This window comes from Liolophura sinensis, chromosome 4 (genome assembly GCF_032854445.1).
Source record: "Liolophura sinensis isolate JHLJ2023 chromosome 4, CUHK_Ljap_v2, whole genome shotgun sequence".
Classification (NCBI taxonomy): domain Eukaryota; kingdom Metazoa; phylum Mollusca; class Polyplacophora; order Chitonida; family Chitonidae; genus Liolophura; species Liolophura sinensis.
The window spans coordinates 4608016-4669164 of NC_088298.1; the positions used below are offsets into that span (position 1 = coordinate 4608016).

The window sequence follows — 61149 nt, forward strand, 5'->3', positions numbered from 1 at the left end:
TCTATATTGAATGTGGCGACAACACAGCATTCTGAGTAATTCTATACCAGGGAAGTCTCATGAATAACAACTAACACCACTGCATTTCTTTAACCAAATTCTGCTGAAGCCATGGTGTCATGGGCGTGAAATTTGCTACTGTTTAAGCATTCACGTGAACAGTTAGAATTAAATCCTAACTGAGGTAAAGAGGGTGATTGGTGACAAGAGGCCATATTTCACCAATCGCCCTCTGTCACACTGTTGTCGCTGCTCTGGGTTTTCTTTCTTTGCTGTAAGTCTTTCATATTCTCTGGAGCTTATTCCACATGGCCATTTTTTTTCCAAATTCTAATTTTCAATCTGTTCCATGCAAGAAATTCAAACTGTTATACGTTTATCGTAAATAATTACGACCTTTGAAAACTATTTCAAACTCGTGCATATGGCTTTAAATAACAATCAAATAAATAAATAAATGGTAAGTCGTTACATGTTTTAAGCCCTGTAGTCCAAAACTAAGCGTTATTTTAATGTCTCTTGATGGAAGCGGTTCCTGGGTTTCAATATGATCTGTTTGTAGGCCTATTTTAAATCAACTATAGAGGGTCTCCGTGACCGAGATGATTGGCGTGCCAGCGCGGCGCAATGACCCAGGAGCCTCACACCATTGTGGCCTCAAGTACAGCCATCAGAGATAAAACGTGTAGTAGCTCGAAGGAATTTATGGCACTTTTTTATCAGGTACAGTTGGATTTGAAGATGTAAAGTCCTTGGTCGAGTGGGAGGGCGCCAATGACCACTGAACGATTTAGGGCCTGGTATACTTATCAGCTGAATTATCGAGATCTGTAAAGTCTTCTGTATCCTTTGTATGCATGGCTTATATTTAATCTGATGTTTATTGATAAGCAGTACATGAGGCTACCTCTGTAGGGCTGTAATTATACGCATACTATAGACCTCGCGTAAGACGTAAAAAATTGAGTATGGCGAGAAACAAAAATGAGATAAATGAATAAATCATTACATGAGATGCCCACCTTTAAATCGTTCAATAATGTACCATTTCCCGTGTAATCACTACCTGGGTTCAAGCTAAATTGACCGATGTTCTCTTGTAATGTGCGAATATAATCTATGCGTCGAAAGAGACATTCGTATACAAGCCGTCTAAGCAAGATGTTTGTCCCAGGTCAATAATCGCATGGCCCATTCTCAAAACAACGTTTAACATAAACAATCAAAGAACTGAGAAAGCATATAAAGTAGGTATTGCTCCAAAAAAAAAATCATTGCAAGGGTGGTAATAAACAACAGACTACACAGCCGATCAAAATGGTTTTAGGCGGGAAAGGTTCCTCATTAGTTATTGATTCATCAAATCAATCGATTAATCAAACGCTTATCAACTACTTACTTCCTCCAGGCGTCTTCAGCTGAGGATTTCCATCAAGGTCATTCAAGGTCGCCCAGTAATGCTCGTCAGGACTGTAGGTGTGGCTGCACCATTTCAAGAATTTGATTGGCAGAGGATCACGAAGGGTATAGCCAATCATATCCCGGCTGAATATGGCGTAGGCGCTTCCTTTTATCATGGTAAGGTTAAATGGAGGTTTCATGTTGGTTTTATTCACTACTTTGATCGAACCGGTCATATTTACCACACGAGTAAAATAACGCTTTTTCCACCTGCTCGGTAAAACGTTATGATTTTTCCCGATGATGTTCCTGCCTTTGTAAAGTTTCAGCAAATAAACTAATTCCTTGTTGGACTTCAAAGGCAGTTCCGTGCCCGCTAAATTCAGCAAATATTTCCAGTCTGTGTACCTATGGTAAAGGTCCTCCATGCAGTTTAGGTCGGCCTGCAGCCTGGTGAATCCACCATAGACAACCACTTCCAGCTTGGAGGCCACGAACACGTTGTCAAAACAATCTGCTATAGCTTTGATGGCAGCGTGTAAGTTTTTACTGGATTTCTGGTCAACATGGATGCAGTAATAATTATTTGGCCGGTAGATGGCGCGCAGTAGTCGTTCAAACTGGTCAGCGTGCTTGTGAATGGTTATGCTGTAAGCCAATGGGAACTCAGCTTCCTCTTCGGGCACGTGTCTAACATAACCTCTTGCTTGTATGTAGGCCTGACATCTACTGGCTGCTTTGACGAAGGACGCCTCTGGCACATGCTTATATGGAAACTTTGAATGAAAGGTTTTAACTTTTTTTTGCTCTTCTGGATCTCCGAGAAAAAGTCTCGTGCAATTAAATTGTTGATAGATCACAGGTTTTAGTAGATAATTGATTCTTTTTACATTTTTTATTTCCGACACGCCTTCACGTGTCGGAGCTATTGACGTCTCTGTGTCTCTGTTTGGCTCAAGCACGTGACTTTCGTTTCCGGTTTCTACAAACAGTATCTGTCTTAAGTCATCCCGTTTTTGAATTTTGCGATCATCAGTTTTGACGTTTTTCTCAAGTAATTTAGCCACATTGTAGAAGATGATGCCCGGTAGACTTAAAAATATGGAAGAGATAAAAAGTCTTTGAATTTTCATTCTTCTTCACGGACCGGCAACTGTCAGCGTCGCGCATTGATATTTGGCGCCAAAAAAGATTGTACTGGTTGCTAGGCGTGTTCCGTGTGGCACACTTTGTGGCTGGGTGAGTGATCATTCGTGCTAACTATTGTTGCTAAGAGCAACAGCCTGATGCAAATCAGTTTTGTTTCGATATCTGAAATTGGTTGCTAGGCCTGTGGACGGGACATTAACTTTTGGCTGAATGTCACCCACCAATCACATTGCCGGTTACATCTGAAAAGGAAAAATAGATTCCATTGACATACATGTTATCATTTGAATACTTTTTTGTGTGTGTGTGAATACAGTTTATTGGCAAAGTTGAATCAAAATAACCCGAAAATGTTAAATAATTGTTTTCATTACAATTTGCTGATGATTCACTGCATGAAGAAACATGAAATAAAAACAGTTAGCCAACATTTATTAAAGAAGGTAATATTTATGTTTGTCCTCGTGTATATCACAGATAAAAATTTTAAAAAATAAACAAACAATAAAATTAGGATACATTGCTTGAGTCAGAAAAACTGTTTTGATTTTTATTTGTGTGTGAATGTTTTCCTACAGGAACAGCTAGAACTAACTGAGTTGTCAAGGGTCACTTCCGGTCTGTATCCGACCCATTTCCGGTTCATCTCACAAAGTAGAAAAGGCGGAATTAAGAATGGGAAAAGTAGGTCTACATTTCTCCGTCGTGGTTAATATACTTCTGCAAGCTTCAGAGAAAAAGCTGTCTAATTTGAACGAAAAACTACAAAATATAACAATATCTACACGTATTACAGTTCCAAAACTGGAAATACTGGAATGTAGAAGATAATCTGTGTATCTGTAAATAAAAAAAACATATGCTTTTAGTACAGATGTTTTATGTTTGAAGTTCTGTCAATTAACTGGGGCTGTGAACACAAAAGCACTGTGCTAGAGTCTCCCCAAGATCACATGATTGCTCTGTCACGTCGCTTTAAAATGAAATCAGAAGAGGAAAAGACTGTTATTAAGATAATATATAATTATTATTATATTATTAAGAAATATTTTAGCTTCTATACTGAATACAAAATTTCATTACAGAAAAATTAAGTTAAACAGAGTAATCATTAAATAAGTTACTATTTAATAATATCTTTTATAAGTTCCTTTAACTACAGATACGTTTCCCTCACAGAAAAACTCTAACGGTGCAAAAATAGAATAACATTAAGCTAATACAGAATTGCTAAAGTGTTATAGTAACGGAAGGTATAATTACAGTAACGGAACGGAATTTCATTAGAATCATCTGAGCTAAATCATGAAAACAGTTTTGAGTTGATGTATACGGTCATAATAAAATTATGAAAATAAGATTTGAAGCTTCTATTTAATCACTGTAGGAATCAGTTTTGGGTTAATCTACCGTATATAGTCTGCTAAAGTTTGTGTACAAATATTCACGTTATTAATAAACAAAATAAAAGGTACTCTATGTAAATATAATATAATGTTCCGCATACATTTAAAAGGAACAATTTATCAACTACACTGAGACATATAATGTAGGAAGCAATATAGGATAATATATATTTGAGATATAGGAATATAGAATATAGGGTCAAATATAATTCAAGTTATAAGTTTGAATGCAAATTTCAAAATTCACCCCAAGCGGGTGCAAATGCATACATGTTTTTGCAAAGCCGCTGCAGGGTATTGGTGTTTTTTTATGTTTTTTTTTTTTTTTTGACAATTTTCGCGTCGTTAACAGTCTAATTGTATTTCTTCATATGTATTCAGTGTGTGTGAATTCACATTTATACTGTCTTATTTCTGACAAAAATGGGCATGAAATAGAATATTTTCTACTTAAGTAGTATATATATTCCAGGGTCCGTGTTTACCAAATATCCTAAGTTTTAGGCCAAAAATTCAAACGCAGGTGCAAATAAAATGCTTTGATCTAGAAAGATTAAAATTTGTACACTACTAACGTAACACTGGATATATATATAAGGGAATGAGGCAGCTCATACACAATCCACTGGATGTATTCGAGACCATTCATATAATCCCCACGGGGTGACAAATGCAGTCATATGACGACACTCTGGCTTGATGAACCCCTGGTGGTAGGCCTTCCCTTGATCGAGTACTGTGAACCAACTGTTACCTCCCAAGCAATCAGGGGCATCCTGTATCCTGGGTAATGCCTGGCGGTCTCTGATGGTCTTGCTGTTAAGAAGGCGATAATCTATGCAAAGACGTAGGTCTCCATTCTTCTTGCGTACGCAAACCGTCGGCGAGGAGTACCGTGACTTCGACTTCTTGATCCTTCCCTTCTATATTAAGTTTTGCAAATATTCCTTAACCTCTTGGTAGAGAGCTCGTGGCATAGAACAGTAGGACTTCTGCACTGTTGTGTTATCATATAGCTTGATATCCATCTCTAAATCTTGTCAGTCCTTGAGAATGCGTCCGACTCCTCATTAAGCATCTCCATGACTGGACGTTTCTGTTCTGCGGACATCCGGGTGATAGACAAATCCACTGGAACTTGCCATCCATCTTCTGAAGTCTCAGATTTACTCGATTCTAACGCAATGGATGAGACTACAGGAATGATCTTCTCAACCATCTGCAAACTACCAGCTTCTGTCCTTCCCTTTAGCACAATTTTATGCTTCGTTGGGTTGCAAATTAAAACATCTACTTTACCATTACCCTTAATCTCTGTTTGGAGCTCTGTGTCCAGCTTTGGTTGCAAATAAACAAGTTCACCTTTGTCGACCAGTCCATTTGGCATATTACAGCTGACAACCACCGAATTCCTAGATGGAAGCCTTATCCTACGTCGTGGGGTCTTTACTACACATTCCGTGTCTTCACCTTCTCTCAACAGTTTGACAATTTTTGTTGCTTTTTTCTTGAGATATTCCGGAAGCGCCATCTGGACGGAAGATACTAAATGACACAGCACATTTCCAGGGTCGCTACTGCTCTTAACATACTCCTCAATGGCACTGAAACCAACTATAGGTGTGGTCAGTCCAGATTCGTTAGTCACTTACATCGATACTTTCAGTGGGCTAATGCAGTCCTTATCACCAGCAAATCGGAAATCCACTAAAACCCAGCCCTTGTAGGTAATAGTTGAACCACTTGCTGCTTGAAGCTGGAATTCCTCGCTAATAAGTTCAGAGAGATCTTGCAATTTGCGACCTAGGAAACTCTGTATCAGCCAATTGTAGGGAACTATACACACCTGGGAACCAGTGTCCCACAGAACCTCGGTTGATAGTCCATCCAAATGCAGTTCAAGAGACATTTGCGTCCAATCAATTGTGCAACACTCTTCCCATGACGAATGTGTCGTATCCCACCCTTATTGCCTGGAATTCCTGTAATCTCGTTGGCTGACACACTTTCACTGGAGTTAGTTTGCACTCTAACGACATGTCCTTGATTGCGATCCACAGGTTGCAACTGGACCCTCAGCGGCAACCATTTTCAGTTTCCCTGGTTTGCTTTGACTATAACTCTGCAACCTCTGGCAAAATGTTCTGAACTCCCACACTTGAAACAGTGAGAGCAGGACTCTCCTTCACCTACCGCTTTGCATTTGGGACAACCTGGATCCTGTGACTTGCTGTTCTTTCTTCTACTTGACTTTCGATGTGAAGTACTGTCTGGTGAAGCAGTTGCACCGTGGCTTTTTTTCAATATGCTTTAAACGACCATTAATTGAAGCTAAGGCGACTTTCAGCTCATCCATAGCCAAGGGTAACTTCCCTGGCTTTGGTGTTTTCTTTGAGTTGGCCGAACCCGAGGGCTCAGCGTAACAAATGTAACACCGTATATACATAAAAGGGAATGAGGCAGCTCATACACAATCCACTGGATGTACAGGACATCATATATCGACTCCCTCTGGAAATACCTGCAACAGCAATATTTCCAGTAAAGAAACAGAGAAGGCAAAGCCACTTTGTTCCTTCCAAAATCAACGTCCGGCGAGTGCCGAAAATATTTATTACAGTTCAAACTTACATTCTAATCAAAGTAGTAACACCATACGAACATAACAGGCTTCCATACTTCGTCACTTGGTATTTTGTGTACAGTCCATCTTATCCATTTAGCTCTCTCAATGTCACAGTGGTTAATTATCAGTATCAAGAAACATTATTTAAAGCAACTATCAATATAGTAAGCAACCGAAATGCGTTAGTTTATCAAATCTAGACAACACAAAGTTTTTACAATGGCGCTACCATGGTAACGATCGTTAATCGCCTGAAACTTCTGTTATGTCAAAATACTAGTTTACTCAATGAAACAACCAAAATAACGTTACAGTTTTTTCCGAAAGCATTAAATGTCGTATTTGGCACATAGTACAATGATAAACATACCTGCGACAGCAATATTTCCAATAAAGAAACAGAGAAGGCAAAGCCACGTTGTTCCTTCCAAAATCAACGTCCGGCGAGTGCGCCGACAATTGTTGCAAAATTCGTAACTTACACAAAAGAGAGTTAGCGGAAACGGACTACTAAAAATAATAATATATTCAGCGTATGTGTATATTTAAGAAAACGAAAAATGTATAGATGGGGGGCACTACAACACTGCCTTACACCAATCACAATTTGGACTCTTTCCTGTTCTTCCTTTGGCTTTAGAAGGACTTGCAATGTGATGACTTAAGTCAAGTTGCTTGATAAATAAAGCGAACTTCTAGATTTAAGTCAAAATTTCAGTCATTAATGTTGGTTGGTTCCTATCCGTTATTTTAGATGAAATTTGTTTCACGATAACTTACCCAGAATTTACGTTGTCGAGCAAAATATACTGACCTTGTTACGCAAGAAATAACCATTTTAAGGTCATATGAAATTCTGGCTAATCTGTGAGATAACGTTGTGACCCCGGGGCCAGGATTACCTAAGTTTTTTCAAGCCACTTAGTACTTAATAAATAACAAGACGAAATTCTACAAACGTTCCCTGTTAAATTATGACAAGATGTTATTTATTTATTGACAGTTAATATACAGAAAATACACCTGAAAAGCTAAGCAATATTGATTACTTAGTTTTTGTACACCCACAACGAAAATTCAGCTTGTCGTGGCAGTGAATACGTCACCAACACAACAATCACAGAAACAAAATCAACCTAATTTTATTTATTGTTAATTTGATTCGTGTTTCACGCTGTACTCAATGAAATTTCACCATAGAATTATGGTGGGAGGAAACCTAGCAGAGCCCGGGATGGTGGGGGGTGGGGGGACCATGACCGTCCACAGGTTGCTAGAAGACCTTCCCACGTACGACCGGAGACAAAATCATCCTGTAAGAAGCATTCGTTTCAGACTTTGTAGACTCTCTCATTTAATGCAGAATTCTTTTGTATAGAACTCCAACAGATTGCACCAAACCCCTTAAACTATGCGCTACAGCTGAAATAGTGCTACACGTAGCCTACATCTATATCAGTATTAACTTTGAAGAATGGCTTTGACAGGGAAACTACTTGACATACATTTTACTTGTATCAGCAAAACAAAATCCCTTCATCTTCATAAACATTGCCACTTGCACTGATGGAAAAGCTTCATATTAAAGAGGATTTCCAAGAACAGAAAGTGGAAAGCAGCGAACAAAAAAGGGGCAAACTTACGTGATGTTTTCGCAGAACTGAGTAGCGGCAGGATAGAGGATGAAGAACCAGTTCTTTTTTTTTCTTCTCCGTGAATCTTGCCGTTGTAGTATGTAAGGTTGACACTGTCCTCTTGTGACTGCGGTAGAAAGGTCGAGTGGCTTGGGCACAGCAGAGCCGGAAAAAGAAGCTAGAATTGTTCATTTTCGAGCAAAGCACTTGGATAGTTAAGTGCCAACAGATCCAACACCCTGTGTCCTGAATATAGTGTGCCCGTACATTTTTCTCGTAATTGGGAATGTGTAGGGTATATACCAACCTATTTTCTGAGGCCTCATTTTACACATATGATTTATTACGGATGACAATAAGCCCATGGAGTGGTTTAAGGCGCTCAACTCTTATTGGTTAATCGGCCCCGATAGCACAGATGGTAGAGCTCCCGCTTCGGGAGCGGTAGTTCCAGGGTCAATCCTGGCTCGAGTCACACCTAAGACTTTAAAAGGGAAGTTGTAACTTCCTCGCTTGACGTTCAACATGAAGGGGATAGTGCAACGACTGGTTGACCTGTTTAATGGCTTGGGCGGGCGTCTCAGTGAAGCAGCACTATAAATAAAAGAGCGGTGGAAATCCGTACGGCAACAAGGAGGCACATTACATGCACTCTAAGGATTCCTTCGTTGTCTGAAAAATTAAGTACGAGGTTAAACACAAAGTACTCACTCACTCTTATTGGATATACACGCGAGGCACGGGTTCATTACCGACATTGGACAGGGAATTTCTAGAATTTCTGTACTTTGCTTCATTTATTTATTTGATTGGTGTTTTACGCTGTACTCAAGACTATTTCAGTTATACCACGGCGATCATAATTATGGTGGGAGGAAACCGGGCAGAGCCCGGGAGAAACCCTGAACTACCCACAGGATTGCTGGCAGACCTTCTCACGTAAGGCTGGAAAAAAAGCCAAAGCATTGCTGAGGGGCTCCTGGATCATTGCGCTGCGCTTCCACGCTAACCAACCCGGCCACGGGGCCCCTATAATTTTGTACTCCTAGTTTTCGAGAGGCCTTGGTAACAAAAATAAACTGTGGACGGTGCTTGTGTGGCCGTCTAGCGTCGGAAAGTCCTGGTCAGCAACTAGCCAAAAGTGATTTATCTCGGGTACACATGCTTCCTCCACCCTTAAAACTGACAGCTACAGCCTAAACAGTTTTTACAAACCTCTTAGAATTGATGGATGGAAAGAACGGAGTCACAAAACACAAGATATCTGGATTAGGTCCCCTGCTATTTATAAGCTTAATTCTCAGATGTTGAGAAAAATTCCTAAAACGGATGTTTTAGTAACATCTGAAGAAAACTGGGCTCACAATATTACTGAGTGTTAAAAATATTTTCCAGGACTGACTGACTGCCTAAGCCAAACATGTAGCCATAAAAAAAGATCTTAGGTGAATTTTCTATTCCATATATTATATTTTTATATTTTTGGTACTATGCCAAAGGCTTGCATACAACTTACTCCAGACTTGACTTGAAATTTGTAAGGATATAGCTATAGTACAATCTCGGTGCAAATTTGTAAGGATATAGTTTCTTTTTTCAAAGCTATCCTATTCAAGGAATGTACAAACCCGATGCAATATTAGGTCTCAAAAGACAACCATTTTAAAGATATCAACTTCTTCTGGTATAGATGTACACAAACTTCATTATGCATTTTTCTAAAAGTTTCTTAATCTAATTCGTTTGCATATTAATAAGACAGGACAGGTGTGATCATAAATGTGTACTAAATGAAGATTTAATTAACACATCTGGTTAGAGATGTCAGAAAGTTATTCAGGTTGATGAACAAAGAGGTCTAACCAGCCATTTTACAGGCTGATGAACAAAGAGGTCTAACCAGCCATTTTACAGGCTGATGAACAAAGAGGTCTAACCAGCCATTTTACAGGCTGATGAACAAAGAGGTCTAACCAGCCATTTGACAGGTTGATGAACAAAGTGGTCTAACCAGCCATTTTACAGGTTGATGAACAAAGTGGTCTAACCAGCCATTTTACAGGCTGATGAACAAAGAGGTCTAACCAGCCATTTTACAGGTTGATGAACAAAGTGGTCTAACCAGCCATTTTACAGGATAATGAACAAAGATGTGTATCCAGCCATTTTACAGGCTGATGAACAAATTGTGTGATTCTGTCCCCAGTATTATACATCCCTGACCTTGAATATGACCATCGACAATCACTTAATTATGTATTTTATTTATTTATGTGGATGGTTGGTGTTTTACATCACACTCACGAATAGCAAACTACAATATGCAACCAAACACATCAACATAGAACAATAAAGGAAGAAGTCAAGTAAAAGCAAAGTCCTACACACTGACATATTCCCTCATCACCACAGCGACTTGCCTTACTTAGCAACGGTGTCAGTAAATCCAACATGTCTGTCCCCATTCTGTGACGAGTCTATGTCTCGAATGTGGTCATTAGTTGATGCCAAAACCATCAGACTAAGGTCATTCTGAATCATTTATTTGTTTCATTCTTGTTTCACATCACTTGTCACTTATAAGATGACAAACATTCCCACCTTTGACTCACAGATATGTATACCATACTGTTAGAAGACAACTGGTCAACAGGTACAAGGAGAGAATTCCCTCACCAATGCCGGGGTTGAAATTGTACCTTGTAGCGCTTGGTGATGACTTGCTTCTCCTAAGTCATTTAGAAATGACATAAAAAAAAAAAATCACCACAAAAAAAAAAATCTGGGCCTAAAGTTAACATTTTTCTTTCACAAAATAAATGACCCATTGATATCACCACTCATTTCATAATAATATTTCAATCAATAAAATATGCGAAATACCAAAAAAAAAAAAAAAACACCAGAGACAAGACAAACCCTTTAATACTATCTGATGCAGCTGTACGTGCACAAGCTTCCCACACAATCAATATCAACTTATGTACAAAGCAAAGTCTTAGTTAACTCATTCAAAAAACTTTACTTATTTATTTGATTGTTGTTTTCTGCGTACTCAAGAATATTTCACTTATACCATAGCAGCCAGCATTATTGAGGGAGAAACCCGAACAGAGCCCACAGGAATCCCATGACCATCTGCAAGTTGCTGCCAGGCCTTCCCACGTATGGCTGGGGAGGAAGCCAGCATGAGCTGGACATGAACTCCCAGCAACCCCATTTGGTGAGAGGCTGCTGGGTCATTCCACCACCCTAGCGTGCCAACGCCTCGGCATTCAACAAAAAATGAATCATTTAGGAAACATTTTACTCTGCAGCTAGTAGGCACACACAGAGTGCCAATCTCTGCTACACCTACCATACTCCTCACAGCGTATGTGCCACTCTCTATGCTCTCTTTACATCACTGCCACCACTCGACAAGCTTGACACGTAGGGTTGTTTAGACTTACTCTCACGGATGCGGAACTACTTCATCAGCATTCATCCGTAAAACTGTTTCATCAGTTGGTTACAATCATGTTGTGCTAATTTCAGATAAAGAAAATTTATGCGTGCCAATAATTAATGGAACCAAAGGTTGAGACAGAGCTTTTGTGTTTTCTGACATCACTATCTGCCTCATCACCGTGATCCCAGTGACCTCTCACTTCTGAACAAATTTTGCTAGCGGTGGTAGTGTCGAAAAGCCAATGTAGAGAGCGGCACATGTATTAAGAGTTGCATTTCGAGGCTAGATGAAAAGGAACTATGAAACAAACATTATGGTTCTGTGCCAAATGAAGAAAATTATGCACCAGAATTTTTGTTAAAAAATTTCATTCTGTGGGTATTTTTCTATCTGTTAATCAGCCCTCTCTATTATGCATATTTTCTGTCAATGGTCGGATCTTTTCAGAAATTACATCATGATTGATCTTGCTCTGAACTCAGTGAACACCCCAAAAAAGCCCTGAGCCCAGTGAACCGTGTCACTACAGTGTGGGCAAGGTAACATGTACACAAACATGCATGGCTTCTTCAGGCCAGCTTAGCATCCCCTCCACGCCTCTACCCTCACCTCCATTTGATCTGTTCGCCACACCCCAGCCCTCATTCGGCCAGACCTGTTCGGTCTGTCTCCCCCAGTTCTTTTTTAACAGGGATCATTTTACCCCCCACAGTGGAAGCCGACAATTTTGTTTGTAACATTAGATGTTACGACACATGATATTCTACACATGAAGAAACAAAACAAAAGCGTATCATGTATCCTGTAACAATTCGCAAATTTAAGTGTAACTAGATACGTGTATTCAGCCATCTGTCTTGTACAGCACATAATTTGAAGACTGCCTTAGTATCATATAATGAAATTTTAAGAAATTTAAATTAAAAGAAACATTGGCATTTTAATGCTGAATCATCCCATACATTGTCTAAAATTACTGTGAAATTTTTTTCACAAGATGTGCGCTACCCTTGCCTTACATGTGAACTGAAAAAGTTTTAATTGAAATCCCCCCCACATCCAGCAATACAGAAAGAAGCAAAAAAGTGTCATTTAACATTCTGCTAACAAGTCATTAATAAGTGTTTCAATGAAAATCTAATGGTGTCAATACTATGTTGGGCATTCAACTTTGTCACCTTTCCTCAATTTTGCTGCACACCATTGCAAAGTTCCTTTTGCACAATCCCTGAGTCATCCGGACTAATGCATGAGAACCTGGAATTCCATGATGAGACTTCAGAAAGTTCCATGCAGAACAGTGGATTTCATTGAATTTTCCAAGGTTTTCCAGCTCAGCTTGTAACTGTTCATGGTGGGCAAACAAATCCCATGGCTCTGCCAGCAAAGACCACATGTCCCATTCAACCAATTCAAAAATCTTTCAGAATTGCTTTCTTTTCCACTCAGATATTAAAGGGTTCATCTTCCTCTTCAAAATCACAGAGGACTTTCACTTTTGTTACAATCCTAATGATTTCCGCACAGTTCTGTCCGCAATTTCTTCAAATCTTTGTCGATCTTCTCTCCAAATTTTTGCTGCATCAACATTTGCTGCACTTTCATCGTTAGGTTCTGGAAAAATTGAATGAAAATTACAAAATCCAATGTTTTATCAACCTACTTACTGAAATGTCATAGAGTCTTGTGATTCAAACCAGCTGAAGGAGTGTTTAACTCTGCAGTCTGGAATATGGCATGAATAAGACTGGAGCAAAGTTTGTACACAGATATCATGAACATATAAGGTGTGTACACAGATATCATGAACTAATAAGGTTTGTACACTGATATCATGAACATAAAAGTTTGTACACTGATATCATGAACATATAAGGTTTGTACACTGATATGATGAACATATAGGGTTTGTATACTGATATCATGAACATATAAGGTTTGTACACTGATATCATGAACATATAAAGTTTGTACACTGATATGAACATATAAGGTTTGTAAACTGATATCATGAACATGTAAGGTTTGTACACTGATATGAACACTGATATCGTGAATATATAAGGTTTGTACACAGATATTGTGAACATATAGGGTTTGCACACTGATATCGTGAACATATAGGATTGGTAGACAGATACCATGAATATATAAGGTTTGTATACAGATATCATGAACATACAAGGTTTGTACACTGATATCATGAACATACATGGTTTAGAGGTGAAGAAAAATCAGGCAGAACTTTGCCTCGGGAAACTGTCACCCCAACCCAAGCGTACCAAATAAAATGACATTTCACACCCCGTCAGAGTGTTCTGTTTTCACTTGTGTAAATTAAAAGCATCCCAATTAACGAGCTTCGCGCCATATCTATGGTATTTTACCCATTTACATCATGGTGAAAACATTTTTATATTCAAAACAGTGTGTGGCTTCCACCATTAAAACAAAAAAAACCCAAACAATAACAAATTATTTATGAAGTATTTTGGTGTGAGCTACTGATCATGCTACACTCACCAGACAACATACTGACAACAGACAAAAGTATTTTTTCCACACTCTGTACGGGACTCCATCTCTCTGCACTGGTTTCGTAGCCCATTGGATCATCTCCTGGAGCATGGAGAATGGAAATACAAACCCTGCCATCTGGGTAAACTGTGAACAGAGAGAGTTAATTAGGGTCACCCTAATTATTGTTATTGGAATCAGACTCATAATGAATGTCTTTGTTTTAAAGCAGCATCTCTGTCGTATTTTAGCAAAGTATTTGCAAAGTGTTGAGATAGGAAGACTCAAATCTCTCAATTTTCATAAGTTTATTACTAAAGCCTGCGAACAGGTTGTGGAAATACAGTAGATAGATTAACATCTGGGTAACCCTTTGTATTGTGGATACTCACTGTTTGGGTGGAAAATATCACAAGTAAATTTCATTTTTGGGGGACTAAGAGGATAGTCTGTAGGAAACTGAAGTTCTGCGGGGAACACACCACCTTCAAAACATGTCTCTTCTGGTCCCCTGTCAAGCAAGTCATACATCTCATCATTTGATGCATTTAACATCTGAAATTTTTTTTATAGCTATCTGATTTAAGGCTGTTAAAAAAAACACAGTTTGGCTAAACTTTAACAGAAGTATGTTGCTAGAGGCTTCTTTTCTTAAACATTTAAGCCAACAAAGATACAATACTCTTCATCAGCCATGGCATGAATTCATTCCCAACCCTGGCAGCTTTTTTTTGGATGGCATAGGCCTATTTGACCTAAAGTATATCTCTTCTCAGTTCATACAGTTTGCTTGATTCGAATTGATTCATACTCATAAAGTCTGATTAATTTCTTAAAAGATTAAATGTTGGCATGAAAAGACACCATCTTAAGGCCTTTATGTGCTTCTGAAAGTGCGTTTTTACAGGTCAAACTTTAGATGAAAAACAGTACTTACATTATCAGGGCTTCCCATTCAAAGAAGTTCTCCTCATTTATTGGCCCAGCTATGATTCCTTCAGGTGGGTTTAATGTCAGCTCTGTAACATCAAATATTTACAGTGTGTTGAAAATAAATCTGACACACTTGAAGATTAAATTTATTTTAATTGATCTGGCTGGGGATAGCATGTTTCACAGGCCAGCCTAATGAGGCATCCAAAGGGTAGGCTGGATGGGAATAAAGATCAGGTAGGATACGACTGGTTACACACATGTTATCGTAACACCGAAACTACAGCAGGGACATCTAAGAACTTCGCAATAATCATGGTAACATTCAAAAAGAGAACATTAAACCTTGGGTCCATCTGGATGGACTAGTCATATTGTAAATTAATTGATAATGAACGACAAGTTACGTTATATCGATTATACGTCGAAGGTGTATCATGTTTAAACGATGAACGTTTTAATTCTGCGCAAATACGTGCGACACCACCACTTTGCACTAAAAAAAAAAACTTTAGCAGTCGTCAACACTTTCGAAGATAGATACGTCACAAATTACAAATCTTACGCTTGTATTCAGCCATAAGGCGTTTCAACGCAGATCCTGCCATCTTTGCTTTTCAACTATGGATCGATGGCTGTCTTGTGATTTTAAAACATCTTCAGAAAAACGAAAATTTCCAAAGAAATTGCCTTTTCCCAAAAGCCGAGTCGGGGATACCGGAAATACAGTTGGAATACTCCTTGTTCAGGTCTCCCGATCAACTAAAGCGTCTATTGGTCAATAAATCCATTGATGGCCAATCACAGTTGACGTTACAGATTGGGCCGCCGATTACGAGCGGGTGCATTTATGTTGATAGAAAACTGGTGATTGTCACATTGGGTTGCTCGCAACACATTATTTGCCACACGAGGAACATTTTAAGAACATGCACACGGACTAAGTTTTATTAAGGACTCAGGCGAAGCTACACCCTGACGGTAAGACGAATATCTCCATCATATGTTAGGTTTGTTGTGCAATTCATTAATCAATCGTTGTGGATGAAATGATGTCGTCTCAAGACTTTAATACGCTTTGTCTGGAGACATGCAGCCGAAGTGTTCGTTCTAAAAAACTTTCACTTCCTCCTGCAACCGATCGGTGTTACTCATGAAACGATCACTTTATTAGATGCTAACAACTATCATAAACATTTACATTTTTTTTACAACTGAAGTGAATTGAAAGAAAACGAAAGAAAACAGGGAAAAGTCTCGGTGTGATAGACGTCGGCGATGCACCGGGAAGAAAAAGCGTGTCGACGGAAATATACCGGCATTTAGAAGGCGGGTGTTTTACACGGAATTATAGACGGTAATATGTACGTAGATTGTAAAAAATTTTTCGCATCTTTGTGTTTAGGATGTGTTTAGAAAGATCCAGTGTTGACGGCGATCAGTGTGAAAAAGTACATGCTGAGTTTGACCTGTGACCTACCGGAAGTATTTTTCTAACGACGGCTCCGATTGGCTGAGCGTAGAGATTTCGTTTTGAACGCAGCGCGGGCGATCTTCACTCTGGACAGGTTGTTTTTAAATGGTGGAAGCAAATTTTTCCATTGCTTGTTTATAGGACCTTGTCTTTTTAAAAGAATGGCGTCTTCTGGTCCATTGAAGGTTCGTGAGACTGTTGGGTGTGATTTCTGCTTATTTTAGCTTCAGACACGATTTCCTGATGATTTTGCACAAATTTCTCTCCTCAGTGATCAAAGTCTTCCGTTCAAAAATTACTCCAGAATTTCAGTTAAACAGCTGTTTTTATTTTTAAAGGGAGAACTAAAGGAGCTGATGTTTGTGGGTTTCTTAGTTATCAGATGTTAGATCATTGCTGTTACCCAATGAAGCACAGTTTGTTTCTGGTTTGTAATATCCTCTGTGCATCCTTATGTTACATGGAAAAAAAAAATCCATAGAACTGTATCCACACAATGAAAATACTGTCATGTTAGTAGGAGTCTAGTCCATCCAGAGGAATTGTCAACCATACCTACTAGTATGTCATTTTCCAGTTGAATCTTGAATATTTGTAACTATCTTCTATTACACTCACTGATAACAGTAATTAACTCCCTGTCTCGTGGTCATGTAGCCCGAGATTGTTTTGATGTTAGGTTTGTTCGGCCAAAGGATATGGCTCCAAACCATGTCCATTTTAAAACATTGACAGTTTGTCACATCGTTAGAGACAAAAATTACCAATCAGTTACATTTCCACTGTCTTAAGTTTACAGAGACTTGTCACAAGTTATGTTCCGTATCAAGTGTCAATCAGTTATTTCCTTGGTGATGCACAAAGCAGCAGCCTTTACATATTTTACAAGAATTGGTATCTCCATCAGTTTTTTAAATGGAGCAAGCTCTTGTAAGGACATAGTCAGTTTTCAGGTAAAACATGTAGTAATTTATAACCATAAAGCCGACTTGCAAGTGTTGACGCAGACAATACAATCCACAGGGTTATCTCCCCTGTACCAAACATGGACAGATCTCATTACAGCTCTGAGGTTGGTTTGGGGCCATATTTGGCCAAACAAACGTGGATAAATATGCTCTCTACATTTTTATTCCTAAGCAGCCTGCTCGTCTTGAAGATCATTGCCAAATATTAAAATCAAATCAACCTGTAATGGTGACCACGTCCCATGTGTAAACATTGACTAGTGACTTTCATAGCATTTGGCCCCATTTTGGCAATTGCGACGGATAGGTTTCATTTTAACATGGGGCAATGATTTTCAAGGCCTTCAATCTCCTAAGAAATTGTAGTGCGCATATTTGTGTTGGCCCATACTTACGCAGGAGACATAAAGTGCGAGTTGGGAGAACTCTGGCAATACTCAAATCAAATAGAACAGTGTAAAGCTCTGTTATAGTGTGGCAAAGGTATAGAGCAATGTAGATCTAGGGTACACCATAATCTGCTTAATCTCCAGATAGAGGAACAGTCATTTACAGAAGTGGTGAACCCCACATCCATAGTGGAGTTTGGAGATTGAACTCCTTTCTTGTCAAAAAGAAAAAATAGTTAAGTTGATTTCTGACACAATACTACATTGGTTGGATTGGCCAATGTCAGGGCTTCACAAAGAGTGGAATTTTATCAGTCTACACAGAGTAATAACTTCAGAATATGCTTGAATAAACACCTTGCAGATGTGCGAAAGGGTTGAAGAATTAAGTGTTGATTTCCTGTTTCGCCGTTTTCCGGGGGCACAAATGACATTCTGTTTTTCAGGAACTTATAGAATTCACAAACACTCATTTTGTCAATTTTCTTCATCATTCGTTTACTTCAAATAGCTCATGTTATAAAACTGTTATTGAAAATGGTTCCCTAGCATTTCAGACAGGTCACATGGTACAGTAGGACTCTTTTTTGTCTTTAGTGATGAAAGAGTTTGAATCCGAAACTCACCAGTTTCTTATGGATCAATTTTCGCACTAGAACTACTACTAAAGGTAATTCTTCAACATTTGAGCATGTTTGCAAGGTGCCTATTCAAGCATATTCTGAAGGCATTCTTCTGTGTAGACTGATAAAATTATACTTTTTGTGAAGCCCTGAAATTGGCCAATACAATCAGTGTAGTTTTGTCTGAAAAATCAAATCAGAAGTGTACATGAATTACACTAAAACTTGCTCTTTGATGTGCCGAAAGGTTGAGGAATTATGGTAAAGCAGACTTATCACAAGTCAACGTCTGCTGTAACAGTAAGTTTAAAAAATTCAGACAACATTTTTAGCTGTTGGGAATCATGCTGTCTGTATAAATATATATCTGATAGATAGTGTGGTAGCCTTGCTATTTCACACCTGTCTTGTGCAACAGACACTTATTTTCCTAGGTGACTTCCACTGACTAAAATGAAACTGCAGCATGAATTTTCTCATGGTGCATGTACTTTGGTTTGATTTTGGCTGTTCTTGTTTTACAGACAATCTTTGACTCCTTGAATAAAAAACAAGGAAAGTCCTTCAAGGGGACGGAGAAAGGCGCTGCCTCCGAAATGGCGGAAGAGTTTGCTGTGGAGGTGGACAGAGCAGGGGGAGGAGACATGAAGGTCTCAAAAGCGAACAAACGCCTTTCTGTGGAGAGAATTTACCAGAAGAAGACTCAACTGGAGCACATTTTGCTCAGACCTGACACTTATATTGGCTCTGTGGAGAAAATTACACAGGTACGGCACAGAAAATATTTATTTATTTCATTAATTTCTTTTTTATGACATACTAAACAATATTTTACTTTTACAACGGCTAAAAGCACTATGTTGGGAGGAAACGCACAACCCTTTGCAGGTTGTTGACAGACTTTCCCATTACGCCTGGAGAGGAAGCCAGCATAAGCTAGACTAGAATGCATTAGTGAGAGGCTATTGGATCATTGCGGCAGCATGCTAACCCAGGGTTCCCACAGGTTCTTGAAAGTTTTGAAAGTCCTTTAAATACCATTTGGAAAATTAAGTGCCTTTAAAAAGAAACTTTTTATATGATTTTCATGATTCTTGAAAAGTCTTGAATTTAAAGAGAATCCAAGAAAACCACCTCGGCCACCATCACAGAAAACATGATCATTGATTTATTTATTTATTTGATTGGTGTTTTACGCTGTACTCAAGAATATTTTACTTATACCATGGCAGCCAGCATTATGGTGGGAGGAAACCCACGACCATCAGGAGATTGCTGCTGGCCTTCCCACGCATGAACATTGAGAAATTATCAGTGTATGCTGGGGATGCAATGAAACAGTCATGTAGATATATAATGACAAGTGTTAATAAGGTCTTACCCGTCATATATACCATGTAGTGCAGTTTTGTAGTGATTCAGTAATTTTGGATGAATGAGTGTTGAGTGAAGGAACAAGGAATTGATTGTACTATCTCCTGGGAGGGAATCATTGCTTGAAGTCAATCAAGGGCGACAACCTCATTGCCTTCAAAACTTGAGAAAATTCAAGATCTAAACCTCTTTGTAGAAGTCGGGAAAAGTAGCTCCAGAGATTCTAGTTGAATGGGGGAATGGCATTGAGATTATACTGTTTCTAGTACACCTCCAAAGCCATATGTAGAAAAAAAATGTAAGGTTTTCGTCTCAAACTTTACAGGTGTCATTGTGACCATGCCTGAAGACATTTTTCAAAATGCTCTTCAAAATGATGCTTTCTGAAAGCATTTGAGTCTGTGAATGAAAGAAATTTATATGAAAACTTAACTTTTTACAGGTAAAGCATAATTTTGTTCAGCTTACTTGTTATAGGGATAATGCAGCTTGATTAGTTTGAGCACCCACCTGTTTCGGAGCCCAAAATGTTTTCCAGGACTAAAATGGCTGTAGATGTGGAGAAGTCAGCTTTGTTGTCAACTCAGAAAGGGGGATATCAGCATCACTTTGTTTCAAAATTTTTGAACTTGAAGGTACAGGTAATACTTTGGCGAAAATCAAAGCAGTTTGGATTAGTAAGAACACCTGAATAAAGGTAGGGTGCAGATATTTTAGTCTGAATCGACATTATCAGGGGGGGATGTTTAAAAGTGTATTGGTAGGTTATATATATATATAAAAGCTGACAGTGCACATGTTTCTACCTTGCAGCAAATGTGGGTAATGGACGATGAAAATCAGATGATGGTTCAGAGAGACCTGACATACGTGCCAGGTCTTTACAAGATATATGATGAAATTCTGGGTAAGTTCACGAACTCTTCCTTCTCTCCAGCGGGAAAATTCTCAGGCTCTTAGCCAATGAGGTTGTAGGCTTGTATCCAGCTCAACACTGATGATCGCAAGCGGGAAACTACACTGGCTCTTAGCCAATGAGGTTGCAGGCTTGTATACATCTCCAGACTGATGTCTGTGCCAGGTTGAGATCCCATTAAAATCCAGTTAAATAAATCAAAAACAAAGAAAAATAAAATGCATTACTGCTTTTATTTTTGATTGATCACTGCTTGTTCATCATGCAGTGTGAAGGTAGAATTTTGTTTTCTCATGCGGCCGGAAGTCTGAAAATGGATTATTTCATTGGTAAACAAACAAATTATGGTAAATGACCTTTAATTTCGTCCATGACGAGGGTCTTCATTTTACCTGGTTTTAAGAAAGATGTTGTGAGGTTTGTTTGAAATGTATGATGATGTCAGTCTGGGAAAGTGTCAGATTTAAAAATTCACGGCGATAGTTTATATGTATGACATTTTATCTTTCATACATTTAATTACTGTTTTTGATTTAATCTGCTTTACCTTGGCTCATTGTCTGTCCTGTAATGGGTCCTGTGAACCTGTATGGAGTGAAATAAATCAGATCATTAAATAAAATCAAAAATGTGAGATTTTTCTTGTCTCTGTCTTTCAGTGAATGCTGCTGATAATAAGCAGAGAGATCCAAACATGAACTGCATCAAGATAGATATTGATCCGTAAGTATATGTGATACTCGCATTTCTAATTCAGAAGAAATTTTGTAAAAAAATTGACATTTAATCAAAATTGCAATTTAAACTTGTGTTGCTAGTTCAAGTACTAGTTGACATCGACGTGTTCGTGATTTCAGAGAGAATAACAGGATCAAAATCTGGAACAATGGTAAAGGTATCCCCGTCATTGAACACAAAGACGAACAGATGTTCGTGCCGACGATGATCTTTGGTCACTTGTTGACATCCAGTAACTATGACGACAGTCAGAAGAAAGTCACAGGTATGTTCATAATGATGTGGAGAAGAATGGGTCTCGTCTGAGTTGCTTCCCTTGCCACATGGCATTGACTTTCATGTATAATGTAACGCAAGATTAGTTTTTGAAAAAGCGGTGTCCTGAAATAGGCCAATGCAGTACATATATGTAGTTATGTCACAACTGTATCCAGGGTCGAAATTCCCATTGACTTGTTGGACTGGTCCGGCAAAAAAATGGTCTTGTCTGGCAAAATTTATGTGCAACATGGACATGTGTCAGGTTGAATGTTTGGCAATGAAAATTTGCACATACATGAAATTTTGCTCCTCTTATCAGTTTCCCAAACTGGTGTTCAAATGGATTCATAGCGGCGTCTTTTATCCGTAAGAAAATATCAAATCCCTTCCAAACATAATTTCATTCTGTATTTATTTATTTATTTATTTGATTGGTGTTTTACGCCGTACTCAAGAATATTTCACTTATACGACGGCGGCCAGCATTATGGTGGGAGGAAACCGGGCAGAGCCTGGGGGAAACCCGTGACCATCCGCAGGTTGCTGAGAGGCCTTCTCATGTACGGCCGGAGAGGAAGCCAGCATGAGCTGGACTTGAACTCACAGCGACCGCATTGGTGAGAGACTCCAGGGTCATTGCGCTGCGCTAGCGCGCTAACCGACTGAGCCACGGAGGCCCCAACTTCGTTCTATAAAATGTACCTGTACGAGACTTTCCTTATTATGGAGATAACCTTGTTCCCGTAGCTTTTCATTGAGCAAATTGATGGAACTTGTCAAGGCGCATATCGCCAGTTGAAGTTCATGGGTACAGGGGTGCAACTCTAGGAATATTGTAGTCATTGGCAGTGAAACGAAAAATATTGATTGCTCAAACCGACCAGCCTATTTAAATTCTTGTTTACCAAGCAAATGACTAATGGATCAGTAACTGACCCAAGCAGTGAAGCTAATTCAACAGCATCCGCCACACAACGATGTTTCAAGGATTGGAAGCAATGTATTGCACCGGTGACCGCAAATACCCCTCCCCTCGCCCCCCTCCCATGAGATATTAAGACGGTAACATATCAGAGCCAGAGTACACAGTACATTTGATCATATATTGGCCAACCATTCAGTGCATTGAAATTTTGTCCGGTGAGTTGCAAAAACGTCCAGTAACTTTTAGTGATCAAGAGAACAATTGTCCTGCTGGCTTTACGTATAATTTCTATCCCTGGTATCCACGGCAACAGATGGCAGAAAAACAAAACATCAGCCATTGAGAGTCGCAGATCTTAACTGTGTTTTCCAACTTTGGTAGAATTTGCACAGTTTGATCTGTTAAATATCCCTTAATTCCGCATTGCCAATCTCAGGTTTGAAACCTGTAATAAAAAGTTTAAGGAACTACAGTGAAAATGTCTGGCATTTAAGTGAAAAACTTGAAAACTGTATGCAAGCCTTAGCGAGTTTTCAGTGACGATTGTTTTTGTTGCTACATGTACATGTATAGACGAGTTTTGAGCCTGAAATCCTTTTTGATTGTCGTTAAAGGTGAAAACAATGTCCTGCTGTACTACATGACATGTGTACCATGCGTCAGAAATGTTAGGTAACTGAAGAAAGTTTCTCAAAAGGTGTAAAATGACGAATGAAGAGCTAAACATTTGTGAACTTTTTGTGAAAAGATCCTGAAGGAAAGTGGTGTCATTTTTATCACCAGAATACCATGAGATGGGCGATGAGTAAATAAAGGTCAAGAAAAGCTGCCAGACATTTTTTGAGTAGTGACATGACAGAGTAGGATTTTTTAACTTTTGGCGACAGAAAAGTTCAAACACATAACTCACCTATTCACTGGTCAAAGTGATAAAATGATCGGGTTTGAATACAGTATGCTATATTTGGGTGTGATAAAGCAGTGTGATATTTTGAAGTGTAAATCCAGTTAAAATAAATAAATCTGTGTGACTTCATTTCCAGGTGGTAGGAATGGTTACGGTGCTAAACTGTGCAACATCTTCAGCACAAAGTTTGTGGTGGAGACATCCTGTAAGGAATACAACAAGGCTTTTAAGCAGGTGAGGAAATAAAGATGGACTGCCCGTCATTGTAGCTGTAATATGGCCAATTTCACTATGTTTTATTACATGTCCTTCACTATGTTTTATTACATGTCCTTCACTGTGGTTTTTTACCTGTTCTTCACTATGTTTTATTACATGTCCTTCGCTATGTTTTATTACATGTCCTTCACTGTGTTTTATTACCTGTCCTTCACTATGTTTTATTACATGTCCTTCACTGTGTTTTATTACCTGTCCTTCACTGTGTTTTATTACCTGTCCTTCACTGTGTTTTATTACATGTCCTTCACTGTGTTTTATTACCTGTCCTTCACTGTGTTTTTTACATGTCCTTTACTATGTTTTATTACATGTCCTTCACTGTGTTTTATTGCATGTCCTTCACTGTTTTATTGCATGTCCTTCACTGTTTTATTTCCTTCACTGTTTTATTGCATGTCCTTCACTGTTTTATTGCATGTGTTGTACTGTATTTTTCTACATGTACATTTTTTTTACTTTATTTTCAGTCGCTGTGAGTTCAAGTCCAGCTCATGCTGACTTCCTCTCAGACCGTATGTGGAAAGGTCTGTCAGCCACCAGCAGATGGTCGTGGGTTTTCCCCACGGGCTCTGCCTGGCTTCCTTCCACCATAAGGCTGGTTGCGGTCGTATAAGTGAAATGTTCTTGAGTGCGGTGTAAAACACCAATCAGATAATAAATATTACATGTTTTACTGCATTTTGTTACATGTTGTTTTACTATATTTTCATTATGTGTTTTACTGTATTTTACTACAGGTGTTACTGTATTGTAATTGCACTTGTTTTACTGTATTTGTATTACACGTGTATTTTCTTTAGACATGGGGAGACAACATGACCAAGACTAAGGAGCCTACGATCACTCCCGCTAAAGGCGAAGACTTCACAGCGATTACATTCCACCCGGACTTGTCCAAGTTCAAAATGGAGAGCTTGGATAAGGACGTAGTTGATTTGTTCACACGTCGAGCATATGACATTGCTGCAGCCTCCAAAGGTGTTAAGGTCTTCCTGAATGGGAAACGCTTGCCCGTAAGTTGACAGTGAAGAACAAAGATTAAATAGGAAATATTTATTGGACTCACCAGTCAACCTGGTTGTTAACACTGTGTTCAACAATTTATTAGGTACATGACACCAGGGGCCTCCATGGTCTAGGTGGTTAGCGTGCCAGAACGGCGCAATGACCCAGGATTCTCTCTGTCTTACCAGTACGGTCACTGTGAGTTCAAGTTTAGCGTATCCTGACTTCCTCTCCGGCTGTACATGGGAAGGTCAGTCGGCAACTTGCGGATGATCATGGGATGGCTTCTCCCAGACTCTGCCTGGCTTCCTCCCACCATAATACTGGCTGCAATGACATAAAATAAATAAGTATATGAGGACTATCAGGTTTATGGGTACTGTCAGTTTCTTTGATATGCAAAACTTACTTTGGGAAGTGAAGTAGCTAGGAGAACTGTGTACAGCTACAGCCAAGTCAGTATGTGCTTACATACCGGTGTATTTTATACAAGAATTAAACCTTCTTTCTGTTTGATTTGTAAGTGTAGAATCAAAGCCATGAACTCTTCTACCCTGGTCGTCTGTCCGTTTGTCCGCCTGCCTGCCTGCCTGCCTCCCACATTTCTCATGAGTATAACCATTATCTGTCTCCAGGTGAAGAGTTTCCGAGACTACATTGACCTGTTCATCAAGGACAAGACTGATGACAATGGCATGCCTCTCAAGGTCGTCTACGAGAAGGTCAGCGACCGCTGGGAGGTTGGGCTCACCCTGAGTGAGAAAGGCTTCCAGCAGGCCAGCTTTGTAAACAGTATTGCCACAACAAAGGTCAGCTACTCCTCGGTCACGAACAAATCGGTCCGTTTATTAACCATGGGACAAGAACAGATTTGACTATTTTAGGCAGGGTCAGGGATAAGTCTGTCAGTCATCCTGGGTCAAGGACATGTCTGTCAGTAAGCTTACAGAAGGGTGGGGAAAGTTGAGGATTTTAGCCTCTGACAGCAATGCAACGGCATGCTCCAAGAAATTTTATAAATTGCAAGTCAATATGATATTCTGTGAGAGCCTTGAATTCTGTGAGGGGCCGCCTGTAACATGTTCTGTGAGGGCCTTGAATTCTGCGAGGGTCCGTCTGTAACATATTCTGTGAGCGGCCGCCAGTAACATGTTCTGTGAGAGCCTTGAATTCTGTGAGGGGCCGCTTGTAACATGTTCTGTGAGGGCCTTGAATTCTGTGAGGGGCCGTCTGTCACATGTTCTATGAGAGCCTTGAATTCTGTGAGGGGCCGTCTGTAACATGTTCTGTGAGAGCCTTGAATTCTGTGAGGGGCCGTCTGTAACATATTCTGTGAGCGGCCGCCAGTAACATGTTCTGTGAGAGCCTTGAATTCTGTGAGGGGCCGCTTGTAACATGTTCTGTGAGGGCCTTGAATTCTGTGAGGGGCCGTCTGTAACATGTTCTATGAGAGCCTTGAATTCTGTGAGGGGCCGTCTGTAACATGTTCTATGAGAGCCATGAATTCTGTGAGGGGCCGTCTGTAACATGTTCTGTGAGAGCCTTGAATTCTGTGAGGGGCCGTCTGTAACATATTCTGTGAGCGGCCGCCAGTAACATGTTCTGTGAGAGCCTTGAATTCTGTGAGGGGCCGCTTGTAACATGTTCTGTGAGGGCCTTGAATTCTGTGAGGGGCCGTCTGTAACATGTTCTGTGAGGGCCTTGAATTCTGTGAGGGGCCGTCTGTAACATGTTCTGTGAGGGCCTTGAATTCTGTGAGGGGCCGTTTGTAACATGTTCTGTGAGGGCCTTGAATTCTGTGAGGGGCCGTCTGTAACATGTTCTGTGAGGGCCTTGAATTCTGTGAGGGGCCGTCTGTAACATGTTCTGTGAGGGCCTTGAATTCTGTGAGGGGCCGTCTGTAACATGTTCTATGAGAGCCTTGAATTCTGTGAGGGGCCGTCTGTAACATGTTCTGTGAGAGCCTTGAATTCTGTGAGGGGCCGCTTGTAACATGTTCTGTGAGAGCCTTGAATTCTGTGAGGGGCCGTCTGTAACATATTCTGTGAGGGGCCGCCTGTAACATGTTCTGTGAGAGCCTCGAATTCTGTGAGGGACCGTCTGTAACATATTCTGTGAGGGACCGCCTGTAACATGTTCTATGAGAGCCTTGAATTCTGTGAGGGACCGTCAGTAACATATTCTGTGAGGGACCGCCTGTAACATGTTCTGTCAGAGCCTTGAATTCTGTGAGGGACCGCCTGTAACATATTCTGTGAGGGACCGCCTGTAACATGTTCTATGAGAGCCTTGAATTCTGTGAGGGACCGCCTGTAACATGTTCTGTGAGGGGCCGTCTGTAACATATTCTGTGAGGGACCGCCTGTAACATGTTCTGTGAGAGCCTTGAATTCTGTGAGGGACCGCCTGTAACATGTTCTATGAGGGCCTTGAATTCTGCGAGGGGTCGCCTCTAACATGTTCTATGAGAGCCTTGAATTCTGTGAGGGACCATCTGTAACATATTCTGTGAGCGGCCGCCAGTAACATTTTCTACGAGAGCCTTGAATTCTGTGAGGGGCCGCTTGTAACATGTTCTGTGAGAGCCTTGAATTCTGTGAGGGACCGCCTGTAACATGTTCTATGAGAGCCTTGAATTCTGCGAGGGGTCACCTCTAACATGTTCTATGAGAGCCTTGAATTCTGTGAGGGACCATCTGTAACATATTCTGTGAGGGCCTTGAATTCTGTGAGGGGTCGCCTGTAACATGTTCTATGAGAGCCTTGAATTCTGTGAGGGACCGTCTGTAACATATTCTGTGAGGGACTGCCTGTAACATGTTCTGTGAGAGCCTTGAATTCTGTGAGGGGCCATCTGTAACATATTCTGTGAGGGACCACCTGTAACATGTTCTATGAGAGCCTTGAATTCTGTGAGGTACCATCTGTAACATATTCTGTGAGGGACCGCCTGTAACATGTTCTATGAGAGCCTTGAATTCTGTGAGGGACCATCTGTAACATATTCTGTGAGCGGCCGCCAGTAACATGTTCTATGAGAGCCTTGAATTCTGTGAGGGGCCGCTTGTAACATGTTCTGTGAGAGCTTAAATTCTGTGTGGGGCCACCTATAACACGTTCTTTTAATCATTTTGTGTAATGTCATGAAGGTATTATCACAAAACTTTCAGATTTCACGTAATTTTTTTCTGTGAATGAATGTTTAAGGAAAGTTAGAAGAAAAAATTTCCAAAGATTTTATGAAAGTGTGTTTATGGGTCGTTTCTCAACGCGTTGTTTTCAGGGAGGTCGACACGTCGACTACATCACAGACCAGGTGACTGCCAAGCTTATAGAGGTTGTTAAGAAGAAGAACAAAGGTGGCGTCAACATCAAGCCGTTCCAGGTGAGTGATTCAGTATCACCAGTCTAGCAGGAAAAATAATACGTTTAAATCCAAGTCTGGAACTGAAAGTCTTTGAAATACAATACAGGGGGGTTTTGAGTTATGAAGCTGTGACATCATAGTGACCTTCATTCGTGATGTGACAACGTCGCTTCAAGGCACCTTTGGGTGAGGAACTGCATGTTAGCATTGGCGGGTATATACAAAAATGAAAATAAATCACCAAACCTAACTCTAATTATCTGACTTACCTAATTATTAGGTGAAAGACGTCCTATTCAAGCTCTGAGGTAGGAGATAAATAATTGATAAATTGTGCACTTTAATTAAATAAAATTTGACCTCTTCCTCTCCAGATTAAATCTCACATTTGGGTGTTTGTGAACTGTCTGATCGAGAATCCAACCTTTGATCTCAAACTAAGGAGAACATGACGCTGCAGCCCAAAAACTTTGGGCTCCAAATGTGTGCTGACTCAGCAGTTCATGAACCAGGTAAGGAATTCATGTATCCCCAACTCAAGAACTTAATATTTAAATATCGTGTTTAAAAAGTTGGATATTTATGAGGGGTTATTTTTTCCTTTTCTTCTGTTTTCGTTTTATTTTTTTTGGCAGTTTTACAGGGGAAATGATCTTCTGGGTTTTAGCATAAGATAATAGAACAATTTAAACGAACATTATTTTTTTAACTATTTTTATCTTTTCTTTTCTCTTTAGTCTGTCAAGTGTTGGGATCATTGAAGGGATTTTAACCTGGATGAGGTTCAAAGCTCAAACACAGCTGCAGAAAAAATGCCACGGGTCGAAACACTCAAAACTGAAAGGGCATCCCGAAATTAGACGATGCCAATGAGGCAGGAACCAAGAACTCCTTAGGCTGCACTCTGATCTTAACAGAGGAGACTCAGCCAAATCATTGGCTGTGGCAGGCCTCGGGGTGATTGGTCGAGACAAGTACGGCGTTTTCCCGCTCAGGGGTAAAGTCCTCAATGTACGAGAAGCCACACATAAACAGGTAAGTCAATTAGTTTTTGTGCTGCTTGTCATTCAGTGGCTAGTTTGTACGAGATGTGACTTCAGGCCCATAAATGACCTAAAATTTCGTCCTAAGAAAGTGCATTTTGAAAGGCAAATAAATACACGCACAAAATATTATTTTCGGCGCTGAAACTTTCTGAAACAATTTTCCAATAGAGTATCATCCCAGATTCCAAGCAAACCTTAAAGCGCCTTTCTAAAATCATTAGAACTCTCCAAATCAGGAAAAATGGGCAAGTTAGTCATGGACGAAATTTCGGGTCATTTAGGGTACATCTGATATTGTTATCAGTCAGTATATAACTTGGGTCCTTTACCTGTAAGGAAAACGTTCTGGAGTGGTAATAAACTCCAAACCTGCCAAGCTTCACTGCCATTATGTAATTGAAAATTTCATATGTACAGCATTAAAATCTAATCATATAAATCAACAAATGGAAACAGTTGCTCTGTACAGATTTTCACTGTGATTGCTCACCATTCTGTCTCTGACTTTCCTCAGATTATGGAAAATGCCGAGATCAACAATCTGATCAAGATTATGGGGCTACAGTTCAAGGAGAAGTATGAGGATCGGGAGCGGCTCAAGACGCTACGCTACGGCAAGATCATGATCATGACAGATCAGGATCAAGATGGATCTCACATCAAAGGCCTTCTCATTAACTTCATTCATCATTTCTGGCCAAACCTTCTCAAGTTTAACGTAGTTGAGGAGTTTATCACTCCAATTGTCAAGGTATTCCTTCTGCCCAAACCTTTTCAAGTTCATCACTCAATTTGTCAAGGTATTCTTTCTGCCCAAAACCTCCTCAAGTCTCTGTCCAAACCTGCTCAAAATTTAAAGTATTCAGGGAGTTTGTATTGCAAAACTTTTCTTTTCATCTTTGCCTTCTATCTTGTAAAAGACCAGAAAGCTGTTAAAAAAACCACAGTGACCTTATTTGACTTTTGTACTGTACAGGGAAATGTGTTTTTCTTTGTCAGACTTTTTTTCATGGGTTAAATGTTTCTAAATCTATGTTGTACAGGTGTCAAAAGGAAAAAATGAGCTGTCATTTTACAGTTTACCGGAGTTTGAAGAGTGGAAGAGAGACACAGATAACTGGCACACATGGAAGATAAAGTACTACAAAGGTATTTACCTCAGGATTACTTATGCCTGCACAGGTACAGTGTAACTAGCACAACTCTTTACTTTTCCCATGTCAGATGCCAATGTAAGTTTTATCGTCATATTCATGATTGGTGGAGGCCTCCATGGCTTAGTGGTTAGAGGGATTGTGCAGCGCAATGGCCGAGGAGCCTGTCACTAATGCAGTTGCTATGAGTTCAAGTCTCATGCTGGTTTTCTCTCTGGTCATTCTTGGGAAGGTTTGCCAACAACTTGCCGATGATCGTGGGTTTCAGCCCAGTCTCCTCCCAATCAAATCACTAAATATATTCATTATTGCTCATAATTTATTCTTCTGAGAGGCTGCCCATTAGTTTATATTCATTATTTAATCCATGCTCACATGGTGTGATTGATTGAATTGGCTCATCACATTCAACCAGTGACATCAAAAACAGGAGAAATGTACGTATATGTCCTTGTAAAATTCAACAAATTTTTACAAAATGCAGCTTTACAAATTTGCCTAGCCTTGTAATTCCCACTGATGAGTTATAGTAGCCCCATGTCTCAGTTTCTCTGATGCGTGCCTCTAGGTTTGGGAACCAGCACGTCAAAGGAGGCCAAAGATTACTTCTCAGACATGGACCGTCACAGAATTCCGTTCAAGTATGCTGGAGCCGAAGACGATGCCTCTATTGTGCTGGTAAGCTCAGTGGAATATAGAGAAATGAATTTTTGGTTAATGTGCATGACAGGTGTAAATGTTGAAGAGGCAAGCCTTCTCTGGTTTATTTGTTGCAGTAGCATTAATCCCGCCACAGCTGATTGGCTACCAGGGCGAGGTTGCTCAAAAGTGTCTTAACTTTATGATGGTAAAGGGTATTTATGATGGACTATCTGGTTTTTTTTTTTTTTTTTTTTGCTTCATGGGGCATTTTAAATCTTTCCTGAGGGCAAACTTGTATGACTTATCAAAGACTCAGTGTTGGAACTTTTGGGACTCTTCGGTAAAAAGGTACCAAACATATACGTAGTCATGTAGAGACAACAACAGAAATGTTGACGAAAGGCAGTTACGTATGCGAATGTGTCCCTGCTCGATTTTCTGTATTGGGCATCTGAAATGTGCAAAATGTTTTGCCTTGCCCTTATTGCAGTGTCTGGAGGTCATATTTATCATCATATTTGCGGGTTTTTCGTGGCCCCAAGTGGGCTTTCGACAGCTCTATTGTAGGCGCAAAAGTTACGATCTGTCAAGGGCTTAAATTTGTTTTGAGAAACAGTGACTTCAAATGAGACCAGAACACTTAGACCTGTTCATTGAAGTTGAATCCCGCCCTGGCCCTTTTGGCCGTAGCTTTAGGTATGGAGGTAACAGCCCAAAACCAGAATTTGATCTGTAACTTGTGGTGAATCCATGTTCAAAGCTTTCGTTCAGTATGATAAATTGTTATGGAGATAACTGTTTCATGATCAGGCGTAAAGGTATGTTCCAATGTGTATACCACTATAAAGGCGACATAAACTTTATTTTCTGTTTTATGGGAGAGCCAGTAGGAAAAAAAATATATAATTAATTGAATAAATGTGAAAATTTATATTTTGTCCATTGTTGATATTTTTTACAATTTTCTCAGAGGGCCTCAGATTGTGTAAATACCTTAAAATGAGCTAAATTTCATCCATGACTGTCTTCCCCATTTATCCTGATTCTGAGAGCCTATTGATTATAGAAAAGTGTTTTGAGGTTTGCGTGGAAGATCAGATGATATTCTATGAGAAAACTATGTTTCTCTGCCAAAAATGATATTTTGTGACATTTACTTGCCTCTAAAAATGTGCTTTTGTGGGCGAAATTTTAGGTCATTAGGGTACGTCATCAAGAGAAAATATAGTCTCCACATTAGTTGGTTTTAAAGTTTTATTTTTATACCCATCGACAACATTGTAAAAAGATTTATTCTGCCCATGAAACAACAATAAAAATTGTTGTGGCGTAAGGGAACAACAAATAACTAAATTAGCAAAGTGTTACGATATCTTACACGGCAGAGAGTACGTTTTCTGATTTGTAGTTATTCTTGAATGTCTCCCTATTAATGTAAATCATGGACTTCTTCAGCCTCTGGATTGAAATGTCCTCACACTTTCTGTTTAGGCCTTCAGCAAGAAGAAGATCGAGGAGCGAAAACAATGGCTGACCAACTGGATGGAAGAGCGGACACGCCGTCTGGAGATGGGACTGCCAGAGGTATGGACATGAGTGAAAATCAGGCCAAACCTTCCCCACAGGCTAGTCTGTAGTGAACCATAGCTCTCCATTGTTTCCACCACAGGCTAGTCTGTAGTGAACCACTAGCTCTCCATTGTTTCCACCACAGGCTAGTCTGTAGTGAACCACTAGCTTTCCATTGTTTCCACCACAGGCTAGTCTGTAGTGAACCACTAGCCCTCCTGTGGTTGCTCCAAAGGCTAGCCTGTAGTGAACCTCTAGCCCTCCAGTTGTTCCCCACATACTAGCCTGTAGTGAACCACTAGCCCTCCTGTGGTTCCCCAAAGGCTAGGCTGTAGTGAATCTCTAGCCCTCCAGTTGTTCCCCACATACTAGCCTGTAGTGAACCACTAGCCCTCCAGTGGTAAATAGTGAGAAATGCCAAGCTAAAAAAAAAACTCTTTTTCAATACTTGTTCTGAAGCACTCTCAATGTGTTGTTTCAGCTATACCTGTATGGTAAAGAGACAAAGAACATCAGCTACAATGAGTTTGTGAACCGTGAACTTGTCCTGTTCAGCAATACCGACAACGTGAGGTCAATTCCGAGTCTGGTGGACGGGTTCAAACCCGGCCAGAGGAAGGTCATGTTCACCTGCTTTAAGAGGAATGACAAGAAGGAGGTCAAGGTCGCACAGTTGGCTGGTTCCGTCGCTGAGCTGTCGGCCTACCATCATGGTGAGGTGAGTGACTGGGGGATAGGGCTCAAGGAGGCCGAGTGGGTGACTGAAATGGGAGACTCGAGGACAAGTTACACAGAAGGTGCAAATGACTGTAGAACGCATCGTTTTCTTCTGTGACATTGCAGTGTGTTTGCTCTTCATGTATGTTTTTATGAGCGCACGGACACTGATAATTGTGACATAATAAAGGAAAGAGCAAAGCTTTGGACCATCTTGATACGGACAGGAAAGAGTTTTACCAGTTCCCCATTAGTCCAGTGTACAGGGCCTTGAGAGTGACTGGATGAATGATTATGGCTTAACACGAGGGGCCGTTAGTAGAGATAATCTCAGCTGATTTTGATGGATTAGACTCATCTGCGAAGCTGGTGTTCTAAAACTTAGACTTGCTGGAATCTATCTCAGGGCATTAGTTTGATTTCTGTGATTTTTTTGAGAGATAACTGAAAATTTACAGTCCATATATATATATATATATATATATATATATATATATATATATATATATTCAAAAATCAAGACCTGATTACCCACGAGAATGACTACTATCATGTATGTGTAACTTTGAAAAAATGTGGTAGGATAAGTCAGTTTGGGAACTGACTTGTGTGCCGTTGTTGTTGTGATTGTAGAACTCCCTCATGGGAACTATCATCAACTTGGCTCAGAATTTTGTGGGTTCTAACAACCTCAACCTTCTGCAGCCCCTGGGTCAGTTTGGGACGAGAATCCACGGGGGTAAGGATGCTGCCAGCCCCCGTTACATCTTCACCATGCTCAGGTAAGACTGACGGGTCACTACACATTCACAGCAGGTTCAGGCTGGGTTTTAGAGGAGGGCGTCTTTAACATCAGCTGAACTCCTGGCTTAACGGAGTACCAAACCAGTGTGATAACATCTGTCCTCATAACTCAGAAATTAGTGAGGCCCATGACCATAGTTAAAAAGTTCATAAAAGACAACAAATAATTTAACCTTAGTTACTTCGGAAGAGGGTTGGAAACTGTCCTGAACGGTCACAGACATTTGTTCGGACATTCTTGGTAACTGTCTAAATCAGCTGTTAGTGCGGAATTCTTGAAAGGCCTTGGAATATGCCATTGTAAAAAAGCCAGACACACAATGTTGTGTCATTCATACCCTGCACCCACATGGATAATAGGCAAAACAGTGTTCAGGTGACGTCCGCTAAAAAAACAGCTGTAGAAACTTGTAGAAAAAATATACCTCATGCCAGGTTGGATCAAATTTGTAACACGGCTCCATTTTTGATTTTCTCAGTGTGTGCCATTTTGCTTACTTTGAACTCTGATATGTCGGTTAAGCAACATCACAAAAGTAAAAAGGTATACTTTTTCAACTCTTTAACACTTTAGCGATACATATATACATTTGGTCTGGTGTTGGCTTTTCTCTTAAGTTTACATATTAATGTACATGTATTGTTCTCCTTCCAGTTTTGATTGACTTGGGTGTTCTTTTTTTTTTTTTGTATTGATTATTCACTGAGTACAGCACTCCACCTTAAGATCTTATTGACCTTGATGCACTGGTTTTCAGTCCCCTGGCCCGAATCTTGTTCAACATCAACGACGACCCGTTGCTGAACAGCTTATACGACGACAACCAGAAGATTGAACCTGAGTTCTACGTGCCCATCATACCCATGGTGCTGGTGAATGGAGCCGAGGGCATAGGAACAGGGTGGAGCACCAAAATCCTCAACCACGATGTGCGTGAGGTCGTGGCCAACATCAAGAGGCTGATTGATGGAGATGAACCAGAGGTCATGGTAAGATCACATGATTGTCACGTGATGGCTGCTAAATTTGAATATTTGTGTTTTAGTTGGGTTCATTGAACTGTTGAGGAAAGTTTTAATTGAATGTTACATATTTTCTTCGGTTCCATGTTTATCAGTAACAACCAGACATAGAATTTCATGTTTTGTTTATTTGCTTGTCTTGTGGAATTTATCAGGGGTTTCTGGAAATACAATATTTGGAGTTTCATACTTGCAGAGTTAGCCTCCTTTAATACAGTGTTGAATCCATGAAGTTTTCTGTTTATTTGTTGTTGTAGAATCAAATGGCCTGCCAAACGTAGCCATCAGTTTAAGCAAATAGGCCAATTAAAGCTTGAAAGTTTACGATAAATGACCTAAAGTTTCGCACGTGAGTTTCTGTCGATTACTCTCACATGATCTGAGTTGGCAGCAAGATGAAAGAAGAGAGTGATTAGCCCCCTGTCCATTTTGTTACCCTTGGCAGCTCTGGCTGCTAATCCTGTAACAGACTTGCTACATTGGGTCAAGTCATAGTGAGGTGTGCAGACTTGTAGGCCTTATATACATCTCTAAATATACCCCATGAATGAAATCAAAGAAAGTATCAACACAGGTGATGTCTATTACAAACCTTTAAATTCCCAACACCGTCTGAAATCATGACCGCGCCAAACAAGGAATGTACATGTACAACGTGCACTGCAGACGAATCGATTATTCGGGCTAGACCTACGTGGAAGTCATATCACGCTGTTATCTGGTTAACAGTTGTCTGTTAAGAGCTCTCAGTATGCAGCGAATATGTGTACAAATGTATGTCGACTAAAAATGAATTTCACTGAGAAATCTGTCATCAGCTGCCTGTGTCCATGTAATTCAAATTTAGTACCGGTATCTCGGTCAACATGCACGTTTTGTTTTGTTACAATTAGAACTGTCCTATTGCAGAAGAGTTACCTTTCCTGCGTTTTGAAATTGGGAACTCCCCATTAAACATAGAAAAGATAGCTTCCAAAAACAACCACGTTTAACTTTGACCCCTTTTCGGGACCACTGTGTGCGAATCCGGCATATTGGGAGTTAGGACAAGACAGGATTTGTTCGTGTTGTTGACATATTGGAAGTTCGCACAACACCCTGACTGGCTATATATTAAAATAAAGTGCATGCTTTATGATTACCAATATGCAAATATGCACAGGTGTCGCCTGCGACAGGTAAGATTATTATTTTGCCTTTGGTCGGCCAAAATCCTGCAATCGACAGATATAATAGACACGTGGAGATTTCGAGCCCTGTGATTGTAAGTTGTCACTTTAATCGCAGTTTGATATCTCCTGCTGGTGGTTCTGCTGCAAGTAAGGATTCATGGGGTGCTAAGTTCTGTTATAGCTTTGTACATGAAGAGCTCTTCATGCATATTAACAGATATTTGACATGCCACGTGGAAAGGTGGTCTGGGTGGTCACGCTCAAACTGACTATTCTACAGACAGTTTTCTCCTGAATTCCCTTTCGTCATGCAATGGCATTAAACAATCAAAATGCACTGTTTTTGAAGTAAATCTTTATGTACTAAATTCATTATGAGGAAAACACGAACTGTTGGTGACAGGAGTATAGACTATGTTTATTACATTCTTGAACTATCAGTATAATCCCCTGATCACCGCCGATGATCTCCATGCGGGACCCAGTCAGTAAGAACTACGATCAATGCCATGAATCCTGGGATACACTTTCCGAGTCCCAGAGCGAAACTTTAGGGCATTTACCATATCATTTTTCAGCTGACTGTGACAGTTAATCGGTTTGATAGAGCAGTACTATCCAATGTACTGCCCAAATACAGAACTTCATTAGATTTTGTATAAACTAAGGGCCATATCATTTTTTTGCAACCCAACATTACACTCTCGCTGATTGGTGCATCCTGTCATATAACCTTGTGTATTTCAGCTGCCATCTTTCAAGAACTTTAAGGGCACGATACAGCAGCTGATCGAGAACCGTTACGTGATCAACGGGGAGATCTCGATCATCGACGATCAGACGATAGAGATCACTGAACTACCAATCAGATCTTGGACACAGAATTACAAAGAGGACGTGCTGGAGCCCATGCTTCATGGCACAGAAAAGGTCCAGCCAATGATCCAGTAAGATTTCTCTTTTGTTTATTTACCTATTTATGTTGTGTTTTATGCCGTACTCAAGAATATTTCACTTATACGACAGCAGCCAGCATTATGGTGGGAGGAAACCAAGCAGAGTCCAGACAAAAAACCCATTATAATTCGCAGGTTGCTGACAGAATTTACCGTATTCGCATGAGCTGGACTTTAACTCACAGCCACCACATTGGTAAGAGGCTCCTGGGTCATTGTGCCGCGCTGGTGTGCTAACCTCCTCAGCCATGGAAGTCCCGATTTCTCCTTGGGCGCCATTGGAATTTATATTCTTCATCTTCTGTGGTATCATGCATGTCTTGATATCTTGGTATCATGCATGTCTTGATATCTTGGTATCATGCATATCTTGATATCTTGGTATCATGCATGTTTCTGAACAGAATTTATGGTAAATGACAAGATTTTGTTTGGTTTTCAAAAAACTTACATATGGTTCTGAGACTTATATTTTTCAAGTAAGATATGCTATTTTCCAAAACAGCTGTCTAAGATCAGTATTTCTGTCAATCTGATAAAAAGAGGAATTTGGTAATGGGCAAAATTTGAGGTCATTTAGCGTTTTGTAAAAAGTCTACCATTGAAACAGAAAATTACCTTTCTCCATTTATGAATATCTCTATGTTTTTGTCATCCTTTTAAATGTTTTCAGAACTTTGTTCCCATTTGATAAATTTTTTAGCTTTTCAAAGTTTGAAATGTACTATAAGCCCTCCTAGTTACCAAATTTTTTAATACTGACTAAGTGATATGCTGGAGAAAAAGAAAAAAAACGATTGTGAACTAAGTTTTGAATTTTGAAGAACCCCCTATCTATGCTGTTAAATGAGAGAAGCCAGTAGATTTGAAGCACTGGTTACATGTCAGATGATTTTGTTTTGATTATAGGGACTACAAGGAGTACCATACAGACACGACGGTGAAGTTTGTGGTCAAGCTGACCCCGGATAAACTGGCTCAGGCTGAGGAGACTGGACTTCATAAGGTGTTCAAGATACAGACGACAGCCACAACGGGAACAATGGTACGATGTCACACATTGCTGCCCGTTAGTGCTCAGAGGCTAACCTTCCACCAGAAAAACTCCATAAATTTAATGGAATGAAGTATCATATTAAACTGGAAATCGTGATATTTAATCCTTATTATTATTATTACCTAATTCCTCAAATTTTTTGCTTCTGAGAGAGCAAATTTCTGTCCAATTTATGCAGATTTTTAATTTGATTTTAAAGACACACCTGCATTGATTGGACGGGCTAATTTCAAGGCTTCACAAAAAGTATAATTTGATCACTAAACACAGAAAAATGTCTTCAGAATATGCTTGAATACACACCTTGCAAAAATGTGAAAAGTTGAAGAATTACAGAACTATGATTTTAACAGAGTGAAAGGGGCTTGTGGCTGTAATACTGTATGCTTACAATGTCCCCGGCAATTTCTTCTTCATTATTTTGTGGAAGAGTGAAATAAGATGTACATTCACATATACACACATACATCCACATAGATATATCTACATATTCACCTCTCCAGAATTGTAGTTCACTTTGAGATGTTTTCCTGTTTCTTATAGTAAAAATTTACGTAAAACCAGATTCATGTAAAAAGCGCTGATAATGTTGAATTTGTTGGCTTTCACTTCTGCATTTATTTATTCTACCACCATGTCGTAAGAACTAGCCCTCAGCAAGCTGTTAGGTTACTGGTCATAAAACCTGTGCCTTTAGCTTGAAAATTTGCATCTCACCTGTGTTGATTCCAAGGCACGAAATACTGCCAAAAGTAATGGTATTTTATAAGAATCTTTTGAAATTGAGCAGAAATAAAGCAATTGTAATGTAAATGTACATGATGATGTAACTGTAGTTCCCAGTCCTCTGTCCTCACAACCTGCATGATGATGTAACTGTAGTCCCTACTCCTCTGTCCTCACAACCTGCATGAGGATGTAACTGTAGTTCCCAGTCCTCTGTCCTCACAACCTGCATGAGGATGTAACTGTAGTTAATACTCCTCTGTCCTCACAACCTGCATGAGGATGTAACTGTAGTTCCTACTCCTCTGTCCTCACAACCTGCATGAGGATGTAACTGTAGTTCCTACTCCTCTGTCCTCACAACCTGCATGATGATGTAACTGTAGTTCCTACTCCTCTGTCCTCACAACCTGCATGAGGATGTAACTGTAGTTCCCAGTCCTCTGTCCTCACAACCTGCATGAGGATGTAACTGTAGTTAATACTCCTCTGTCCTCACAACCTGCATGAGGATGTAACTGTAGTTCCTACTCCTCTGTCCTCACAACCTGCATGAGGATGTAACTGTAGTTCCTACTCCTCTGTCCTCACAACCTGCATGAGGATGTAACTGTAGTTCCTACTCCTCTGTCCTCACAACCTGCATGATGATGTAACTGTAGTTCCTACTCCTCTGTCCTCACAACCTGCATGAGGATGTAACTGTAGTTCCTACTCCTCTGTCCTCACAACCTGCATGAGGATGTAACTGTAGTTCCTACTCCTCTGTCCTCACAACCTGCATGAGGATGTAACTGTAGTTAATACTCCTCTGTCCTCACAACCTGCATGAGGATGTAACTGTAGATCCTACTCCTCTGTCCTCACAACCTGCATGATGATGTAACTGTAGTTCCTAGTCCTCTGTCCTCTCAACCTCCAGTTGTCTTCTTTCAGGTGTTGTTTGACCGTAATGGCTGCATCAAGCGCTACAACAGCACGCTGGACATCATGAGAGAGTTCTACGATGTGCGTCTGAACCTGTACCAAAAGCGCAAAGCTTACCTGGAGGGTATGCTGGCCGCGGAGTCCCTGCGCCTGGACAACATCGCACGATTTATCATGGAGAAGATTGATGGCACCATTGTCGTCGGTATGCCCTGCTAAAAATTTCCAGCTTTTTCCCCTCACCTTTCAGAATCATTGTTTCTTTTGTTCCTTTTTTAATTTAGGGCCATGTCGTAAGGCTGTGTTATTGCCTTTTTTTAAGAGAAAATGTTGCCTAGGTTACGCTGCCATAAAGCAATGTTTCCACTGGGTTCAACCCAGTTTCTCCCTACCACCATGTAGGCTGCTGTCGTATAAGTGAAATATTCTTGAGTACGGCATGAAGCAAATCAGATAAATAAATAAATCCATTTATTTAAAAAAAGGCAAGTAGCATGCTGCAGAAAGCTGTCTAGTGCTGACCATGTAGCCTCCTACTGTCCTGTGGGACCCTCTAACCATTTCAATCAATGGCAGCTGTGGCATCCCGGACCTCGTTTTCTATATGTAAATGAAAACCCTGTATAAGACAGTGTTATTTATGAGAAAGGTCTCGTGAAAGCAAGGTTACAGTCTCCTAGTGGTTAGCATGTTAACACAGCACAATGAACCTGGAGCCTCTCACTGAATGGGGTCGCTGTTAGTTCAGTACCAGCTCATGCTGGCTTCCTCTCTGGCCATATGTGGGAAGGTTTGAAATAAGAAATGAACGCGGGAAATGAATAAAGTAATATGTTTGTTTTCAGAGAACAAACGCAAAAAGGACTTGATCCAGACTTTGGTGATGGCTGGTTATGACTCTGACCCTGTCAAGTCCTGGAAAGAGGCTCAGAACAAAGCCGTAAGACTTTTTCATTACTCATGAAAGGAAAGACAAGAAATGATGTAACCCTAGTTATTTTGTTAGAAGATGCAGAAAGACCCAAACGGTCACAGCTATTGAACTTTTAATTTGGAATCCTTAGGAGACCATAAGATACACCGTGTTAGAACAACTGAAAACGCAATAACGCATCACTTGTGCACCAAACATGTATAGCTGTAAGGCACAACATAGTGATGCCAGCAGGAACAGTTCATTCTTGGGTTATAGAAATAACTTTTTTTTGATTAGTCAAAATGAATAACATGGCAGCACTTTTAATTATCTTATAGCGAAAAGTTCAAAGAGTGCTTGGTCATTCAGTTGTTATTAAAAGTTCAAAATAAATATGACCTCAAATTAAATCCAGGTCATAACAAAGACGACTGAATCATGCAAGGATATTCCAATTTTAATACGTTTCACACCTTTAAACGACATTGTGTGACCTCAGTATTTGTTGTAGTCATTATTCGGAAGAGCTTGAAATATCAAACATTTTAACCCCTGCTACTCCCATGTTACAACTTGGAAAATGACCCACCATGTCGCAAAGCAATGTCACTCTGTTGTTGTAACATCGCATCTCAAAAAGTGCTTTTTTGCATGAATTCTGCCGCATGTATGATGTTGAGACTATGTGACTGTTATCATTTGCAGGATTCGACTGAAGAGGATGGAGATGACAGCGACAGTGAAGCCTCAGGCTCCAGTGGTCCAGACTACAACTACCTGCTGGGAATGCCCCTCTGGAACCTCACCAAGGAGAAAAAAGATGAACTGCTCAAACAACGCGATGGCAAGGTACAGTGGATTTTGTGCTTTGTTCTTAAGCAGATTCGTATATCAGAACAAAATTGTTCAGATTGCTGTGTGAGAGAAGGAGCCCTGCGAGTTGTTGATACACAATTTGGCACACTGCAGAAAATTTAGGCAGCTCCAGAAAACTGGACATATTATACAAACCAGATAATACCAAAACAAAAATTGGGTCTTCACCCCAGAATGGATCGGAGTAAATGTGCAGTGACGTCATTTTGATACCCTTTTCAGCTACAGCAAACCCTAAAAAAAAAAACCCCAAATTATGAGAATATTGCCTGTTGACGTTTGCCTTAAATGTTTGAAAAAAGTCCCTGTAGTCATGTCTATAATTTGGTATTTAAGGCTTTATGTTAAAATTTTGTGATGTCTGAAAATATTTTAGCCCAAATTAGGCTACTGTAAGAATACATACATCAAAAACTTGTATTTGTCCCTTGATGTATTAATGGGTTAGGTGTATTTATTTGTGGTGTCTAGAATGTGAAACCATTGTAGGGAGTGGCACTTGCGCTGTGAGGAGTATGAGCAAGAGCCAAGCGAAGGAATAATGACACCAGAAGTATCTTGGATTCCCGGTTATTGCCTTCTGTAACTAGTGTACTCTAATCCTGAAATGTAACTAGACAAATTGGAAAGGAAATTGTGCACCTGAAAACAGAAAGTTTATTGTACCGAAATTGTTGATGGCAGTGTGAATTTTACGTGGTCATTTTATACAAAATGCTAGTACTTTGATTTTCTTCTTTAGTAAAATATTAAAATAAAAACATGTAAACCTTTGATAATAATTAACATATGTTTTTCCTTCCAGGCTTCAGAACTGAAAATTTTGAGAGGTAAATCCCCTAAAGACTTGTGGAAAGAAGATTTGGAGAAATTCCTCATTGAACTGGATGTAAGTTCTCTCATTGAATGCATTGTCCAGTTTTTATGTGTTTATTATACACAGAAAGTGATTAGCTAGATGAGCGATGTTCTCTTCACCTGAAGAATGGGGACTTTGTAACTGTTAACTGTCTGGTCAGCTTCGTTGAAATGTTTTCTCTGGTCTCATAACAGAAATGGAATTGAAAAGGATTTTGGATTAGTTATGGAATGGGAAGTTGAATTTTTCTGAAATTGAATGTGGTATTTCAAAATGGTTTCTTGTATTTTTGAAGGTTTTTTCATGGTATTTTTGGAAGTTTTGTTGTGGTATTTCTGGATGTTTTGTAGTGACATTTCTAAAGGTTTTGTTGTGATATATCTGGGTGTTTTGTTGTGATATATCTGGATGTTTTGTTGTGCAGTTTCTGAGTGTTTTATTGCAATATTCCAGAATGTTGAAACTCAAGAACGAGAAGAGGCTTTAGAGCCCCCTAAGGTTGGAGGGAAAATGAAAGGCAAACCTAAACAGCGAAAACTGCCCATGATGGAGACAAAGCCATCTCCTATGGGTCGCCGCGTTGACCCGCGAATCGATTCAGCCATGAAAGAAAAGGCCCAGAAAACGGCAGCTGCAGCAAAGAGAGGAAAGAAGGTTGGTGCTGAGTGGAAAACTTGTCTTCCACTTTTCAACCTGAACCACATGATATTGACCGTTTTTAAAAATTATTTGTTTAGGGTAACCAAATGTAACCGGATTATGATTTTTTGTTTTATTTGTCTTTGTTTCTGGCTAAGAAAGAAGGTGGAAGCTGTAAAGAAATTGACTTTAAGAGAAAACAAAACGTGACAAATTTCATCAAAAGCCCAGTAAAACTTCAGACTGGGCTGTTTGTTGGAGTTTTGTCAGGTTACCCCAAGCAAATATTGTTTCATTAGATCCAGTCGGCTGCTTAAAGATATGTTATCCAGGTTACAAAGTTTCCTTCTTGTTTTCCTGGGCTGAAATTTGGCATGGTGGCATTCACATAATTGTCAAACAGCTGATAAGGGTCATAGCCACCCAATCAGGGGCCGGTGAAACAGGACTTTACCACTTTTGTCTTGCGTGCATCCTTCTCCATTTTCTGAAATACACTACCTGGAGTGAAACTCTGAAACATTTGCTGCTAAGGGATACCACCTAAGAAGCTGAAAAAAATGGAAAGGCAGCCCAAAGGAACAAAAGTAAATATATCTAAAAATAGCAGCAGATGACATTAGTCCTTCCCAGCCTGAAAGCATTAATTATGTACTGTAGCCAAATTGAGTGTTGTTGTTGGACAATATGCCACAGAGTTGTGTCCCTTTAAGTAACTGTTTATCTTTACTTTGTTACCAGGGGAAGGATGTGGTGAATGAACTGAAGTATGAGGATGATGAGGATAGCAAACAGCCAGATCTGTTCAAATTCCTGAAGAAAGAAGACGGTAAAGACGATGAGCCTAAAAGTCTTGCTGAACGGCTCAATATGAAAGGCAAACCAAAAAAGCCAGCAGCTCCAAGGGCTAAAGGTGAGGTGTTGGGAGTTGCGCCGAAGAGTTTTGTGAAGTCAGCAGTGTTATTTGGAGCAGGGAAGATGAAAAGTAACATTATTATTGCCAATCTTGAGTATATCATTTAGGCAGCAATCAGTCTATCATCATAGAGAGCTAAGGGAAAAATTTTGGAAACCGCAGGTCTGATTTTGGTGTTATTTATAGCGTCTGTAATTTGTAAAGTAGCAAGCAACATTTTAAATTTATAGCGTCTGTAATTTGTAAAGTAGCTGGCAACATTTTAAGCATTTTTTCTGCTGCAGAACTAGTAAATTAAAGAAATATTCTGCCATTATCCAATATGCTCAGATACAGGCAACACCTATATTTTGTTTGATATTTTTCATTTGAGCAATGATATTTATAAATAAGCAAGTTAGAAGTGAAGCAGAAATCTTCACATGTAACTGTTTCATATGTAGTTTACTAGTTATTAGTAGACAGAAGATTTTGCCTGTGCGAATGCATTTGAAATGTTCATTAAATAAAAAGTATTTTGGTAATTGCTTTGACTTGACAATTTTTTTTTTTTAAATCGGAATATTTCAGGTTAAGTGTTGCGATCTACCTTAAAGATGTTTTTTAACAGTTGCAAAACAAGCAATTTTTTTTACCGTAGACAGTGTTTACAGTCCTAAAACAAGCAATTATTTAGCTTAAAGACAGTGTTTACAATCCCAAAACAAGTAATTTTTTTTTTTTTTTTTTTTGTTTCAGCAAAGCCCAAGTCCGCATCTCCCAAGAAGAAAAAGAAGAATGTGTGGGAGACAAGCGATGAAGAGGAAAACTCCGACCTGAGCGATGTTGACCTAGACGGGAGCTACTCAGCACTGCCAGCCGTTGACCGCGGACCACGAAGAGCTGCAGGTATTAAGGGGCCTCAGATAAATTGTATTTCACGTAAAGTTTAGCTTATTTAAGTAACACATTTTTGCACGATTCTCATGGACTCATCCAGCTTATATAGCTACTTATATAGAGTTTTTGTCAAGATTGATTAATTTGTTACTAGAAAAAAGAGTGTTGGCCTCAAAAGTGTTATCTTCAGGCCTTTATGTGCTTCTGAAAGAGTGTTTTTACAAGCCATCCTGATTTGAGATAGCGCCAGAAGTAGGCCACATTAGGCAATAGTTTAGTGAAGTTTGTTTTAATTGGCAGTTTAATTGCTGGGGCTGGTAACCATTATAAGTGTAAATAACCAGGTTTCCAAACAAAAACAGAAGTGCATTTTTACAGGCCATCTTGAATTGAGATAGGGCCAAAAGTAGGCTACTTTGACAATAGTTTAGTGAAGTTTGTTCTAATTGCCAGTTCAATTGCAGGTCAAAAATGCATTTTTAGAGGTAAAAGTCCTAAAATATTTCTTTTGATTTGGAAACTAATGTTATCCTCTGTTCCAAACAAGCCTCAAAGCACATTTCTAATATCAGTAGAACTCCCATAATAAGGAAACATGAACAACTTAGTTTTGGACGAAATTAGGTCTTTTGCAGTATTTCAGACCTCCACGTTCTGTTTTAAGGCTTAGAGTGAGGAGTAAGGATTCTTTTGTTTTCCACAGCCGCAAAAGCCAAGAAATATGCGTTTGATGATAGCGATGATCACGTGACCAGCGATGAAGACACGGAGTTGAAGCCGATAGAGAACAACGGCACAGATCACCGGCCGGCTGTCCTCTCCGACAGTGAGGATGAAATTCTGCCCCAGTCCAAATCTGCGTAAGTAGTCTAGTGAAAGCATCTGTCTCGAATTCGGGAGACCTGGTATCAAACCCGGGACTGGTCGTACCAAGGACTTTATGAATGGAACGGGAAACAGGACTGGTTGGCCCGGTGTCAGTGTAATATGACAGCGGTGTCATGACTGGTGAATTAGGCATGTATGCTGTAGTGGTAGCACTTTAGTGGCATGGTTTGAAAACCTGTCTTAGCATACTGAAGTGATTTGTCGCTATGGCAGTTGCATTTTTTGCGAAGTTACGCATACATTAAACATCACACAAGAAATATTATAGGGATTCGTAGAAGTCAAAATTTTTTACAACCGGACACTCAAGATTAAGTTTTTGTGTGATCCAGATGGAGTTTATTTATAATTTAAACACCGACTATAACCTGGTATTGAATTAAATGAATTAATTTCATTTGAGGTTCATTTCTGATGATGATTTTATTGTTGGTGCATACATATACTTTTACAAGTATATTATCCTCACCAGAGATATACATTGTATAATAATACAGTTATAAACCATGGTGATTCTTGTTGAGTTGTTGATTGTTATAAATATTAGAAGAAAAAAAGGAACTAACAAATATTACATAAAAAAACAAACATATATGGGCCTACAAACACAAAAGACAAGGCTTATTCTGATTAGAGGTATATGCTGTGAACTAGCGATATTTGTTATTTGCTGGAATTTACTTTCGCGAATGTACTCCAAAGATGGTTTTGCGGGATCAAGGAAATACTGAAGAAAAAGTCTTAAAACTGATTAATTTTCCAAGTTATAATATAGAAGAAATTACAGTACTCAAGCACGTCAAACAGGTATGATCAAGAGTGGCTATAATCCTCTTTGGTTTCCGGCAGTGTCGTAAGTCCTCGTATACTGTATTAGAGATTAATTCGACGGGGGATGGATTATCATTATGTAAGATGACATTCTCACATACTTTGAGTAGTATTCAAAGAGCCTAAGAGGTGTCACTTAGTGCAAGCAATCAAGCAACACGATTAGTTTTCGATTTTAATGATCCTCTGTGGCCTGTCAGAAACTGCTAACATTGCGTAGTTGTCATACCGCCATCGCGTTGTTGTATACAGTTCATAATTTGTTAGAAGCTCACTCATTGGTCCACAGGAGACACACAGCCAATGGGATAGCGTGTATCAAAGCAACATTCATTGGGAGACAGCACATGTTGTATCTACTTTTTTTTAACTTTATTTGAATACCGGAGCTTGATCCACCTAAATATATATGGAATCTAAGTGTGTTTTATGCCTGCTAAACTGTTATCACCTTTGTTTGAATATATTTAAAGCCATATTTTAATTTAATTACATCTCGTACAGCCAATACAGTCGTACAGAGTCACGGATGCAGCCGTTGGCCATTGAAGGTGATCGCTCATCGCTACGCATATATTTTTGAATGCAATTCAGTTTTTATCCAAAAATTTGAGTATTTGTATCAGAGAAACACAGAATTGACCTTTTTTTTACCCCAATTTTCATTTTTTAAGTGAATTTGACAACCGAATACCGGCGTCTAAAATTGACATAAATGAATCCCTGTATCATCACGTCAGACCAGAAATTTGCGGAAGCTGCCAAAGATTTTGTTTTTGAGGACCAATCTGTTGTAGGGGTTAAACAGTGTTTATCATAAAGTCTTTTGAACCATGTGATTTATATCTAAATGTGTTGGTAGCTGGTATTGTGTTATTGTTTCCATTACCAATAGCATTGTTCAAATAGTTTTTACTAGCAAATGGCACCACAAATTGTAGGAAGAGAAAGACGGATGAATCCGAAGATGAAGATCCGTTTGAGAGAAGCAACCGCCTGTTTGATGCCATGAGTCGCTCCAACACTACAAGCCTGCAGTCTGCACCCTCATCTCAGACAACCACAGGTACTTCACTCCGGTTTAATTTGAGTCAGTTATTTATCCTGTGCAAGCTTGTTCAAGCACCAAGCAAGAAGAAAACTGGGGCCTATTCCACAATGCCCTTTCTGGTCTGTCAGCAACCTGCGGATGGTCGTGGGTTTCCCCCGGGCTCTGCTCAGTTTCTTCCCACCATAATGCTGGCCGCCGTCGTATAAGTGATCAAATAAATAAATAAAAAACAAAGCCCTTTCTGACTTTAAAAACTTGATGCTTAGTTTTTAGTACTGGAATTTGAAATTTTGACACATTCGTCTTAAAACAACATTGATTAGGGGTACCTGAATTTTAATTTTAAGTTCTGAATAAGTTATTGTGCAATAAATTTCAGATAAAGTAATGGAAAGGAACATACCAGATTTAATGATTAAAATTGTGACTTCAGTCTAAGCTAGCTTTGTGGCCTTGGCGCCAGGAATACATTCATCAGTATTCATGAGATATTTGTAAATTTGTTCTGTGTTTTCAGTGTCCAGTGCTATAACCGTATCCGACTCTGAAAGCAACCCTCCTGTGCAAGCGCCAGCGCCAGCGCCTGCGCCTGCAAAATCAAAACCTGCCAAGGAGAAACCAGCCGCTAAAAAGCCCAAGAAGGCAGCTGAGCCCAAAGGTAAGATTTTATTTTTTAACTGGATTTTTTTTAAAAGTGGTAACCAGCGTTGTTTTATGTGTCTGTATACATGTGATTGGCTGTGTTCGCTTCCTGCTTTCTAATGCTTGTGGGCAGTGGCTGATGTAGTGTGGTACTTCTGTATGCTTCTTCATCACCCACATCATGTTGTGCTTATGTAGCTTACGGTGTTGCTGTGGGCCAGGGGGTGCTTTCACAAAACTTAGTAAGTCACATTTCTTGTAACTTTTCTTAAGAGGTGCTGTCAAGGTGACTTCATTTACAAAAAAAATTACGAAAAACTGATTTACGAATTGTTGTGAAAGTAGCCTTGGTCTTCTACCTTTTTACATACATGAGGGACATTCAAAACAGTTAAGATCCTGATTAATTTAAGATCATGTGACTTCCAATTACATTGGCAAATTAGGTTAGAAATGGTTAGCGCAGAAAGTGAATGGCTTGTACTGAATGTGAATGGTTAGTGCAGAAAATGAATGGTTAGCACAGAACGTGAATGGTTAGTGCAGAAAGTGAATGGCTTGTGCAGAAAGTGAATGGTTAGTGCAGAAAGTGAATGGTTAGTGCAGAAAGTGAATGATGAGCACTGAAAGTGAATGGCTAGTACAGAAGTGAATGGTGAGCACTGAAAGTGAATGGCTAGTGCAGAAAGAGAATGATTAGTGCAGAAAGTGAATGGCTTGTGCAGAAAGTTAATGGCTAGTGTAGAAAGTGAATGGTGAGCACTGAAAGTGAATGGTTAGTGCAGAAAGTGAATGGTGAGCACTGAAAGTGAATGGCTAGTACAGAAGTGAATGGTGAGCACTGAAAGTGAATGGCTTGTGCAGGAAGTGAATGGTGAGCACTGAAAGTGAATGGTGAGCACTGAAAGTGAATGGCTAGTACATAAGTGAATGGTGAGCACTGAAAGTGAATGGCTAGTGCAGAAAGTGAATGATTAGTGCAGAAAGTGAATGGCTTGTGCAGAAAGTGAATGGCTAGTGTAGAAAGTGAATGGTGAGCACTGAAAGTGAATGGTTAGTGCAGAAAGTGAATGGTGAGCAGTGAAAGTGAATGGCTAGTACATAAGTGAATGGTGAGCACTGAAAGTGAATGGCTAGTACATAAGTGAATGGTGAGCACTGAAAGTGAATGGCTAGTACATAAGTGAATGCTTAGTGTAGAAAGTGAATGGTCACTGTCTTAGAAAAGCATTGGTTGGGAATCATAATAGGACCAGTAGATGTAAATCTGTACCTGGGGCCAATTTCATGAAGAGTACTTACTTGTAGTGTTAAGTGGCCCTTAGGGAAGTGCATTTTATATCGGTATAATATAGGCTGTGGTGGCAGTTAAGGAGGGACTTAACTAAGTGTGCTTCATGAATGCAACCTCTGTGAATGTTTCTGTGCAAAAAGGTAGAATAACGACAGTCACCATATATGTACATGTAGAAGCTCTTGTTTATTACTGCCCCTGTGCTGCTTGTATCTGCATTCACCTCCTGTCCTCGTTTGCACCCCCCCAGCCAAGAAGAACCAGCAGTCTATAGCAAGCGCCTTTGCCAAAGCGTCCAAAGCTAAGCCCAAAGCTAAACCTCCGAAATTTGTAGACAGTGATGACGAGGAAGATGAAGATCCCATGTTCACTAATGACAACAGCCAAGGTGATGAGTTGATAAAATTACAATGAGCAAGCCTTAAAAAACTGAACAGTGGAATTCAAACCGAAACTGTGAGGCTACAGTAATGTTGTTAATTTATTGTCGATTTATCATGACCCTTCCTATTGATTAAAAAAAAAAAAAATGGTGCTGAGTGTGGTAGTAATTCCTAATTAAATTTCAAATAAAATAAGTATGGATTTCAAAGAGAAAATTGTGTTTTATGATTCCATTCCCAACTCTGTTTTAATTACCGTATTTCACATAAAGTTTGGTATGTAAAAGTGCACAAAGGCCTTAGAATGACACTTGTAAGTGTATCTGATAACCTTCACAGAAACACTTCAGTGGCCCGGTAAGCTGAACAACTCAGAATCAAGCAAAAATGTTTAACTGGAAACATAGAAATCTCGAGTGGAGATGTAGTATGGTGTGGGATATATTACATGCAAGTGGGTCATGAGAAATGAACAGTAAATTAACAATGGCTTTAGCCACATTTATAAGGCTGCATCATAACTGTATTAGCATGGCTAATCTGGTAGTTTAATAAGGTTGATTTGGAAAAATAAATGCAAAAATTGTGTTTGCCCAAATGCCATTTTTTAAAATTGTACATTTTGAAATTTTTAGTTTTGAAAGATTTTTGTTATCCTGGGCACTGTGTGCCTTTTAAGAGTTCATTGTTTCAGAGAACATGATGTTGACAGTGTTTAGAGAAATTCTGATGTTTTCTGAAAGATAATTTAGTCAGCTATTGGTAAACAGAGAGAATTTTGATTTCATTAGCAAATATGGATTTTTGTGCCAAATATATTCAGCATAGCCTGTTAAAATATGGGTGATATCACTATTAGTACCTGAGTACCTATTAGTCAACTTCTTCTACCGCCTCTGCTACCAATTTTTTGAAGCATGCTGAGAGAACTGTAGGGTGTAGAGAAATAATTTGCATCTTTAATGACACAAACAAATCAATTTTGGAGTTGTTTTCATAACAGTTGTGTGTATAAATTCCACTGAAAAAAGTGCGTTAGTGGTTGAAAAGATTTACACCAGTTGTTAATGGCTTGTAATGTGCATGTCTGGCCTTGCTCCCTGATTGTGCTGTCTATCTGTCGGCCTGTCTGTGTGACTCTTGTACGCTTGCCTCTCTCTCCGGCAGACATGTTTGCCAAAGCCGTCTCAAAAGGCAAACCCAAGAAAGTAATAGATGAGCACCTGTTCAGCAGTCAGAGTGAAGATACAGGTTTGCATTGTCATCCTTAAGCCAGTTTTTGTTTTGTTGTCAATTTTTTCAAATGTTTCACAAAGGCTATATCAGTGAGGTTGAGTTTAACATGTTATTTCTTAACCTACTTCCGTTTAAGCCATGAAGCCAGAAGGGGTGTAAGTGACCGCATGTTTACATGAACTTAGAATAAAAGCCTAACTGAGGTGAACTGCGCAGGTAGTCACATTTCACCGGTTACATGTGACCATTTGCCAGCTATCACACTGTGGTCGCTCCTCTGGTTCTACTCTACATGCTGATGCCTTCTGTATTATGTTACTTGCTATAGCTCGTCAGAAGTTTCGCCTTTTTGGTGTTTGCATGCATATTTATACAGCTGTTGATATTGCCATGATTAATTGAAGACTTCAAAGTGATACAAGATCTATGCTTATTGGTTGAGTGTAGAGATAGGATTTGATGGGTTAAATCCTGCAGCTTTGGTCACGCTTGAATAAATGTTCCATCCTTGAAATTCGGCTCAGTCCAGGCATAGCTGGGATCTCTTACACCAGACATTTACTGATGAATCAACACACCTTTTTGTTCCCTATAAGTGTTGTGACCAAGCTCATTGCAATTAGAGGAGTTCCACGTATTTCTGTGAAACAAAGGTGCAAAGCTTCACAGCATAGCTCTTCCTATCCAGCCAATCAGCATTGATTTTGTTTGCCTTTGAAAAGAATGTTTGTGGTGAAGCTAAAATGCATGATATTTATATTTAGTGTAGATTTTATTCCATCGGTATATTTGACATTCTAAGTATCAATGTCAGTATTATCATAAGCATTCTCATGATTTTTCCTGCTGTTGTTGTTGTAAAGCTGTGTGCTGTGGTACTGCCAGTGCTTCATGTTGTTGTTGTTGTGTGTTCTTCCACACAGAAAAGTCGCAGACTTCTTCCAAGCCTGTCAAACCCAAGGCTAAACCAAAAGCCAAACCCAAGAAGAAGTTCGAAGATAGTGATGATGATGACGATGATGATGATGATATGTTTGCAGCTAAGAGCAAGCCAGGTGCAGAATCAGTTAATTAACTAAAAGACAAAATGTTAATTTCATGAGACAAAATTGAAGGCTATTGTAACATACCATTGCAAAGTGTTATTCACTAACCAGTCATTCAAGCAGTTATTTGGTGTGTTAGATTACTGGTATAAGTAGCCAAAATAATAGTCTAGATTGTGGAATGAGGGCGTGTGATAGGAAGCTCAGATCTAACAGGTAAGCAAGTAAGGGTTCATATTTCGTGTGTTTTTTCAAAAAAAATGGAATTACTGAGTGGGATCCCGTGATTTGTCCTTGAGAAAATACCATCCATGCCAGGAAAAGGCTCATCGAACGAAGGTTTAAAAAAAATACATCCAGTAGTCAAATAAATGCGTAATTTGTGAGAAATCTTAAATATGATCTCTTTCTGCAGCACCCAAGCCAAAGAAGAGAAAGGTGTTCTCTTCTGATTCGGATGAAGAATTTATACCCAAGAAGAAGAAATCCACAGCGGCCTCTAAGGTAGTCTGATTCATTCATACATCCTGTGTTCAGACTGGAAAATTGAAACACGCGGTTGTCAGTTTCTTGCCCAAGGCTGGTGGTTTACTTTGAGCACCATATCCGCGATTACACTAGTGTAACATTGCCGTTCTGAAAAAATGCCACCTTTGGAGCTGGCTCCATTTAGTTTATCAATGGTTACTTGCATTTTACACTTCGATCAGTAGGTCTAACTTTTAATTGACCTACAGGATGCACGAAATTACATCGGCAGTTGACATGCATCTGAGCCGGTAATTTGCCGGTTTTGCGTTTGCATGGAAGAAAAAGGTGGACTAAATTGAGCTTTTCCAATTTAGGCCACCAGAATTGGTGGATCAGAAAAAGCCGTCCTAAATGGATCTGGCTTAGTTTACGTCACCTATTTTCCCTATTGCCAATGTCTGAGCCAGTCTCAACCCACCAATTTTTCCTAGTCTAATCCTTGAAACTCATTATATAAGTGAAATAATATTAATGGGATACAAAATCGACACTAAGGTAGGGTTCCCTGGGTTAAATCTGGCAGTGGGTGGGGGTGTGGGGATCTCTGTGGCTCAGTTGGTTAGCGGGCTAACACAGCGTAATGACCCAGGAGCCTCTCACAAGTGGGGTCTATGTGAGTGGAAGTGCAGCTCAGGCTGGCTTCCTCTCCAGCTGCACGTGGGAAGGTCTCCCAGCAACCTGCAGATGGTCGTGGGTTTTTACTGGGCTCTGCTCGGTTTCCTTCAACAATTATGCTGGCCACAGTTGTATAAGTGAAATATTCCTGAATATAAAATAAATAAATCTTGCAGCCTTGGTCAGGCTTGAATAAATTTACCATACCTATATTCAGCTAAGGCTAGACATAGCCTGGACTTGTCTGTCTCTCACACCAGCCAATCAGAATCGATTCTCTATCCCAAGGTTAAACACAGAAGGTTAACACGAGGTTAAATCCAGAATTGCACTCTATGCCTAAAGTGTTTCAAAGTGTGGCATCTGATTGGATGTAATCTTGACTATACCTGTGGTTTTAAACAGTAATCAATCAATCAGTCATTCAGTTAATCTGATTTATCTTGCAGAAGAAGAAGAAGGATGACAGTGATGAAGAACTAAACATGGACGACAAGTTTGACTCAATAATTATTCCCCGTGAAACGACAGGTCGAGTGAGGAAAGCAGCTAAATACACCTACGACGAAAGCGAAAGTGACTTCAGTGATTAGAAATGCGTTTCCATGGAAACTTGTTGGAGGACTTTTTTATCGTTAGACTTTTTTTTAAAATGAACTGGTTGTTTTTCCTGAGGGCAAAATTTCCATCAGAACATTTATGCCATGGGAAAGTGTGTTAAGAGACAAATTTCTTGTTATCTCCCACGGGCGGAACTCTTAATGGAAGTGTGTTGACAACTGCAGGAGGGTTTGTGCACTCATTTCAAATTCAGGTGCAGGATTTATATGTGCATTTTCCATCAGGTTAAAACTTGAAGACCATCAACAGAAAAGTACAAAATGCTTCTCAGTTCTTTCCTGTCAGCTGTACAAAGTACCAATCACTGCCGCAGCAGTTTCAGATTTAAGTATGATTGCACCCTCCAATCTTTAAACTCAGCTGGTTTTGTTTTAAAACGGTATTGTCTGTCGTCCTTATAGTCGGCAGAGAGATATTTATTTTAGTCTACATGCCCAATTGTATAATCCCCAGTTTTAGCCGTCAGAACTTCACCAGTATTTTAACCATTTTTAGCTAACTGTGTGTTTCTTCGTGTTCATTTGTCTCCTTAAACTTTTCATCATCATATTTTATTTCATTCACAACACCCATGTACAGTTCATGCTCTACAGCAGTTCTTTCATTTGTATGAAAGTGGTTTGTGTGAGAATTAAGGGACTACCTGCGATGTCCGCTCTCTTTCTCTCTGTTGTTAATATCTCGAACACTGTCTCAAATTCAGTATATTTCACATTGTCCCTTGAGCAAATGATCTGCTGAGAGTCGTTTCATGGCATTGTTCTCTGTTGTAACTCTGCCATCAGAAGGTGAACCACTGGATAAATTTGGTATTTTAGCACACAGAAGGTCCTAATCACACTAGAATCTGTTGTTCTCTCCTGTGAGGTTGCAATGCTTGTGTGCTTCATGTGTGTTTTATAAGCACACATACATCACATTACAAAGGAACGAACAAAAGAGCTTTGGGCCATTTTGTTACGGGCGGGAGAGATTTACGAGTTCTCTGTTGCACAGGCGAAAGCAGTAGCTTTACATCCAAATAACTACATTGTAAGCCTGTGCTACATGCATTCTATTGTCATGGCAATAATGTGCCCCTCAGCCGTGCTAATTTTTCTGAAAAATAATAATGGCTGCAGAGTTGCAGACATAGTTACTTTTGAACTGAGACGGTCACTTGGAGGAGTATTTGTGACAAAAGCGCTGGTTTTGAGTACTGAAACGCTTCACCTTTGTGTAAGGCCGCACGATTCCTCGTGCACTGTTCTGAATGGAGGGTTACAACATTTGAACTTTGACATTTTGAGATCTATTTTTGTCCATTTATTCAGCCATCTGTAAATAATCCATCATTTACTCATTCACCCAAAAATGCAAAATACATATTCATCAATGTCCATGTGGTTTAGTTTTATTATTCAATAATTTAATTGTGGAAAGTTTTCTGAGTGCGGACTTGTGGTTAATGGCACACCTGCATACATATCACTTACTATGGTTACAGGTATTTGTCTGATCTTCAATGCCTGGGGCCGCTTTCCCAAGTCTCCGGAAGGATTTCTGTTAATTTTTTTGTGAATGACTATCTACAGGCTTATGTCTCATAAGGCAATGTGATTTATTTGAATCACATGCAGGAGGGTTTGAATCACATGCAGTGAAGACCAAACATTCAGCGTTGTTAAAGTGTGGAAATATTACGCATGCCTTTGATTTGAAATGTGGAAGCAAGGGGAAGTCACAAAGAATGTGGTGTTACCATTTTTGTATTCTGATATTCTAAGATGTTGCCGACATCATGACGCAGCAGAATGTCGGGTCTGGAGAGCAAAATACAGCTAACTTTATAACCAACTGTGAAAGCCTAATATTTATAAGACTTCTCTCCAGTGTTGCTGAATCCAGTAATTAAATAATGAGGATTATGTTTGTTAACATGAGGAGCATCAAACATTTTATATTTTTATGTTTCCAGTTAATTCTGCTATATTCCTCACCGCTCAACATCACAGTAAAGGAAAATATATACATGTACATGTATCATTGTGGACAGCATAAATACGGAATATTTAAAACAGCCATGTGTCAGTGTGCTATAATAAACCTTCCTTAACCGTCTGCTGTACTCACACTTAAAACATCCACATCGGCTACAATTTCTTTACAAGCTGTCGTAGCATCGTTTATAAACATTGTACTTACGCCAAATACGTCATATTTTTTGTATGACTATGGCATTGGTACCAGGATTGGTTTTACACGAGCTGCAATATCTAAAGTTCTAGACATTTAATTGTGAACATATTTTTAGCTGCAATATGTAAAGTTCTAGACATTTAATTGTGAACATATTTTTACTAGACATATTTTTGTGAACTGGATTACAGCCTTTGACTATGTAGTTCCTTCACTATTTTGCATACTTTAAAGGGATACAGATTCAATGCTGATTGGCTGACAGTAGAGATAGGATTACCTGGGTTAAACCCTCCAGCTTTGGTCATGCTTGAATAAATCTGCAATACCTAAAATTCAGCTTAGCCTAGACATGGTTATCTCTAACACCAGCCAATCAGAAACGATTGTGTATCTGTTTAACAGGCTGTTTATGCTACATATATATATTCTGTCAACTTACGAGTGTTTGGTATGTTTAATTTATTGTGACAGCCTCCTGTTTATGTTCATTGGATAAGCAACCAGTGTCCGCAATAATGAATCGAATCCCCGTTTCTTTTTGCTCGCTTTTTGTGAACGCTGGAAAGGGGGATACTGTGAATTACCAGTACTCATGCCAATTACCAGACCTAAAGGGATACAGAATTGATGCTGATTAGCTGGTGTTAGAGATAGGCAAGTCCAGGCTATTCCCGGCCTAAGCTGAATTTTAGGTGTGGTACATTTATTCAAGCATGACCAAGGCTGCAAGATTTAACCCTGGAAAGCCTATCTCCACTGTGAGCTAATCAGAGTAGATTCCATATCCCTTTAAACACACGGGGCCGATTCCACAAAGATGTTTGCGATTTAAGTCAGAATTTGAGAACTCTTTACGATGCTTATTTTTTGATAGTGAAAGTTGAAATTTAGACACGTTGACTTTAAGATAACACTGAATCAGACAAAATTTCCATTTCAAAAGCTTAAAAATAAGCTTTAAGATAGTATTTCAAATATGGCGTAAGTCTGAAATGGTTTGGTGAAATCGACCCTTGATCGTTATAACTTTGCTGGTACCGAAAATGTTTCTGTGCGAAGAAACAGAGAGTAATGTTTGAAATCCCCAACTTGTACGTTTCTTAAATGTGAATTAACACGGTTTGTGCCTGATGGGTCAGAGCAGCCATTATCAGAACGTTTGCAATGATGGAAGGGATGTGGTTCAGGCCTGTTCTTGTGTCAGGCGTATCAGCTGCATACTGCTACATATATGAAGGGTTGAAAATGGGTGCAGTATTTCATGAAATTGCCCATATTTGCAAACATGGGCCCAAGAAACTCAAAATTTATTTTGATATTTCAAAAAACTGTGTCACATAAGTTGTAGAAAGGAACTTATGCTATGAATCCATTCTTCTTTCACTCCTTACTAAGTGATTTTTATGTTCTCTGACACTTTTTCTTTCTTTTTTTGTTATTTTATATTTCATTTTTATTTGTGCGTCTCCTATAGTCCTACACAACACCCTCTTGTTTTTCTGGTCACTGTGTAAAACATAGTTTTGTAGTCAACTACATCTGTAGCTTTGATTACAAAATTCTGCCATACAAATCTTACCCCTGGATGTATTTTATCTTTGTAGTCCATGCAGAGTTAATCTAGTTTGTAATAAATGCAGACATTTTAATAATCTTTAACTTCCGTTTTTTAAGAATCTTCAACTTCAGTTTGTTTTTTTTTGAGACAGGATTTTTGCATTCTTTGTCTCTCAACTCTTTTTTTTCATAGGCTCCTTCGTAGGAACAAGTGGTTGATGGCACTTTTAGGCCATTTAATTAGTATTTGCTTGTTGAAGACTCCATTGTCTGCCACCAGTATGATGTGCAAGGCTGTACCAATACGCCACATGTGGGAAAGTTTGACTAACGGTAACTTTTAAAAGTTTGATGCCTTACCCTGGACGTTCAGATTTTCCTCCTCTCATAAAGCAGAATGCCATTATTATAAGTGAAAAAATCCAAAATTTTGGTGGGAAATTCATGTTTGTAAGGCAAAATAACCCTTGCATGTCATTAAATGAACTACTGTAGTGTTGAAGGGTGGGTTGTACCATTTTGAAAAAATCTTCACATTGAGTAACTAGATATTTCATAACATGAAAACGAACAGCGCTTCTTGTCCAATTGATTGTACATGTACCATAGGAGTTTGGTATCAACTATCGTCTTTTGTTGGCCTCTGTGGCCAAGTGGTAACCGTGTCAGTGCAGCACAATGACCTATATGTGGGAGCCTCTCTCAAATGGGGCTAAAATCCAGCTTATGCCGACTTCGTCTCCGATCGCAAGTGGCAAGGTCTGCTGGTAACCTGTGGATTGTCTTGGGTTTCCCCCAGACTCTTCCCAGGTTTAATCGCATCATAATACTATATGCTGTATAAATGAAATATTCTTAAGTACAGTGTAAAACTCCACACAAATAAATAAATCCATTTATGGATGGCAATATCTGAGAAAGCCCTTTGGGATGGGGGCAGGTTTTACTTCATAGATGGGCGGCCATGTTGCATCTACTGGAAAGACCATAAAATTCTTTTTGTTAAGAGATCCAACATGGCCCGTAATGCAATTTATGTAGAACACTGTAATTCATATTCATTGAGGTGGGTTTCCAACATCACCTGTATCTTTGCCGTGTCCCACATTTCGCTGAAATGTCTTGTTTTTATGTGATTGTATGTTAAGTGTGATGAAACAGCATTTTGAGTAATTCTACACCAGTGAGGTCTAGTAAATTTAGTTAACATCACTGCTTTTTTTTTTCAACCTAATTCTGCTTAAGCGATATGCTAGAGAGTGTGTAAATTGTTACTATTTATGCATTCAAGTGAACAGTTAGAATAAAACCCTGAGTGAGGTAAACTGACAAAGAGACCGTATTTCACCGGTTACGTGTGACCATTTGCCAGCTATCACACTGTTGTCGCTGCTTTGGTCTTACTCTCTGTGGTGTACCATCTTTATATTTTACTTAGCCAAAATTTGATGGCGCCCATAAAAAGCAAGCAGGTTCAAAAGTTCCTGGCATCAAACAGGTCCTGTACTCTGGTGGTTAGTATTTTTCTTTTTAAAAAGTGTTGTATATTTCCTCTGGTGACCAGTTGTATTTATCTGATCCTTTGTGCAAAGCTGGGGTACAAGTGTTCATATTAACACTTGGTTCGATTGGCCAATTTCAGGGCTTCACAAATGGTATAATTTTAACAGAGTACAAATAAAAATGCCTTCAGAATATGTTTAAATAAATACTTTGTAAACATGCGAAATGGTTGAAAAATTACAGTAGTAGTCTGTAATTTCATGGAAATTTTCACCGATTAATCACCCAGTTTAACCAAGTTGGCAAAAATTCACAAAATTACACAGATTTACTTCATTCAAAACAATATCATTAAAATCCAACTTGAGATCAAGTTATTTTTTTATTCAACCAGAGTGGAATCCACCAAAAGAACAGAGTTACCTTTTTAACATGGAATCTTGTTTAAACCTGAACTTAATATTTAGATTTATAGTTAACAAAATTCCATCACCTGACCAACAATTTTAAATGTTATAAAAACTGAACAAAAACAAATACAATTACAAGATATAGAGACCTGATAGAACCGATTTTGCTTTGAAATGGTACTGGTCTGATACAAATATCAACAAGAGGAAAATGGACAACCGACAAAACAGATTTGCAAGACCATGAGGATGTCGAATGTCTTCAGAAATGAGGAGGGAATCTGCTTACATTCCAAGAAAATAGCACCAAACCATTACCAACAGCTAATGCAGAAAACAAACTTGATTCATAGTACAATTTTTTTGCTCGGTATGATTTTCATGTTACCATGTAATGTTTAATCGCCAAATAATGAAGATGATTTTTTTTTTCTAGATTGGGGATTTGAGACAAAGTACTCGCCCAAGGACTTCAAACAAAATTTGCTTAATTTGAATAATGACCATAAAGGACCAATAAAAACCATTCCAAGCAACCATCAATACCATCAACTGGTAGTTTACTGTACTATCAAACACTGATTGACCACAAATCCCCAAAGTTGTCGTCTTTCCATCAGAAAGTTCAGACATGAATTCTAGTTTCTTGAATCTCTCAATAAACCAGGGCTGTAAAATGAACAAGATTGTTTTGCTGAATGTATTTGGACCCGTAAAATACTTATTTGCCAATGTAAGAAAATGTGGTCATCAAAGGAGATATGCTTTAAATCCTGTTTTTTTTTTTTCAAAAGTAAAGCCCTAGAAAACAGCCATACCAACAAGACAAGGTACAAGCAGTTTGGTCAGTAACAAAGAAAAATACATACACATGTATAAGACATATCTGTGTTATGTTTAACTCCCAAACATAAAAGGTCCAAATATCTTAAAAATAGGTAGACTGACAAGAGAACTAAGAAATATACCACAGAGACTAGGTAGAAATGAAAGCAACATCTGAAGCACTCCAAGATGAACTTTAGCAAGAAATTTCAAAAATACTCCTTATTTCAGGATAAAAGAGGCGTAAAATACTCCTTATTTCAGGATAAAAGAGGCATACAGCTCAAACCCAAAAGCACTTAAAAAGTCAA

The 61149-nt window shown here is 39.3% G+C and overlaps 3 protein-coding genes and 1 long non-coding RNA gene across 4 annotated transcripts in view; 2 read left to right on the forward strand and 2 right to left on the reverse strand.

The window, feature by feature from the left end:
• LOC135464760 (uncharacterized) overlaps positions 1–1525 on the forward strand; it is a 5064-nt gene extending 3539 nt beyond the window's left edge. Inside the window, exons 4-5 of the long non-coding RNA XR_010443683.1 lie at positions 563–723; positions 1409–1525. This is a non-coding gene — a long non-coding RNA (uncharacterized LOC135464760). The remainder of the gene's footprint in view (positions 1–562; positions 724–1408) is intronic.
• LOC135464759 (beta-1,3-galactosyl-O-glycosyl-glycoprotein beta-1,6-N-acetylglucosaminyltransferase-like) overlaps positions 1–4031 on the reverse strand; it is a 6372-nt gene extending 2341 nt beyond the window's left edge. Inside the window, exons 1-2 of the mRNA XM_064742299.1 lie at positions 3146–4031; positions 1400–2792 (exon numbers count right to left, since the gene is read on the reverse strand). Of these exons, the coding sequence (XP_064598369.1) occupies positions 1400–2534 (1135 nt within the window). The 5' untranslated portion in view covers positions 2535–2792; positions 3146–4031. The remainder of the gene's footprint in view (positions 1–1399; positions 2793–3145) is intronic.
• A 5961-nt stretch (positions 4032–9992) lies between these two features.
• Positions 9993–15823, reverse strand: LOC135464564 (ubiquitin-conjugating enzyme E2 G2). The gene is made up of 5 exons (XM_064741990.1): positions 15683–15823; positions 15122–15203; positions 14577–14695; positions 14191–14331; positions 9993–13281 (listed from the first exon to the last, which is right to left on the reverse strand). The coding sequence occupies exons 1-5, from the start codon at positions 15723–15725 to the stop codon at positions 13169–13171; spliced, it is 498 nt and encodes a 165-aa protein (XP_064598060.1). The 5' UTR covers positions 15726–15823; the 3' UTR covers positions 9993–13168.
• Positions 15824–16675: 852 nt separating this feature from the next.
• LOC135464559 (DNA topoisomerase 2-alpha-like) lies at positions 16676–59199 on the forward strand. Its single transcript, XM_064741983.1, is given in 37 exon segments — positions 16676–16776; positions 19096–19338; positions 20759–20852; positions 21521–21584; positions 21719–21864; positions 23829–23926; positions 24775–24987; positions 25615–25788; positions 28263–28364; positions 28721–28869; positions 29096–29186; positions 29188–29260; positions 29263–29381; positions 29907–30143; positions 30436–30541; positions 31115–31224; positions 32680–32772; positions 33239–33475; positions 34108–34256; positions 35037–35268; positions 37221–37420; positions 38339–38474; positions 40149–40344; positions 40985–41079; positions 41761–41904; positions 42737–42820; positions 43244–43444; positions 44171–44342; positions 45084–45233; positions 45928–46084; positions 47885–48009; positions 48512–48652; positions 50181–50318; positions 51481–51564; positions 52473–52604; positions 53011–53099; positions 54191–59199. Coding segments are annotated over 37 exon segments (5142 nt in total). The 5' UTR covers positions 16676–16752; the 3' UTR covers positions 54335–59199.
• Positions 59200–61149: the final 1950 nt, after the last annotated feature.

Excerpts from the sequence above, each read along its gene's own strand:
- LOC135464564 (XM_064741990.1), bottom strand. The coding sequence starts at position 15,725 with ATGGCAGGATCTGCGTTGAAACGCCTTATGGCTGAATACAAGC. Across the intron at positions 14,696-15,121 it reads GAATGGGAAGCCCTGATAAT|GGGACCAGAAGAGACATGTT; the intron begins GTAAGTACTGTT and ends CTTGCTTGACAG. Across the intron at positions 13,282-14,190 it reads TGTTGTCAGTATGTTGTCTG|AACCTAACGATGAAAGTGCA; the intron begins GTGAGTGTAGCA and ends CAATTTTTCCAG.